The sequence below is a fragment of the Urtica dioica genome, chromosome 9 (assembly GCF_054948205.1).
Source record: "Urtica dioica subsp. dioica isolate 48M chromosome 9, U.dioica_male_clone48M_v1_H2, whole genome shotgun sequence".
In the NCBI taxonomy this organism is placed as follows: domain Eukaryota; kingdom Viridiplantae; phylum Streptophyta; class Magnoliopsida; order Rosales; family Urticaceae; genus Urtica; species Urtica dioica.
In genome coordinates this window covers 20,418,271-20,475,067 of record NC_142764.1, presented here as the reverse complement: position 1 = coordinate 20,475,067, position 56,797 = coordinate 20,418,271, and the positions used below count along the sequence as shown (strand labels likewise).

At 36.7% G+C, this 56,797-nt stretch overlaps 4 protein-coding genes, 1 long non-coding RNA gene and 4 pseudogenes across 6 annotated transcripts; 4 read left to right on the top strand and 5 right to left on the bottom strand.

Annotated features, from left to right (window-relative positions):
• Positions 1 to 5,648: 5,648 nt before the first annotated feature.
• On the bottom strand, positions 5,649 to 6,284 carry LOC149385664 (uncharacterized). Its single transcript, XM_089626843.1, has one exon. The coding sequence runs from the start codon at positions 6,136 to 6,138 to the stop codon at positions 5,773 to 5,775; it is 366 nt and encodes a 121-aa protein (XP_089482969.1). The 5' UTR covers positions 6,139 to 6,284; the 3' UTR covers positions 5,649 to 5,772.
• Positions 6,285 to 11,678: 5,394 nt separating this feature from the next.
• Positions 11,679 to 12,425, top strand: LOC149385663 (secreted RxLR effector protein 161 pseudogene; annotated as a pseudogene).
• A 6,900-nt stretch (positions 12,426 to 19,325) lies between these two features.
• LOC149385662 (Subtilase family protein) lies at positions 19,326 to 22,065 on the bottom strand. Its single transcript, XM_089625465.1, has one exon. It carries the CDS (start codon positions 21,849 to 21,851, stop codon positions 19,527 to 19,529), a length of 2,325 nt encoding a protein of 774 aa, XP_089481591.1. The 5' UTR covers positions 21,852 to 22,065; the 3' UTR covers positions 19,326 to 19,526.
• Positions 22,066 to 26,715: 4,650 nt separating this feature from the next.
• LOC149385661 (uncharacterized) lies at positions 26,716 to 29,207 on the bottom strand. Of its 2 annotated transcripts, XR_016301411.1 has the most exons (5): positions 28,922 to 29,207; positions 28,749 to 28,793; positions 28,081 to 28,188; positions 27,647 to 27,880; positions 26,716 to 27,050 (listed from the first exon to the last, which is right to left on the bottom strand). It is a non-coding gene; the product is annotated as an uncharacterized LOC149385661 (long non-coding RNA). The 2 variants fall into 2 exon arrangements; XR_016301412.1 differs by lacking the exon at positions 28,749 to 28,793 and having other exon boundaries at positions 26,777 to 27,050.
• Positions 29,208 to 29,992: 785 nt separating this feature from the next.
• LOC149385660 (subtilisin-like protease SBT1.4 pseudogene) lies at positions 29,993 to 32,669 on the bottom strand (annotated as a pseudogene).
• A 3,639-nt stretch (positions 32,670 to 36,308) lies between these two features.
• LOC149385659 (subtilisin-like protease SBT1.4 pseudogene) lies at positions 36,309 to 38,920 on the top strand (annotated as a pseudogene).
• Positions 38,921 to 44,057: 5,137 nt separating this feature from the next.
• On the top strand, positions 44,058 to 44,995 carry LOC149385658 (DELTA-urthionin-Uf1a-like). The gene is made up of 3 exons (XM_089625013.1): positions 44,058 to 44,387; positions 44,480 to 44,560; positions 44,654 to 44,995. Exons 1-3 carry the CDS (start codon positions 44,168 to 44,170, stop codon positions 44,740 to 44,742), a joined length of 390 nt encoding a protein of 129 aa, XP_089481139.1. The 5' UTR covers positions 44,058 to 44,167; the 3' UTR covers positions 44,743 to 44,995.
• An 8,005-nt stretch (positions 44,996 to 53,000) lies between these two features.
• LOC149385657 (DELTA-urthionin-Uf1a-like) lies at positions 53,001 to 53,937 on the top strand. The gene is made up of 3 exons (XM_089624967.1): positions 53,001 to 53,330; positions 53,423 to 53,503; positions 53,597 to 53,937. Exons 1-3 carry the CDS (start codon positions 53,111 to 53,113, stop codon positions 53,683 to 53,685), a joined length of 390 nt encoding a protein of 129 aa, XP_089481093.1. The 5' UTR covers positions 53,001 to 53,110; the 3' UTR covers positions 53,686 to 53,937.
• A 1,272-nt stretch (positions 53,938 to 55,209) lies between these two features.
• Positions 55,210 to 56,797, bottom strand: part of LOC149385656 (subtilisin-like protease SBT1.4 pseudogene) — a 2,666-nt pseudogene continuing 1,078 nt past the window's right edge.

Here is a 56,797-nt window from a genome sequence, read left to right as displayed (position 1 = left end):
TTGCGCAACGCGCATGAGTGATAGACTAGATTTTAAGTGAGCTCATTTGAGAGTTAATCTTGGTTCTTGGGTCTCATCCAATGGTCCAGAATGCTCCAAAATTATGGTATTAAATGCAATAAGCTCTTAATATAATCCAAATATATACAAGGGGGATCTGACCCATTAGAAAAATACCAAGTATTAGGTGCTCTCGAGAGCCATTGAAGAAGAAGAAGAAGAAGAAGAAGAAGAAGAAGAAGCAACATTCTCCACTACCTCATCTCTTGTTACCTCATCACCCTTATCTTTTTCATTTGCTATACTTCTAGTTTTACTTGCTTTCTAAGACTCATTGTGATTTTGTTATTTTGGAGCTTTGATCTTGGATTTGGATATTGCTGAAGTTAGATTTATGCTATTGTTTGAAAATTTGAAGTTTGTTTGAGTATTTGTGGATTTGATAATTTGAAGAGATTTGTTTGTTTACCTTTCTAAGACTAATTGTGATTTTGTTACTTGCTTGCTTTGTTGATTACTCTTCTTATTATGTTGGTTTGCTTATTTTTTTAGTATATGTAGCCAAATCTTGAGTAGGAATACGATGAAGTCGGTGAATATGTGTGTCTGTTGGTTCATGCCTTGTGATAGAAATGAGCATCATGAGAGAAAAGAAAGTATGGAATATTATGGGTTGTGGGTGTGGTTATTATTTCTAGTTAGCTTAGCTACTTAATTAGTAAGTGTTTTTGCAAGTTTTGAAACCGAGAGGTAAAAGACATGTGAGATCTACCGAACCCATCATTGATCCATCTAGATGTATAGAAAGTCTAGGGGATTGGTGTAATTATTTGAGCCTCGGTCTTAGTGCGGTAGGTTGTTTTAATAGAGCCTCAACCGATATGTATAAGCTCGTCAATCTACTAGGTCCCTAGCGACTCGAGAGAGGATAGTGGATAATGCCGAGGGGTGAGATTGGAACCCTTTACTTTTTCCCTATTTCATTTGAAACTCAATAGCCAACCGCACCTTGAAACCAACGAAGTCGTATTCCTCGCCTTTTAAATTACTTGTTTGCAAATCATTTTAATATTGTTTTTTTGATATATTTGAGTTCCAAACTATTGAAAACCCCCACAATTTACTTTATAGTTAGAAAATTCAAGAATAGAAGAACTTAACAAAAAATCTTTTATTCGAAACTAACTAGTCCTCGTGGATCGATATTCGTGCTCATGCACTCTTTATTATTCGACGACACATACGCTTGCATCGTGTGTGAGGGATATCCTAATTAAGGAATTTCCTACATCACTACCAACGAAATTACAGCATTCATCATCTATAGATAACAACATCATTTGAGTAATTCGCCTACGGCTCTATGAACCAATCGGTGGTATGCCAATCGGTTCCACCTTAGTATCTTCATTCAAGCAAAGAAACCAGCTCGTTTTGGTAGGAACTATTCCCAGTGAATATACAGTTCATGTTATCAATCTCTACCAAGAAAATCTGGTACAAACAGCTCATGAAACATTCATGGATAATGAACTAGTATTCATCTTAAGATATTAATAAATGCAGTCTTAGAAAATGTCGGGTATATTTCTTCTAGTATTTTAGTTCACTACGAAAATTACTATAGTTACAGATTTGTCGCGACGGTTGCCCAAAATGTCGCGCCTAGCAGCATAAAAGTAGCTTCGGCATTCCAGAACTTAATCTACAATCTACTGTCTGAAACAACTACAATATATTTAAAAATGACATGGATTATATAGAAAATGCATAGACTATATTTGGAATGGCTATTTTTATTGTTGTTTACAATTTTATTTTACAGTTTTAAATACTTTTTTATGGTTTCATTTAGCTTTTCTCCCCAGTACTCATTTAGAATAACTCTAAATCGTCTAAAGATAATTAAAAATTAAGCATTTATGGAAGATTTACAATTCGAGACATGCTAAGAATTATCATCTTTAAATAAGATATTTGAGAAATTTTAAAATAACTTCTTTTTAGAAATGGTTTAAAAAAACTTATTTAGATTTTATTACGATAATAGTAATTTATTTTTTCAAAATGTGAACCCATATTTTTCTTGTAAATGAAACTGTAATAATAATAAACAAAGTTAAATAAAGCCCAAAATAATAAACAACGTTTTACAAACATCATGAAAACACCAAGAAAAATATTAGTTTATAACTTGACACTTAGCTATGTTGGGCTCGTTAACCATTATTGTTCGGTCTATAATCCTATATAAATTTTATGGAAGGGTTGATATTGAATAAACGGGTATCCTCGGCTGCATGGCCGACCCGAGACTTAAGCCACTTAGGCAATGGCTTAAGGCCTCAAAAAATTTTGTGTAATTTGACAAAATTGTCCTTCAATAATCACCTGCGGTGACATGTGTATGTGTTCATCTTCACCCGTGGACTCTTTGCTTGCGGTCACCTGCAGCTGTGTTTGCGGTTACATGCAGTCTCCTTAGTTTCTTGCAGTGAGATAAAGAATAGAAGATATGATATGAGTCTTTAAAATTTGAAAATTATGTCCGGCGGTATTTTTGTCAAAATACACAAATTTTCTAAATTTAGGATATTTACACCTTAGTTGCAAATTTTCAATTTTTCAACGCATAGTTTCCACAATTTTCGTACAAGAATTCAACTAAATTTGAACAGAAGACGACACAGTTTCGATCAATTTCGATACTATTGAATAATATAACAAAATAAAATAAAGATACACTAATATAAAATATAACATAAATCTATAACATAGATAATAAAGAGAACCTTTGTTTCCACTTTCATCCAGAGTCCGCCACGTGGTTTCATCAGGCGGTGACACGTGGCAGTTTTTAGTTTTTTTTCCCTTCATTTTCTCCCCCTCTCCACGCTCTTTCCACTCTCTTTTTCACTCCCTTTTTTCCTCTCTCTCTCTCTCTCTCTCTCTCTCTCTCTCTCTCTTGTATTCTCTCTCTTTCTAACGCTCGCAAGCGCGTATATTCAACTAGTATATGAAAATGTATTGGAACAACCTCGAATTAATCTTTTAAAGAAAGTATCCTGATGTGCCCAAAGGATGATGAGCCACGTAGCATCTTGATACTCCATATTATAATGAAATGTCTCAATATAACGAGTGTTCGAGGATTGAAGTTTAAAAAAATTGCGTTGGGATTATGAGGAAATTGCATTTTTTTTGCCAGATATCGGCCGACAAACGTTGTTTTATTCGTTATGTTATTTTTTTTATTGCAGAAATAGAATGGAAATTACGTTATTCTGTGATATCATTGCGTCCATATTTTTTCAAATGTAATAAATTGATATAATTTGATTTTAAAAAAATAAAAATTAAATCAGTAACTCAATAGTTCATCCCTTTCTTAAAGTTTCATTTTATTAAAAAAAATAGTTCACCAATCCGCAGTAATTAAATTAATTATAAAGTTAATTAAATTAACTATAAAATTAATTTAATTAATTAATAGACTCTAGATTAGTGGGCAAATAAAACTTAAACTATTTTTATTTCTGTGTTTGAAACTTATATCATGTATATTTTGGAAGTTATTATATATGATTGAATTTAGAATCTACTAAAATTATGTAACATTATATTCGTCGTAATTTCCATCTACATTTTAAAGAAACTATTTGTGGGTTATGTAACTCTACTTTTTTTTTCGTTATCAATCTTTTTCAAACTTGATGCGGGGGATTTTAAATATAACAGAGTTGTACTTGTACATATTGCATATTTAGATTTTGTATTTTAATTGTGAAATAATCAATTACTGATTAAGAAGAATTAGGCATAAAATAAGTTATATTTTTAATGTTCGAAATAGCCAGTGAACTATTTCAAAACATTTTTTTCTTCGAAAAGTTGGCTTCTCTCATCTTCCCATACCCGTATTGTTTGTGACTCCATCTAATAATATAAATGAGAAATAAAGCCAGGCCTTGTAACGAGCATTACAGAAATGATATTGGTATCTTCCGAAATTCCTCATTCGAACGTGGAAACATGACAAATGCATACTCGTGGTAATGTTGTACAAAATCGAATAGAAAATCGGATAAAATTGATATCCAAATCGATCCAAAACCAAATTGGAGACAAGTCAGATAATCGAAATCGGATTTGGATAAACAATCCAATTTCAACAATTAGACCGGATATTGGTTTTGATTTTAGGCAATTTCGAATATCGGTTATATAACTGATTTTTTTATTCAAAAAATTAAATTATAAAAAACTAAACTTGGGTCTTTAATTTTATTCAAACCTCACGATTCTGGAAAAAAATAAAAAGATCTCATGACTTTTAATTTGATAATATATTTGACAAGTTCATTTTCTATTTGTTTATTAAAACTAATTTTTTTTAACTTTCTCATATATCAACTCCTATTCCTACTAGTACAATTTGATTCTATAATCTCTCAATGTAATGTTGTTAGTACGGTCTCAATATGTTTGTTTTATTATGATCATGTTGTAATTCATAATTTCATATTATGATATTTGCATGTTTAGGTAGTTGGAGACGAGAACGTGTGGATTCGTGAAGACGGATCATCCTTTTGAATTTTACTTTTTATTTAGTTTTAGACTATGGACTATTATTTTGGAGCTTTATATGACTAGTTTGTACTCATATTTTGATCGTTGTGATAATTTTAAACCCGGATATGGATTTTAAAAACTAGATAACCGATTTCTTTAAACTGGATCCGAAATTTAAAAAACCGGATAATCAAATTTTGAAAATCGGATATTGGTTCGGATATTAGATTTAAGAAACCGGATAACCAAATTTTGATTTAAGACTAAACTGTACTGGATATTTGACCGAATTTTAAAAAACCGAAAATTCAGATTCGGATATAAAAAATATCAAAATCAAACTGATCCGATCCAATTTTGGCCCTACTTTGTGGAATCTGTATATTTTTATCTCAATAATTATCATAATTATTTTTCATATTATTTAGCTGTATACAAGAGAAATTGAATCAGATTCGGTAGCTCAAAAATTGCTTATTAAATGTATACTTTGATTTTGTAGCATATTTTCCTTATTTGATTATATTTTTTCGATTATATTGATAACCAAGTACTATCGCTGCCATTATTTTATATATATACATCCATTATTGCTCGACCACTCGATAAAGAAATTAGAAAATAATTTTTTTTTATATTAAAAAATATATATTGTATCCCGATTATACACTATGTCACGCTTCCCAGTTTATATCTTCTGAAAGTGCAACTAGTTTGACAAGAAATATTAACTTCTGAAACTACTTGTTGGACAAGGAAAACTTATTAGCATTAGCCTAGGCGACTGAAGCTAGCTTTTTTTAGGCCACTTGTCAGTTTTGAGTTCTGACCATACATCCATAATTGAATTTGAATAAGCTTCCACTACAAAAAGAAAATAAGTGCACAGTTGAATCTTCAAACAGTTATTTCGGTACCTCGTAATCTTTGTAGACCCTCAATGATTAAGCATCTGATTTCGTAGTTGACTTGGCTTAATCTCATCAACAGCATTAAGCAATAATATACAATATGTACAGTGTACACAACATCATATCATAACATTACCATATATGTTCACAGTTCACACACACACACCCACACCCACAAAGCTTCTCATAAAACCATAAAACACAAATTATTATAAAATAATAATATAAAGGTACGTCCAGCTAATTTAGAGGGAGAAAAAAGAGGTGTACATGACGATCGAGGGTGTTAGGGATATGCGCCGACGAAGGAGACGCCGGTGATGGGGACGGCGAAGGAGGCTTCTATGAGGACCCGTTTCTGGAAGGCCTCCACGGCGGCGCTGGCTCCGGCGAGGTCTTTGATCAAGTTCCGGTAGTAGTCGCGAAGCTTTCTTAAGACGCGAAAGTATCTCAGTCTCAGCCACGTCAGCCTCATGCTCCTTCCGAACATCTTCGCCAGCGCCACCACTCGCCTCGGCCGCTTCTTTCCTCCCAGTCGGATCGACGGCACTTTCCTCCGCCGCCGGAGTGGGATTCCCACCGCCGGCCTGGACACTTTCCGGTTAGGGTTCAGGAGTGACGTGTTTTGCTGCCGGAGCTCTAATTGATCCATTTCTATGTGAGAGAGAGAGAGAGAGAGTTTTGAAGGGACAAAGTTTTTATTTTTGTATAGATTGAGAGGAGATAAATATATTTGGAGAGAGAGAGAGAGGGAGTGTTTTTGAAGGGACAAAGTGTTTGTAAAGATTGGGAGTGAATTGTATATAGGAGAAAAAGGGAGTTTTTGAAGGGACAAAGTGTTTGTTTTGTATAGATTGGGATGAGTGAAAATATATATATTTACGAGAGATCGATGTATATGGAACGACTGAATTGTCTAGATGTGTTCAAAAATGAGAATCTTTTTTAGTTAATTTTTTTTTTAAATATATTAGTTGTCCCCACATGCACTGTTTCTTTGTTTTTATCGTGGATAATCGACGCCTTCACCTTTTTATTTTTTTTTTTAGTGGACGTTCTACATTATTACGCAATTGAAATCATGGTGGAGTTTGACTCATTTTATTGAGAATTAATTCGTTAGTCATGCATACATTATAGATACGAAATTGAATTTGGCAACTGAAATTTACTACTCTATTTTATTTTAACATTAAAAATATAATTCTGTTAAATCAGTTTTATATCTTAATGGAATTACCAGCAATTTTATTATTATTATTATTATTATTATTATTATTATTATACTAGAATATTGATTAATTATACTAGAAGTTGTGTTTGGTCTCGATAGCTGACGGAGGAATTAGGTGTGATAAATGAATTTAAGCGTCTTTATATCCATTTAATACGTGGAGAGTACAAGAAATGACGTTGATTTTTTTAATTTTTTTTAGTTCAAAATAAAATGAACCTAGAAAAATATTCCAGAATGAAATTGTTATTTTTTTCTTTATTACCGCATCTTCATTTTGATATTCAGAATGTCTCACCCAACTCAAATTACATTGACATGGAAACTTTAATTTTTTTTTCTTTTTTTTTAGAAGAAGAAGAAGAAGAAAACTATCATTATGTCACAGCAGCTTTTGCACAAAAATTTTAAGTCGACTTCTTACTCGGAGAAGCAAAAACTTTTGTTCGCGACTTAATGTGGGCTTTAAATTTAAAATTATCTATCCACTTTATATAGTCAAATGCAAATACGATGGTACATGCTTTAAAGTGACACTTTTTCATTTTTCGCATTGAACTTTTTCATTATGTGTATCTAATTTATTGTTTATATTTTAGGAGTCGAGTTACATAATTATCCGGAGGCTAATTCGGATTGTCTATGATTTTGAAAATTTTTATGTTAATGTAATGGACAATTAACTAATTTAGTTGGAAGAAATTCATCCAACAGTCTCCAACTTCAACAGTAGTTGAACGCAAGGTTTACAAGCATATGTACGTTTCGCCATTTTGTGTTGCGGGTATTGCGTCGAAATTGCGTGAAAATTTCCATGTCGTTACGTCTATTAATGTCGTTTAGCCAAAGTTATAAAATACAAAAAATCGTGTCATTTTCGTCACAATTTCCGTCGCATTTCACGCCGAAATTTCGGTCGCGTCTTCCAAAAGCCGACCAAGCTAGTGCAAATTCAACAATATTTCGGGAAATTGCGTGAAAATTGCCTTTATTTGTGTTTTTCAGCATATAAATTATAATTTTTAAGAATTTCATTTTTTTTTTCATTAGTTGTTGTTTGTACTTGTTTCATGGTGAACATTTATTTTTTTTAATATTTTTGGAGATGTTACAAATTTCGTAAACAAGTATTTGAAAATATGAAAAATGATACCTTATTAGTTCATTTCATATCGGGGATAGTACATGAAATTATGATGTGCTTAAAACTTATTATGTGTGTTTTTTATATTATGCTTGACTTTGATATTTTTCAACTTATTATGTGTGTTGATTATATGTATCTGACTTGGAAGTTTGAACTTATTATAGTTATGTATTATGTGTGTTTGTAATTGAAACTTATTATGTATATTTAGAACTTCTTATATATGTATGGAACTTATTTTCTTATATATGTATGGAACTTATTTTTTATATCTGAAATCACGCAACATAATTTCCGTCGCAATTTTCGTCGGCCACCGTAATTTCCGTCGATATTTTTTTTTTCAAATTTCCACATTATTTCCGTCGTAATTTCCATCGACCACCGCAATTTTCTCTTTTTTGGACCATCGGCACAAAATCGATAACCGGCATTTCAAACCTTGGTTGAACGTCATGTATTAAAACAAATTCTATTAAAAAAACACAACATAAATCATTATTATTAAGCATTAGAGTTTTTCAATCATTCCTAACTATATTTATTTTCCACGTAACATCCTGGTAATAATACTGCGAATACTACTAAACATGCTTTTTAATTTAATTTGCATTTTTTTCATTTTGGGTACTTATAATAATTGAAATAATTTTTGTAACTAGCCAAACAACTATTCTTGATTAAACTAATATCTTAGCTATTCAAATATTAAAATAATAATTTAACTCATGTCTATTAGCATATATATATATATATATATATATATATATATATATATATATGTATATATTAGCCATTATTATTATTATTCTTATTATTATATATGTTTAGGATTATTTCCCTTTTTTATTTTCTTTTTTGTTGTATTAGGGTTATATATAATCAGACTATTGTATTTCTCTTTAATACATTATCATTCAGACTATTTTTTTCTATTTTCGTGACCCCAAAATCTTTATGGTATCAGAGCTCTAAAATCGTTTTTCCACATTCATTCACCGTTGGATTGTCACAAAATTTTCATAGAATGTTCTTGACACATATTCGCTCATTCTGAATGGTTGGATTTCTGTTTTGAGTATTTTATATGTTAGTCGAATGAAGAGATGAATTGCGAATTTATTTTCGCAACAGCTCCGACTAACAACGGAGAAATTGAGTTTGCGACTTCGTCAACCGTTGGATCGTCACGAAATTTGAAAAACATGTTCGGAAAAATCAGAGGTACGTTTTGAATGGCGAGATTAAAGTTTCAAACTTTCTAAGTCTCTTTGTCGGGTGAATCACATATCTGCAAATTGTTTGGTAATTTTACTTTGCATTGGGTAGTTTGGTTGTTGTTTTGTTGTAAATTGCTTCGTTTTGGATTGTATATTGGGTTGTTTGAATTTCGAATTTGGTTGTTTGATTTCATCTTTGGAGTTATGGCGAGGCACAATGACGAGTGTGCTTACTACAAGAAGAAGGGTCATTGGAAGGTTGAGTGTCTCGTATTGTTGAGCAGAGGCAAAATGCAACCGCAACACCAACAACCATCACAGTCCCATTAGCGGTCGTTGACCCCATTTGTGAATCCGTATATGTTTGAGCAGTTCCAGTTCCTTGCTTCGTAGCCTCATGTCATGTCACCCTCTTCCTCAGGTTTGTCTTTGTCGTCGGCCCTAGGTATACCATCCTCCTTATGGATCCCTGATTAAGGTGCCTCCAACCATATGTCCCATCAGTTTTCATCTTTTGTGTCATTGTCTCATCATTCATCTCTTCTCGTTATGACTGTCGATGGCACCTCTATGCCATCGGAGGGCGTTAGTTCTGTTGTTACATCTCGTATTTCTATTCTTAATATCTACTATATCCCTAGTCTTGCTATAAATCTTGTGTCTGTTAGTCAATTGACCGAATCTGGTTTCTTAGTCACATTTTCTTCTTCCACTTGTTGTATATAGGATCCGCGATCTCAGACGGTGATTGGGACATGCCGTAAGCAGGGGGGACTCTATGTCTTGGATGAACTCAAAGTATCGGATGTGGCTGCCTCTAGTGTGGATTTATCTTCTTTTCGTTTGAGTCATTTGTCGTCTGACTTTTAGTTGTGGCATTCTCGTTTGGGTCATGTTTCAGTGTCTCGTTTGCGTTTTTTGGTTTCTACAGGAGCTTTAGGTCATTTTAATTCCCATGATATTTTTTTTTATTGTAGTGGCTGTAAACTTGCAAAATTCTCAGTCTTACCATTTCAAAACAGTGTTTCATTATCTCTTTCTCCTTTTGATATTGTGCATTCTAATGTGTGGGGACCTGCCTCTGTGTCTCTAAGGGTGGTTTTAGATATTACGTCTCTTTTATTGATGATGTCACTCGTTACACTTGGGTTTATCTTATGAAGCGTAGATCTGATTATTTGGGTATTTATCATGATTTTAGAGCTCTCGTTAAAACACAACACTCTGCTATCATTAAATGCTTTCGTTGTGATTTAGGGGGTGAATATACTTCTAACGATTTTTTCCAGTTATTTGCTTCTGATGGGACCATTCATCAAACCTCATGCACCGACACACCTCAACAAAATGGTGTTGCCGAAAGGAAACACCGTCATCTTGTTGAGACTGCTTGTTCATTCATATTGTCCTCTGAGGTTCCCAGTATTTTTGGGGGGAGGCTATCCATATCGCTGCCTATGTCATAATCAGAATCCCAACCTCTCATAATTCAGGTTTGTCCCCTTTCGAAAATTTGTTTGACAATGTCCTTGATTATGCCTATTTGCGTGTTTTTTGTTCTACTTGTTTCGTGCTTCGACCTCACGTCGAGCGCGACAAATTGTCTCCTAAGTCAGCTTTGTGTGTCTTTTTGGGATATGGTGTTGGTCAAAAGGGATATTGTAGTTTTGATCCGATCAGTCAGAAATTGTCTGTCTTTCGTCATTTTGTGTTTTTAGAGCATATTCATTTCTTCTCTGTTCCTGCTAGTTCTCATAACATGACTCAGAATGATCTTATTCGCATTGATCCTTTTGATATTGACACCGATGAGGTTGTACACAGCGATACTTTGGTTCCTGAGACACACATGCCTCCGACCCTTCCTGCTATGACTGCTCAGCCATTATTTGAGATTGCGGATCATCCTCCTCTGCGTCAGTCCACTCGTCCTCGTAAGTCCACTAAACTTCCCGATTTTGCTTATTCTTCATATTCTACCTCTTTTGTTTCATTTCTCGTGTCTCTTCACTCTTTGTCTGAGCCTTTGTCCAATAGAGAGGCTGTTGTTGACCCCATTTGGCAGACTGCTATGGCTGAGGAACTTACTGCTCTACATCAGACTCACACTTGGGACTTTATACCGTTGCCGTCGGGAAATAGAGCTATCGATTCTCGTTGGGTCTATAAGATCAAGACCAAATCAGATGGGTCCGTGGAGCAGTACAAGGCACGTCTTGTTGCTAAAGCCTATTCTCAAGAGTATGGTATAGATTATGAAGAGACTTTTGCGCCAGTTGCAAAGATGACCACGATCCACGCTCTGATCACTGTGGCTTCCGTACATCATTGGCAGATATCTCATATGGATGTGAAGAATGCGTTCTTGTATGGTGATCTTCACAAAGAGGTCTACATGACACCCCCTCCTGGTCGCGCATCAGCCCGGTCATGTGTGCAAGCTGCGCAAAGCACTTAATGGTATCAAACAAGCTCCCCGAGCTTGGTTTGTGAAGTTCTCTAATGTGATCACCTCCCTTAGTTTCATTCCTAGTAAGCACGATTCTGCTTTGTTCGTCAAACATACAAGTACGTGTCGTATCCTCTTGTCCATGTATGTTGATGATATGATTATTACTGGCGATGATTATCATGAGATTGAATCGTTGAAGTCTGTCTTGGCTCAGTGCTTTGCTAAGAAAGATCTAGGTTCGTTGCGTTACTTTTTGGGTATCGAGGCGGCCTTATCCCCGAAAGGCTACCTTCTATCTCAATCAAAGTATATATCAGATCTTTTTGAGTGGGCTCGTCTAACTGATAGCAGGACCGTTGATACTCTTATTGAAACTAATGCTCACTACTCTCCATTTGACGGGTCTCCTCTCCTCGATCCTAGCCTATACCGCACTGTGGTAGGGAGCTTGGTTTATCTCATGGTTACTCGTCCCGACATTGCACATATTGTTCATATTGTCAGTCAGTTTTTCACTGCTCCTTCCACAGTTCATTGGGTTGCCGTTCTTCGCATTCTCAGGTATCTTCGTGGTACTCAGTTTCATAGTCTAATTTTTCCTTCCTTGTCTTCGTTAGAGTTGCACGCCTACTCTGATGCCGATTGGGCTGGTGATCCTGCGGATCGCAAATCCACCAATGGATTATGTGTTTTCCTTGGAGATTCACTCATCTCTTGGAAGAGCAAGAAGCAGGATGTTATTCCTCGCTCTTCCACTGAAGCCGAGTATCGCGCTATGGCAACGATTACATGTGAGATTGTTTGGTTACGTTGGTTACTTGCTGATCTGGGTGTCACTCTTCATCATCCTACGCCACTATACCGTGATAATCAGGGTGTCATCTAGATTGCTCGTAACTCGGTCTTTCATGAGCGAACCAAACATATTGAGATTAATTTTCATTACACGCGCCATCATTTACAGCTTGGTACGATCACAATGCCATATGTTCCCTCTTCTCTTCAGATTGCCGATTTATTCACGAAGGCTCACTGCACTTCGCGCTTCCGCTTCTTAACTGACAAACTCTCAATGCTTATTGCTGTAGCATCGTGAGTTTGAGGGGGGATATTAGCATATATATATATATATATATATATATATATATATTAGCCATTATTATTATTATTATTATATATGTTTATGATTATTTTCCTTTTTCTTTATTTTCTTTTTTGTTGTATTAGAGTTATATATACCCAGATTATTGTATTTCTCTTTAATGCATTATCATTCAGACTAATTCTTCTATTTTCGTGACCCCAAAATCTTCAATGTATACGTCTCCATAGTACATAGTAGATGCATGCATCTTGTTTTAGTTTTAGTTTGTGTTATTTTATTAATTTTTAGATAATTTGAGTAAATTTTTTTAAATTAAAGAAGTTGTATAACTAACTCTCTTTATACTAAAACGCAATCATTTTGAAAGTCACTACCTCACCGACTTAATGATCTAATATTAAATGTCGATATGTTATACACATGATCAAGTTTTGACCACAATAAAATATATATCTAGCTAATTACAGATTTACAGCTGATATTGTCTACTACATGGCCTACAAAGCATAACAACTTATTTCGTAAAATTTTAAATATTAAGCATATGTCGCGCATTAAAACCTACTCAGCATATATAAGATATTTACTAAACAAATAATTTAATAAGATTGAGCCTACCTTTGAAAAACAAAGCTCTTCTCCATTTTATTCAGACCGTAAGGCTTTAAAAGCAGCCGGTGTAATTAATTTAGAAGGTGTAGCCTAATTATTTTCCAAATATATGAAATAAACTATGAATATGTGGTCTCTAAATTTCTCTTTTTGCTTTCCCGTTGGCACTACTAGTTCAGTAACTTGAGAAATTTTGGCTCCGGTGACCTTTTAGCTTTATAATTCCACATCATGTGAAAAACCTCACACTTTTCTTCAGAAACTTTAGGTGTATGACCTTTAACTTTATAGTTGAAACTTGAATATTGTTTATTTAGTTATGATTTATCAAACATAGTTTATAAATAAGTATTTTTTTCTTAAGAATATAAATGAGTGAAGTCATATAGGTTATACACTATGAGAGTCAACACTTTTTCCTCTTTCTATATATATATATATATATAGAAAGAGGAAAAATTGTTGAGCTTAATTATTGATTATTGTTATCTCATTTAATTAACTTTGCAGTCTCTCTCTCTCTCTCTCTCTCTCTCTCTCTCTCTCTCTCTCTCTCTCTCTCTCTCACACACACACACACACATATATATATATATATATATATATATATATATCTTATTACATATATATATATATATATAAAAGAAAAGAAAGGGTTTACTGTTCAGGTAGACTAATTTTACTATTGAGCCTAAAGTGATCGAACGATTTTGCCCTTCAAATTATATACAATTTACAAGTTTGTCACTATAATTAAAATGCCACAAATAAGTAAAAAATTACACTTCTACTTTCCTGCTCCTATAACGAGTTCTCCATAAACTTTCTAGAATAGTCTTGAACTTACTGACTTTTTCAAACTCAGACATGTATAAATAATGATAGAGAAATTTCATTTTCTAGACCCGAAAGTAATGAAAATATCTCAATTAGACCTACTACTTAAAAAAAATCCAAAATTGGACTTTTGTACCAATTTTGGACGAAAATACCCTCAATTTAAATATACAAGCTCTCCCATTTCTTTCACTTCCACTCTCTCACTTTCTCTCTATTGCTCTCCACACCAAATCCGACGCCCACAACACCATTCGGACTCCCACCACACCAAATCCGACCTCCACTACCTCAAATCCGACGCCCACCACACCAAATCCGACCGAAACCACCACAAATCCGACCTCTACCACACCACTTCAAGGTCTCAAGCTCTCAAAGTTCCATAACCCAAAATGACAAAAAAAAAGTTAGTTTTTTTTATGTTTTTTCATGGTTTGATTAGTGTAAGATTGATAGGATACAAGATTTTAGTGCTTATTAGTTATTTTAGGTTGATTTGAATGGAATTTGGAGGTAAATATATATATATTTTTTAAAAAACTGGAAATTTCCGATGAAGACCATCGGAATCCATCGGATTCGGTCAGAAAGGGTCGGAATTGGTCGGAGAGGTCGGAATTGGTCGGAATGGGTCGGAATTGGTCGAAATTTCTGCTTGAATTTCATCGGAATTTTTACATGAATATCATCCGAAACGGTCGGATTTCATCAGGAAATAACGTCAAATTCCGTAAAGTTTAACCTACATCTACCAACTTTATTTATTCTACACAAACTATATCACTAAACCTATAAAAGATGAATGAAGAAGCATACTTACCCATTTTGATGGAATTCAACCAATTGAATACGCGAAATGATGAGAAAATGAGAGAGAATGAGAGATTTTCAATAAGTAGAGAATGAACTTTTTTTAGTAGTGTTATATGCAAGGGTATTTTCGTCCAAAATTGATACAAAAGTCCATTTTTGGATATTTTTTAAGTAGTAAGTCTAATTGAGATACTTTCATTACTTTCGGGTCAAGAAAATAAAATTTCTCTAATAATATATGTTTCACCAGACCCCACCTCCTTCGACTTGACCTGACCCTACGCTTGGATACCTGTAAATAAAGTTAACGACATCAGGTAATCACACGAAACCCCGCCATATTTATTTGTTTTTATTTTATAGGTCCAACTTTTTTTCCTCATTCTTAGGTTGACAAATAAACCTATCAAAACTTCCTTCAAACCATGAAACCACACACTAAACAGAAAGAATTTTTTTTTTTTTACAAATAGAGGTGTTTAAAAAAGTTCTTCCATTTGTTAAATCCCTCCTAGGATAATTTTGTGATCGGTGTTATGTTTTGTTTTCAGCTATTGACTTTTATGTGTTTTTGGGACAAAATCAAACAGCGCCTTAAATAATTTTTTGGATCAGGCATCAAATTTTTTGACGTATATTGGGATAAACTACAATAATAGTTCAACAAAAATCCAACACAAACTTAATGATATAGTTCAATACAAAGTATAAAATCAAAATAATGATAATTTCATGTTAAAAATCAACTAATTATACATGAAATTTCATATTTCTACAACTAATTTAAAAAAAAAAAAAAACACACACATTCAAATCTAAACCCTATTTTATGATGTAACAAAAAATTGAAAAAATTTAGGTACAAACTCCAATTAAACATAATAATGAAGTTAGAAACTAAGAATTTGAACTAAATCATCAAAAACTAACGACAAATTTTGTTAAGACCACTAAATTTCATCAGATTTTTATAATTGTCGGTATTTGACCAATTATTGATAAGTTTTTTGTCGGAATGCATGAGAATTTGCCTAAAGGAAATCGAAAAGTGGACGGATTCTCCGGTAAACACGGTTTTGTACATACAGGCATCGGGACTCTAAAAAAAACGGTTTCCGATCCGGTTTCCGATCGGAATCCGCGGAATTTTTAACGTTGCTTTGGATACGCACTGAATATATTAGTAGCCAAATATTTTCATACTCTTTCTACATACATATAAAACAGGAAGCAGATATAGGCGTTTGGCATTTTATATATATATATATATAAAATGCCAAACGCCTATATCTGCTTCCTGTTTTATATGTATGTAGATATATATATATATATATATATATATATATATATATATATATTAATATATATATATATATTAATATATATATATATTAATATATATATATATATATATATAATTAGTATCAAACTTTTATTCCATTTTCATATTATATTTTGTATACATATGGTCCGTAATAACTTTTTATATTTTTTACTTAAAATATTTGTATTTTTATTTTTTAGATTATATATATGAAAGGTTAGTGCTGTAATCTTAACTAAAATTAAATTTATGATGTTATTTAACGTAATATTTTTAACCCGTTATATTTATAATTATAAAAATATTATTAATTATTTCAATAAAATATTAATATCAAAATACATCAAGCAATCCGTGCGTTGCCACGGTTTTTAAGCGTTGTAGAATCCTTGTTTTGTAGTAGTGTGTATATATATATATATATATATATATATATATAAATATTGAGGTTCATCATACATTAAGGTGTATCGTAGTATTGTACATGTTTACTCTTGCCCCATCATCAATGTTTACATGCCCCCTCAAGTACAAAACCTAGGTAAGAAGAAGAGATTGGTTGAGACATTTAAATGAATTTGTGGCAAGCGGTTTAGTCAAGTAATCTGCAAGCTTATTCTCATATGGTGTAAAATGGAGTCGAAATGACTTGTTGAGGAATTTGTCTCTAACAAAGTAAAAGCATATTCACACGTGCTTTTTGTGTGTGCGTGGAGTGCTAAATTGGGGCAATTGTGTTGCACTAAGACTAATCATATCACACTAGCTAGATGGTTGGTGTAACTCGACTCGAGATACCTATCTCACGAAGTAGGGATTGATATGTATGTACTTGACTAAGAGCTAGATCGAGATACAACAAGGAGTATGAAGTGGCCACGTGTACTTTTTCGGTCATCTAGCCAGCTGGCGTAGTCAGTGTCAGAGTATGCTGGTAGATCCGTTCCTAGTTGAAGAATGAGATGAGAGCAAGAGTGTCAATGGACATATATATGTTGATTTATATATGAACTAACACAATTTATTAAAGCAAACGCAATATGCTGGCGTGTCAAAGTGGAGTACTACGAGCTTCCAACTAAGCTATGTATGTTGTTAGATCACTTTAGAGTTCATCGATTGACTTTAGAGTTCATTGACGTCAGGCAGTTCGGTTCTTGTTATGATCGAGGTCATGACAGAATTGTATTTCAGCTCATAAATCTCTGAGTACATACAGTACTTGATCTTCATTAATTTACCAAAACAAATTAAATCCAGATACTCGTGTGCAAATAACATATATCACCATGCAAATTTTCCAACCAAATCTGGTTGGTTGAAATTAAAAATTTACCGATGATGATAGCTTATTGTGGAAAGCTTTTTCCCACCATTAGTTTCCTCTCTTTGTTTATTAATCTTTTTTAAGCATATCTGATGAAATCATGACCAACTTAATTTAAAAACTCCCTTACCCTTACTGAAAAATACAAAAACAGTGATCCCTGAAGCTATTAATAGCAAGCGGAGTATATATGGTGTTGTGGGGCTGACTGTGCCATGTGTGCGGATCACAGACAGATCTTACCAGATTATGGCGTCCTCATAAGCCTCCTTCTGTTTAATTTGTATAATTATTTATCACATGACAGATCGTGCTATTTCTTTATATTTTTTTTCTTCCCGGGAATACATTTTGAGCGCCTCAAAACCCGCTTTGTACAATCAAATATTATTCTAATACAATACTCTTTTTTTTTGGAAGCTATCAATTATTACGATCTTCACATGTGTCTTTCAAGCTCTACAAGCAACTTTTTTTTATTCATTTTTATCTGCAAAGGGCAAAATAGGATAATTTATAAGGCTTTGGTTTTTCCTGGTTGACTCTGGTTTGATTTCTTTTTACCCCACCAAGCATGGAAATTTTGATGAAGATTTTAGATAAATTTGAAATATTAGTCATTTTGTATTAAAATTGGTTTGGCGACGAAAATTATTTGCTTGTCCTACATTACAATTTAATAGAACCAAATTAAATGCACAAGTTCTGAAATATCTTGAATTGTTGAATACAATAAGTATTATAAATTAATAAAATTAGTGGGCAAACCAGAAAAAAGATGCTGGGTGATTAAAACGTTGTGGCCATATTTCTCTGCCATGCCTATGATTTTTCCTTCTTTATGTTTTCCACGTTAAATTTATGTGTTCTTAATTTCCCATTCAATTTTATTTTACTTTCATCGATTTCTAACATTAAGAAAAAGTTCTGAGAGGTTTCTCTATGCAACTCCAAAACGTTGGCATCTTCGTTTTGTATAGAGTGCTTCAGAGACATGGCCATTGTAGTGTCGTGCCAGAATTGAGCTGGTTCGGTGGATCACAGTTTTTCATTCCTCATTCCATGCTTGTAATTGTTTGAAATTAGAACCAAACACATACAACAACATGATAACGTAGAATGCAAGTAAGAGCACAAAATTTGTCAATAAGTTCCAGCGTATTATCTTATTTCTTCAGTCACCAAACTCCCAAAAACAGAGAATCTATGCCTCATAGACCACTCTCTCTCTCAACTGATTATCGGTTTCTTTTCTCAATTACAATACAGGGAATTTAAAAGAAGAAGAATAACAGAAAACGAATTACTTTTGACTAACAAACTAACTAGCTATATAAGGAAAACTCGGTGAAGCTTGGCCATTAATCTTCAACTAACTTCCTCTGATTTTGCCACGTCAGCTCCGCATTAAGTCATTAGTAGCGAGTGAATGAGACTTGAAAATAATGCAAGTAAAGCGTATCTCGTCAAGTTAACGAGAGAGATTGAAAATCAGTCTAATCAAGAGGCCTATTTGGTTAATCATCGCAAAAAACAATAATAATAATAATAATAATAATAATTATTATCTTGTAGTAGTGCTAAATGTTACACAGTCACTTGACCCAATATCATCACTGAATTTATTGCCATCTCTGTAGTTCTTCAGAGTCATGAACACTGTGGGGCTACATAATTGAGGATAGCCAGAATTATCAAGAGTCCGTTTTGTGTTGTGTAATCATCATATTTGTAAGGCTTCAGAAAAACCACGCTAAATTCCACATATGGAAAGGCCAAAAGCCAATCAAGAAAAGAAATCATCATATCTTAATCGTAAACAAATGTCTGGCAATAAAGCATGGAAGACTCAAGCGCCGAAGCGAATGTGATCTAATCTTGAAATTTTGTACAATCAAATGCAGAGCAAAGAAAGAGCAGAGAAGTACTTATTATCTTCGAAGAAAACAAAGCCCGAAAAGAATACTCATTCGGAAGCCGAGAGCCCAGCCCGCGCAACGAACCCAACGGGGCTCCTGACTCGGTGAGTCCCGTCGGTCCACTCGATCGAGCCCTGGTCGACCCACCCGACCTCAGTCGAAGCCCTCGAAGACCGAAACCCACGAACATCCGTCGAGAAAGTCACCTCGTAAGCCAAGCTCTGATTCTCCGCGCTGAACTCAAGCCTGGTCGGCGAAACAACGACCCGAACATCCTCCGGCGAACTAGTCTTCACCTCGTACACCGCTCCGGCCTCGCTCCCCACGTTCTTCACCACCCTCCGGTACTTCACCACCTCGCTCCCGTCCTCGAACACCACCGAGAACGACGGGTAGTTCAGATCCCCGGGGCCCGCCAGAGCCCCGACTCCGTTCGCACACGCGTTCGTCTTCTCTCGGACGAAAACCGACATCTTGTCGGAGTCGTACCCGATGGAGCAGAGGAACGCCACGTAGTCGTCGACGCCGGAGTCGTAGACGAGCCCCGGGTCGAGAGCCTTGTTCGGGTCCACGTGTCCCGAGCCGTGGACGAACGGGTTCGAGTCTCCGCCGGTGGCCAGGTCCTTGAAAACCTGTCCCGAGTTATCGGCGTTTCGCGCGGTGGTCATCAGAGCGGACTTGATCGCGGACGGGGACCACGTCGGGTGGGCCCGCCGGAGGAGGGCGGCGAGGCCGCTGACGTGGGGGCACGACATGGAAGTTCCCGAGACGATGTTGAACTCGACCCGCCTCGGGTCGATCTCGAGGTCGGTCGGAGCGCTGAACCCGGTCCAAGCCGCGAGGATGTTGACTCCGGGAGCGATGACGTCGGGTTTCAGAATCTCCGACGTCAGCGTGTTCGGTCCCCGGCTCGAGAACGACGCCACTTTGGGCGAGGCCGGGGAAGGACCCACCACCGTGCCGCGAAACTCGATCGTGGCCGTCGGATCGCTCGAATTCTTGATGTAGTTTTTTATCTTGTCGCCGAAGGTTTGACCCACCATGGTGGCCGGGATGAGGTGAGAGTCCGCGAGGAGCTCCTCGCCGCTGTCCTCGAGGTTGGCCAAGATCATCCCGGCTCCTCCGGCGAGCTTCACCGCCGCTCCTTTCTCAACCCTCGCGTTGCTTCCGCGGTCGCAGACCACGATCTTCCCGGCGGCTCTCTCCTTCTCGAGCTTCCCTACCCGGCAAAGACTGTCTCCGCAGTCTCCGGCGTAGATGAGCGGGAGCTGAGCCGGGTTCGAAGCCCCGGCGTAGAGAGACACGCCGCCGAAGACTCTCCCGTCGCCCAGAACGACATCCGCCGGAAACTCCCTGTCGATGGTGGAAGCTCCGACGGTGAGAATCCACGGCGCGATGTTCGTGGCGGTGGATGAACCGGGCCCACTGTTCCCGGCCGAGCACGAGACCACCACGCCCTGTCTCATCGCGCCGAAAGCGCCGATGGCGATGGAGTCCTTGTAGTACGGCGGCGAATGCCCGTCGGCGCCGACGGAGAGCGAGATGACGTGGACGCCGTCGGCCACGGCCTGGTCCATGGCGGCGAGGATGTCGGAGTCGTAGCACCCGGTTTTCCAGCAGATCTTGTACGCCGCGATCCTCGCCTTCGAAGCCATCCCTCTCGCGACTCCCGAAGCGAATCCGAAGAGGCTCGCGTTCGCCGCCGGAGACCCCGCGGCCGTGGAAGCCGTGTGGCTCCCGTGGCCCTCGGTGTCCCTCGGCGACTTCGACTCCTTAGTCTCGTCGATCGGCTTTCCGCGATGAGCCTCGTATCCTTTGTAAAAAGCCCTGGCTCCGATTATCTTGTTGTTGCACGCCGCGGCGGGGAAATCCTTGGAGGTTTCGCACGCGCCTTTCCATCCCGAGTAAGGATCGAGTCCGGCGTCGGAGAAGCTCGGTCTCTCCGGCCAGATCCCGGTGTCCAACACCCCGATCACGACGTCTTCGCCGTAGTTGGAGTTGGACCAGAGTCCGTGGCCGTCGGCGAGGCCGAGGAAGGAGGGGGTTCGGGTTGTGTGGAGCTTCCGGGCTTGGTCGGGGACGACGGAGATGACTCCGGGGACGCGGCGGAGAGATTCGGCTTGCGACGGCGTCAGGGAGGCGGAGAAGCCGTTGGCGGCTTTGTCGTATGCGTAGAGGAGTTTGGGCGGCTGCGACGGCGAGGGAGGGAGGGAGTGGAGGATTGAAGCGTACCAGTGCGGGTGAGAGGCGAAGAGTAAGGGCTTCTGCGATCTGGACACGTGGACGATGAAGGTTGTTGGACGGTCCGATGCTGCGGAGAGGGCGATGAGAGAGAGTAGCGCGAGGAGACAGAGCGAGGAAGGGACACCCATGGCTTTTTGCTTCCCTTTTTCCGGCTTCTTCCTTTTTTTCTTTTTTCTTCTTCCAATAATGTTGGGTTTGAGCCTTTAAGGCTGCTTAACTATTGAGCAAGTGTGATTGGTCAAGTTTTGATCTTTATCTCATAAATGGTGAAATCGTGTCACATTGATGACCATGGGCGATCATACTATTTCAGAAGAACGACATTTTTGTTTTTAGATCCAGTCAGAGCAAGATTATTAGTAATGTTTTTTTTTTTTTTTTTTTTCACAACTACCCAATGATAATAAACATAATGTGTGGGACCTGCGCCAATATTTTTGGGTGACATTTTCCTAAGAAATATTGACACCAATATTACAGTTTGAGGGTATGAACGGTCAATGCTCTGATATACCATGTGGAAATCCAACTCAAAACCAATTGGTATTAAGTAGAGGGTCCCAACCAATATATAAACACATGTCCATTCACACACACAACCAATGTGAGACTCATTTTCCACTTCAACACTCGGAAGTCTAATGATGAAAAAGACGAAGTAGGTCTTCTGGGGGGTTTCGGTAGTATGAGTGGCTTGATCTCCGCCGGATTCCCGAAGCCAAACGCGCTAGTTGGGTTTCGGACTCCGAGCCGAGCCGAGCCGAGTCGGAATCGGAGCTGTTCCAGAGGCAGCCAAATGGGGCAAGGTTACAAGCCGTGCTTGTTCATTAGCGAAAAGTATGGAAGAGCCACCGTGCTTGATCTTTTGCCCTTTCTTAAATCTTTGATTTATTTTTCTTTATTCCTAATTTTAGAGGAATTTTGTTGATGTCGATTTCGGGATCGTCAACAATCACAAATAAATACGCGATATATTCCTTTAATTTAATAATAGGTCTCAGAGGACTTCGTATAAGAAACAAAAATAAAATCTTGATTTAATTCAAAAGAAATATTGATACGAAATATAAAAGAAATGAGCTTTATTAATAATGATCGATTACAAGGGGCGAAGTACCGAGCTCAAGAAGGCGAACTCAACAAAAGACTGGGAGAATTTGAATAAAAGTGAGAGACAGAATAGAAGCTTGTGTGTGCGAAAATGAATACAACAGTCATTATTTATAGGCGAAGAAAGGATCATCTCTTGGACATGTGTTGATCAGCTCGTCCTCGCCACGTCACAGACTGGTCAAGTCTTAGATCCGGTCTTCTCGACGAGGTTTCAGCTTGACTACGACTTCAATCCTTGATTGGACCAATGCGGGCGATCTGTTCTCCTTTCAGTGAGCTGGGCTTGGACTTTTTGCTTAGAGCCGGACTGAGTCACTTATTGGGCTTTGATCGAACTAAAGACCAATAAATAATGAAAATTTATTTTTATACCCTCACAAATTTTAATATAATTATCAATTGCATTGAGTTCTCTAGTGTACTTGAGTTGGAGCACTTTCTGAAAGAGAGGGAGGCACAAGATGATAGCCATTTCAACCGAGCGCTAGAGGGTGGTCCTTAAACGCTCAAGTACTGTGGAAGCACATGGTATGTGATTTTGTGATCTTTTTAGTTTGAACCCGAATCCACAGAGCGATCACGGCAAGCGGAGGGTGTCAAAGGTAGTGTTTTGTTGTTGTTGAAGCCTTGAAGGTTGTGATAGTGCTGGAAGAGATTTGGATGTGGTGGATGAGGAACAAGTTCGATCGATTCATCGACGATTCTGTGAGGCCGCGCATCACTAGGAGATGACACAGCAAGCTGTTATGGACCGAGTCGGCGCTACGAGAACACGCAAAAACCGGCCAGCGATATGGATAAAGTTAATGTTGGCCACTTTCACTGTCCAAGCTACAGCGATCGAGGTCATAGGATGAGACAAATACGGGGCTGTTTGGTCATAAAGTTAATAAACTGATTTTAGATGGCTTAAAAAAGACAACGGTCCACTCGGAATGGAGTTTGGTTCCTCTCTTAAAATGACAAAATACCACCATCTATGTCAACAATGTTGACATCTATTTTTTCCTCTCTTTGTCATTTTTCCTGGGTGCCTAGCGTTGCTAATGAGGCTGTCTATTCACTGTGTAAAAGTGCAAACACATGCTTAGTGGGTTTTAGTTTATGAGCGAAGTTCCAGACTATGTAATGAACTTTAGGAAAATATGTTCTGGTTTAAGATAATGCTATAGCCATGAATTATTAAGAAGCTTGATTTGTTTCTGTTTGGATATTTTCTTTATGTGTGTGCTTATATATGCTATATATAAATTAATGTATGTGTGAAGATATAAATTATACAGGGGAAGTATTTTTCTAAGGATTTATATGTTAATGTCTTTTAAGGAGTTTCATTACTTTCACAGGTTTCAATCAGATTACATAATTGAGTTGTTTTTTTTTTTTTTTTTTAATAGTATGAATTTTTTATTAATATTGGAGAATTTTGTGCACATCTATCATGAATTGAAAATTTTGTGACAAATGTATCACGAAATTAGAGTATTTCGTGACATATGTGTCACAAAATTTGATACTTTCGTGACACATCGTTACGAAATATAGTTTTTTTGTGATAAATATATCACGAAATTGAAGTATTTCATGTTAAATGTGTCACGTAATTGGAAAATTTTGTGATATTCTTTAATTTCTTGACAAATTTCATTAAAAGTATTATAGTCTTTTTACATTTATCTAATTATAAATCTGTCAAATTTTTATTTTTAGTTGATTTTTTATAAGTGACGATCACAAATCACATGTCAATATTGTTGTCAATATCTTTTTTGTTATTTTCCGAACTACTACCATTATAACAATAACTTTTTGCTCGCAACAATTATAAGAATAATAGTGACGTACGTTGGCCAATACGTACGTAGTAGGTTTGTCTTGGGATTATGCTTATATCTTTAAGGCAATATTTCTCCAAAAAGTATATTGAATTTTAAATTATTTCTTTCATCAAAATATCAAATAATGAAATAAGGTTGATCTTGTGACATTTTTTGTGTTTTTATAAAAATTATTAATTTTTTTTTTAATAAAATCTCGAGAGAACGAATGAAAAGGAGAATCAGAGATTAGATAACACAATTTTCTATTATGTATCGTTCAACTAACATTAACAATCTTCATCGAGCTGCTTAGTTAAGCCATCATCGAGCTGGTTTTCAAGTGAAGAGTATTAAATAGTTTGTCATGGAAAAAATGAAAATCGATTTTTACATATTTTGTACATTAGTGGAAACTTGGATTAGCCGTTAAATTGGTTGAAGATACCCAACAATTTTATGAGTTTGTAAAGTTGCATGAGGTGTTGCTAGCTTGTGCTTAATATGAGAATTTGTACATACTATTTCTAGTTGATCCACAAAGAAAAAATTGTTTCACACCAAAAAGGCAGAGGAAACCAAAAATAACTGCGAAATGGCGCCCTATGCCACTTAACTTTTTCGGTCACACGCGCCACGTCGTGTGTCTTTTGCAGCGCAATGCGCCAAAGGTTGCACGATGCGCCCCAATAAAAGTGCGGCGCGCCTTACCTCAATTTTGCACTCCTAATATTCCATTAAGATTCAAATTGATTCTAATATGTCCTAAGTTGCTCCTATTAGCTCCGCTAAGCTCCAAATGCTTCTTTTAACTCGAAAATCGAAAATTTAACTAAAAACTATCATATGACATTAAAATTGTTAAGAATAAATGTCGATTCTCGCTCAAAATGCATTGATAAATGTAAATGGATCACAATTATTCTTTTTCAGTGTAGATGATTTGTTCAATTGAATTTTATAACAAGTCTTTGATTGAGGGAGGCGTTTTGGCGATTCTAGTAAGTTTAGTGTTATGAGATTCCACCATTTTTAGATCAAAATGCTTGATAATATGAGAATTGAGAATGACATGATAAAAAATTGGGCAAGAACTAAAGAGAGAGAATTAGAGAACTATGCTTTTATGATTTGATTGTTTACCTGACATTAACAATTTTCAATAAATTGTACAGAAGCTAACGTCGCTAACTTTGACTAACTCTAGCACTTGCCACATCACTATTACACTGCAAATATATTATCACAAAATTCAATATTTATTATAGCTAAAATATAGTTATTTTTATAAATTTAAAATGTATCGTTAAATATAGCCTTCTTTAATCAACCACAATAAAATAGTTATTTATAATATTTTGGATCATAATATATCTTTTTTTTTAAATTACATTAAAATTTAAATATTTTCATATAAAATTAAAAAAGTATTTAAGTTTGGGATATTTTTATCTAATTATTCATCAGTCATGGACCACCACAAGTGGATTAATCCATCCCTTTTTCTTATGGCTGTATTTTCCATGTGCCCCACTTTCGTCTCTTTTCTAAAATTGATTATAATTAATCCATGATCTTCACATGATCCACCAACTTGGCAGATTTTTATTTAAAATATTCCATTTTTCATGGATAATTATTGCATTTCATAAAATCAAAAGCAGTTGCACATTTTCTAACAAAATAGTATTAAATTTTGCGTACTAGTAGAAAAAATGCTTTTAATGGCGTTCAAAATCCGCCATTATAGAGATTTAATGGCACTTTTTGAGCGCCATTAAAACAGGCGACATTAAAAGTTTATAATGGCGTTTTAGAAAAAACCGCCATTAAATATGACGACGTGGAAGGCCACGTTGGCAGAGGGCAGCGAAGATCATTAATGGCATTCGTTTTTTGAGCGCCATTAAAAGTTCTGCCACGTCAGAAAAAACAGAAGACTAGAAACTTTTAATGGCACCTTTTAATTGAACGCCATTGAATGATTTTTTTTTTTTTTTTTTATATTTCAATTTGAAATATTTATAGCCAAAAATTTCTAGATGATTTCCTGCACCGGATATGAAGAAAAACAATACCAATCTGCACTAATACATGACAGTAAAATAGTCTCAACACCAAAATAAACAAAACCATTATACTTTACCATTCATAATACCATAACTTCTTCTAAGTGGGCTAAGTTAGAAGAACACGATTTCTAACTATGAATCACAAGTTCACCAAAAACCAACAAAAAGTTCTAACTATGACTAACATCTTCACAAAGTTCACAAGCTCCAACCATGGCTCACATAGCCTTCATTATCCTTAGAAATGTCTATCTATAATGACTTGATACCATTTGCCACGAAATTCGTCGATGTCCACTTGATTGTACGTGCCTTGATCGCGCCACTAAAACATATGTACAATGTAATGTGTTAGTAATATCTACAAAGTATTATAAACTAAAACTTACAAGTGAATAAAATGCATGAGTAGCAATTGATTGGGAATTAAAGCCTTCACTCTATGCAAAACGTTTTATCCGCGTCCTACCAGTTCATCATAATGTTATATTCCATCATTACTTGCAAATGTGGCTGGAGAAAGAAAAAAAAATAAGATGGAAAATTTTGCTCCTTTGTAGGCATTTTATAGAACCAGGTTGTGACCACTGTGAATGCACTCTTTTTTTTAAGCTACTGTAAAAGCACTTGGCCTAGAAAATCTGCTCATCCATTTGGAAATTTTCAACACATTGAAGGAATTCTATGAGCTTGAATTATATTCAACCAAATAACCTTAAAAACCATACCAGAACCAATTATTTCGGACCCAATAATTTAACCCAACACAAATCGAAGGTCAAAATTGAAGCCTATGTATCTAATTCCTTGTATTCCTCTCAATTTTTTTAATACCAACGAACAAACAGTTAAGCAAACAAATATCACACAGCACAAAGCTAAATCTCATAAAAATATTGAATTAAAATAGCATTTACTTACCTATGCTCGAGTGTCAAACCACGAGGTTACTCTGCCGGACCTTAGTTTTCTCGGCGTCGATAATAAACGGTAGAAGACAAATCGTATTAGACTGTAGGTGGAATAAACAGTATAAGGTTCAACCGGCACGAACTCGGAGGTATCCTGAGGCTCAAATGCAATTGGCAAAACTTTCTTTGTTTTGCTTACTCATGACTTTAGCTTTCGAGGTGGTTTCTCCCTCAGCGTCTCCTACTATTGAAAAATATAGTGAGATTATATTATATAATCAAGAACATGATTGAGTTAAACTGTGATTCATCTTGCGTCTCCTATGTATCTAATATGTATAAATAGGATTCTAACAACAAAGTCAAAAATAACTTCTCCATTCAAACATATAGTATCACTAAAATACAGAAGAACTCCGAAACAAAACAAAATAAAAAGCATACCCGTAAGTGAAGAGGTGGAAGGGGTCGGATGGTGATGGAGCGCCGGAAAATACTTAAAACAATTACAAATGTAGAAGGATGCTTAAGCCTCAACCAATTTTGGAAAACCTAGCAAATTGAAAAAAAAAAAAAAAGAACTCAACATGGATTACCCATGGCCAAATGGGGTCGGAATGTTTCAGAAAGGGCCGAGATACTTTGAAAATAATCACTACATAAACATTCCAAAACAGGTTAATTATTCCTTTACAAAATAAATTAACCATGAAAGTTTATAATGAATAAAACACTGCAGCAACAATTAAAATTGTAGATGAATGCCAAGCCTCAAATAATTTCAAAAAACATTACAAATTACAACAAAGAGCAAAAAGACTCACCACTGAATAGCAAAACCTAGCAAATTGAAAAAAAAAAAAAAAGAACTCAACATGGATTACCCATGGCCAAATGGGGTCGGAATGTTTCAGAAAGGGCCGAGATACTTTGAAAATAATCACTACATAAACATTCCAAAACAGGTTAATTATTCCTTTACAAAATAAATCAACCATGAAAGTTTATAATGAATAAAACAGTGCAGCAACAATTAAAATTGTAGATGAATGCCAAGCCTCAAATAATTTCAAAAAACATTACAAATTACAACAAAGAGCAAAAAGACTCACCACTGAATAGCAAAACGGGGCTGAAATTTTTGAGAATGCACTGGGCTTTGTATAAGAATCACGCATTGCAAAGAGGTTAAAATACTTTACAACATTAAACCACGGAAAAATAATCCTAACCAGCCGGCAATGAGCATGACCTTGGCTGTCAACGAGGAGCAGAGGCGGAGTACCTTTCGACAGTGAATGGCGGCGGTGAAGCGGCGTATCGGAGCAACGAGAAGGAGCGGCGGAAAGGAACGACTGAAAGCCCTGTCGCGCACAACTGTGAGTCGATGAACGGCGGCGAACAACGGCGAACGGCGGCGAACTTGAATTGCTGACGAGAGGCGGCGAGCGGCGGCGAACTTGAACAGCGGACGAGAGGCGGCGACTACAGATGAGTCTCGACGGACGATGCTCCACGGCGACGAACGGCGGCAAGGAGGGGCTGTGGGCACGGGAGTTGTTGTAGGGTTTAATTTTATATTATGTTTTTATTTAACTACACGATTAAAATCCATATGTAAAACATTTTTTTTTTATTTGAATATTCATTAATTCTGTGTACACGTACGTATACATGTGATGGTGTAAAAAGAAAAAAGGCTATTCAAGTTTTTGCCAAATAAAAAAGTGCCACTTGGCAACTACATAGCTGGTCAAAAAATTTTTTTAATGGCTTTTATATATTGCACGCCATTATAACTCCAACATTTACTTGTCACCCTCTCATTGGATACGAAATCACGCTGGAGCAAAAATTAAAACTCAATCAATGGCGGTAGTATCTAAAACGCCATTAAATAAACAACTGCTATATGATTGGGTTATTTTTATTTAATGGCGTTTATATTTTCACCGCCATAAATAATATTTTATGTCTACTCTTGCATAAATGACGTGGCACTCTCTTATTCGTTTGTAGTTGTAAAAAAAAATTCGAAAATGCAATTTATGGTTTTAATGGCGCTTATTATCAGTAACGCCATTAAAAGGGCGTCATGAAAACCCTTTTTTCTACTAGTACAATCATGTAATTCTCTCTTCAATACTGTCTTCTTAATGGTATATATAACCTTCTAAATATATTATAAACTAATACATTATCTGTAAGCAGGCGTATATATTATAACCTTCTCACTATTGTTTTGTCTTCTTAATGGTGTACAGTAGTGTTTGTTTTCGTATAATAGCGATACTCCTTATTTTACAAAAAAGCAAAATAGTTCATGTTAGTTACTCAAAAGTCAAAACAAGCCTTCTCGTCCTGGCTTTATTCATTAAAATTTATCATACACGCATATTCTATAGCACACATGCATTACATTTACGTCGCCAACACAAGACCACCACATACAAGGAAGAGAGACCTTCGTAGTAAAACCCTGATGATACTCAGAATATCTGATTCGATCACATTGTACTAAAAGGCATATGAGAGCTAGTAGGACTAATAGTGGTCCAACTAAAAGCCACCGGACTCCTCACACGGTGTTCCTCGTCGCTCCACTCAATCGAACCGAACTTCGCCGACTCGCTGTACTCGCCGCTCGACGTGAATGTCACATCATACGTATTTGTATGGCTATCCGAATGGAACACCAATTCCTCAGGCGATACGCTGATCTCAACACCCTTCGGCGCTTTCACGCTCACCTTGTACACCACCTCGGCGCGATCTCCGACGTTCGTGACAGTCCTCCGGTAAGTGACGGAGTCATTTCCGTGGTCAAAGACGACAGAGAAGGACGGGTAGTTCAGATCTCCCGGCGTAACCCTAACCCCATCGCACACGTCCGAGCTCACATCCTCTTTCATGAATATCTTTATCTTATCGGAGTTGTATCCGATGGAGCAAAGGAACGCCACGTAGTCGTTCACGCCCATGTCGTAGATGAGCCCCGGATCGGCAGCTCGGTTGGGATCCACGTGTCCGGCTCCGTGGACGAACGGTGTGGATTTCTCTTCGGTGGCGAGGTCACTGATGGGTGAACCGAAGTTGTCCAAGTCGTAAGATGTGGTCATTAGGGCAGACTTTATGGCCGAAGTTGACCAATTCGGGTGAGCACTTCTGAGCAAGGCGGCGAGACCGCTGACGTGAGGGCACGCCATGGAACTTCCAGACTGGACGTTGAACTCTACTCGCCTCGGATCGGAGGCTGACATTGTTGGGCTTTTCGCTCCGGTCCACGCTCCAAGAATGTTGAGCCCCGGCGCGATGAGGTCCGGTTTGAGAATCTGAGGAGTGAGAGGGTTCGGACCGCGGGACGAGAACGCCGCCACCTTTGGAGACGTTGGCCATTCTCCGACCACTGTTCCGAAGGGCGCGATATAGGCCTTTGGTTTTAGGGTTTTGTTGATGTACTTTTTTATTTCGCGGCCCACCAATTGTGATACGGTGGTCGTTGGGACCGCGTAGTACACCGGATCCGCTCGGAGCTCTTCCCCGAGCTCGGGCATATTTGTCAGAATCATTCCGACTCCATTAACGGAAAGCACCGCTTCGGATTGACCTCTCTGGTAACCTCCGCCGTCGCAGAAGATGATTTTTCCAGCGAGTTCGGACGCACGAAGGAACTTCCCTTTCTTGCAGAGTCCGTTCCCGAAGTTCGCGGCGTACGCGAGTCCATAGAACCTTTTGGAGAGAGGCTTCCGATAGTAAAGCGACTCTCCGATGTAATTCATTCCGTCTCCAAGTGCGACATCGGCGCGAAACTCCCGGTTTATGGAAGAAGCTCCGACGGTCAATGCCCAGGGAGCGAGGTGGTTGACGGTCTCCGGCTCCGGCCCTTCGTTCCCCGCCACTGTCGAGAACACAATACCTTTCTGCATAGCTCCAAAAGTCGCCACCGCAAAGTTGTCCTCATAGTACGGCTCGGTTCCTCCGGCGATAGAGAAAGATATCACATCGACTTCGTCGGCGATGGCTTGTTCGATCCCGGCAAGAATATCGGACTCCTCGCAGTGGTGGAAGGGACACACTTTGTAGACGGCGATGCGAGCCTTTGGAGCCACGCCACGGGCTTCCCCTGCGGCGAAGCCGTAATAGCTCGCGTTGGTGACCTCCGATCCCGCGGCTATGGACGCCACGTGGCTCCCATGGCCGTCATTGTCCCTCACAGTTCTCTGCCCCGTCCTGGAATTTCCGGCGTAGAACGCTCTCGCGCCGATGATTTTATTGTTACAGAACGATGCCGGGAAATCGGGGCTCGTTTCGCATTGGCCTTTCCATGACGACGGGACGGGAGATAGTCCGGCGTCGGAGAAGCTCCGGTGTTCCGGCCAGACACCGGTGTCAATGACTCCGATGATGACGTTGTCTCCGTAGTTTGAGCTTGGCCAAAGACCGGCTTTCTCGGAGAGTCCTAAGAATTTGTAGGTGTGAGTAGTTGCGAGTTTGAGAGTTTTTCCGGGGAGGACGGAGAGGATTCCGGGAAGGGATTTGAGCTTTGTGGCCTGGGAAGGCGTTAGGGTTGCGGAGAAGCCATGGATGGCCTTTTCGTAATTATATATGAGCTTTGGACGAGGATGGCTTAGGGAGTTGAGGATTGAGGTGTACCAGTGGTGGTGGGAGGTGAATATTGACGGCTTCTGTGATCTCGCCACGTGGACGATGAATGTCCGTTGATGGTGATCATCTTCTGTAATTATTGGGTGTAACGGAATTGAAAAGGTTTTGGAGACTATGGAGAGGAAGATGAAGAGTATGGCTACACTCATTATTTGTGTTTTCATTTTTTTTTCTTTTTTTTTCTTTTGTTTTGTTTGAAGGTGGTTGAGAATTTTAGGTTTTAGAATGCTTCTGATCTCGTGAGAATTTATAATAGTGTATACAAGTCTAAATTTATATATTAAAAAAAACGTTTTTCTTATTCACTCTTAAATATTCAGAAATACTGCATATACATATTGAATAAAAATATTGCTCTCCTTCTCAAACTCTAGCGGTGGCTCTTTCTCCCAAAAAATCAAGATTTGATTTTCTAATCTTCGATGTCATCGTTTCTCCTAAAATACGGAGATTCTGGTGATCTCGATCAATGATGGACTCTCGACCTAATGGTAAGTATTTTTTTTCTTCTTCATTTTTTTTCTTTTTGATTGTGTTTCAATAATCTAGACCTATTAGATTTGGCTTTTGTACCAGCCAATCTTGTATCGGAGTGTATTTGAATATTTCTTCATATCTGAATATCAGATCTAAGATATTATTTTCTTTGAGTGTGAATCTCAATCGAGCAAGACCACTAAAACCGCAATTTGCAATAAGTGAAGACTGACGTTTTTCGTTCGTGATTCATATAGTAATTTGATAATGATTGGTTACCTGTATAGACGGATAACTCACATGTTATTTTGTTATAGTTATGATTGCGTTTGTGGTTCATTTTATATCTTCTTTTTCTATAAGTTTTTTAATTTTCATTTACTCTATATATTCTTGTAATATAAGCCTTTGATTTTTATCAATATATTTTTTGGAGTCATTTATCAAATATATATATATATATATATATATATATATATATATATATATATATATATATATATATATATATATACACAGATTTCAGAAATATTAATTAATAAAATAGTATTATGGATTCATTAGAAGCATTAATGTAGAAAAGATATACAAAATAATTATTTAAAATGATCTAATTAGCAAAATAGTCGAAAAATATTGATACATATAGATAATTTATCACTGTGAAAAAACATTTTTGACAAATTAACTTAAAGTTTACGATATATAGTCAAATGTTTCATAATTTTGAAGGCAATATAATCAACTCCGTGCTCATATATATTAAAAATTAATTTATTCTTATAAAATATTTCAGAATTAGGTACGATAAGAATTGAATAGAGTAACTTAAGGCAATAAAACCGATGAAAGATAATGAATTTGAGAGATGCTAACAAGGAAATCAAGGCGCCTAATTTGTTCATATCCAATTTCAATTTATTTTCAATGTATTGGAATTGAAGAGATATTGAAAATGTGAAAAATGCGTCCAAAACAACTGATCTTGCTATAATTTATGATAAACATATAAGATTTGATACCAATTGAGTTATCAAACAGATAAAACTCCAATTCAGCCAACTACTTAATAGTGACCGGTTTACTCAGAAGTCCAAAGTTTATTTAACAGGAATCAACAATTCTAGTTTGTGTAATTGTCGTTAAATTTCACCGTACTTACTTGTATCAATATTCTAGGAGAGATTATTGATCCACCATAAAAAAATTTAAAACGAATGAACACGTTGATGATCTAACCACGTTTCGTGACAAAGACGGTGAGTTGCCAGATTTCTCATTACATACTTCTAATTCAAGTTTGTTCGACTCTGGGTACCCTAATTTTAATTCAAAAGGTTTCCAGCGTTGTGATTTATTTGATTGTTAGTCATCACTTATTTTAATAGGACTGAGCCATTGACAGATCAGGCAAATTAAAGAAAGAATTAAGTGTAAAGTGAAACGAAAAAACAATCTTTGCATGGGTATATATCATTAGCGGAATAAAGTATCATGTACACACTCTTAGTATGTAGAAATTCTCTGTTTTTCATCTTCACATTTTTTTATTAAATTAATTCAAATATATCTTCTCAATTTGCTTTTATTTCTATTCATTACTTGAAATCGTCCCTCAAAAATTGTCAATTTAGACTCTCAAAATCATGCAGAAAAAGGCACTATATTTTTTGTTTGGCTCTAAGTTATTCAAAGGGTAATCTAGCAACGTAGCCAATTTCAAACATGGTCTTAAAGATATAGTCAACGTTTGGTAAATTTTGTAATCAAGCCATTTACAGAAATAAACGGTTAGAAAATATCGAAAATACCCTTATGTTACATAAATCATAGAAACCAAATACTAGCCAACGTTTCAGCTAGCCGAAGTTTATCATGCGTAAAATAAACGGAAATTAACTGAAATTAATCCAAGAAAACTTGATCGTTACTGTAATAAGAAAGGAAAGAAATATTAATTGATTCTAGAAGTCAACTTAATAAATGCGTATTGCAAATTTGATCGGCTTGTGAATAACACCGTATTAAATGCGTATTAAATGAAATGAAAGAAATATCAATTGATAATACCATCGACAACTTCAAACTGGTGGGCATTGATCGGCTCTACCTGAACATATGTAAATTTACTATAATTAACAGAAATTAACAAAGCAGCGGAGATTAACAAAAAATTAGAAAGAAATAAACGCTCAATAACCAACTTTGTCAAATATAGAATTTTTTAAAAAATTCTAAATATATACACGTGTATTAACTTCGAAAATTTTGGTTGATCAAACGTGGGCCACAAGTTTTGTAAGCAAATTCTAGTAGAAGATATTATAGTAATTAACATCTTATAGATAATTAAGACACGTCATCATTTTTTGCTAGAGCGAAAATTTGGACAAACGTTGGTTATATTACAATTTCGACGTTTCAGGTGACTTAGTTCGACTAATTTTTCTTAATCAAAAGTATCATAATTATGTTGAATTACTTCGAAATGTGGAAAGATGACCCAATATCGTCTTTAACAATAAAATATCTCATAACTCTGTAATTCACCATAAACATACTAAAAACTAGGTGTTATGTGACAAACTCATAAACAAGGTGTTATGTGCAGTCTAGAGTATACTGTCTGCATCAGGCTATGGTAATTCACGCTAGCCGACAAGAGTATCTACCTCTTTGTACACAAACGGTATGAGAGAGAGAGAGAGAGAGAGAGAGAGAGAGAGAGAGAGAGAGAGAGAGAGAATTAAAAAAAAGGAAATATAGAGAAAGATAATTTTAAGTTTTGATTGAATTTGAGAAAGATTTTATTTAACTTGGTGTCAAAACTACATCTTTTAGTTTATAAAAAATTGGGAATGGCTCACCCAAATGATCATGTGGGTCTGTCATCTGGCAACAATGTAACTAGGTCGGATCCTCTGGTCTTTTTTTATGTCTTTTTTTGTGTCATTTCAATTAAAATAAATTATGTCATCATTTTATTTAATTAATAATTTATATTTATTTAAAAATAAATTAAAATAATTAGATCTAGAATTCTAGGTTGACGTATTTACTGTTGATTATCTGGCTCTAACATGCCTATATATGCCTGATGTATTCTAGACTACTGTCGTTTTTAAAAATAAATAAATAAATAAATAAATAAAGTAACTGCCCTAATGCAATGAGTAATTAAGTTCCTATCATGTATACTAGACTACGGCCCTAGATATATAGAAAAATCAATGACGTTTTTGTAGAGAACATCACTATATCTACACTAATGCAAAGAGTAATTAAGTTCCTATCATCGCAACGACACATGCGTTACAGTATTCACTTTTGTAGAGAAGTATAGATAATGTGTTAATAATCATAATCGTATCGGTTCAGAATATTAATTTGTATGCGAAAAGAAAAAGAAAAAAAAAGTCGCCCATGCTTTAAATAGCCGTAATGAAGTCTGTAATATAATTTTTCATTGTTGACTTTTTTAGGTACAATATCATGCGGTATATAAAGCCTCCCACTTAGTTGTAGGCTCAAACAAACATTCGAGATCAAGCCATAGCAATGAAAATTCTTCAATGCTTTTCTGTCTTCTTTCTTGTCTCTTCTCTCATACCCGTAGCCTTTTCTGATCACCGCCCAGAGACGTTCATCGTCCACGTGGCGAGATCAGAGAAGCCATGGCTATACACCTCCCATCACCGCTGGTACACCTCAATCCTCAACTCCCTAAACCATCCTCCTCCAAAGCTCATATACACTTACGAAAAGGCCATCCATGGCTTCTCCGCAACCCTAACGCCTTCCCAAGCTAAAAGGCTCGAATCCCTTCCCGGAATCCTCGCAGTCCTCCCGGAAGAAACTCGCCAATTACAGACCACCCACACCTATAAATTCTTGGGACTCTCTGAAAAAGCCGGTCTTTGGCCAAACTCGAACTACGGAGAGAACGTCATCATTGGGGTCCTCGACACCGGAATCTGGCCGGAGCACCGCAGTTTCTCCGACGCTGGAATGTCTCCGGTCCCGTCGTCGTGGAAAGGAAAATGCGAGACCAGCGCCGACTTCCCGGCATCGTCTTGTAACCGCAAGATCATCGGAGCGAGATCGTTCGAATCCGGTCGGTTGAGCTCGAGCAGCCCGAGGGACCAGAACGGGCACGGGACCCACGTGGCGTCCACGGCCGCGGGGACGGCGGTTTCCAACGCGAGCTTCTACGGATTCGCCAAAGGCGAAGCCCGCGGAACGGCCACGAGAGCTCGGCTCGCTATTTACAAAGTCTGCCACAGCCACACGTGCAGTGAGTCCGACATCTTGGCCGGGATAGAACAGGCGATCTCCGACGGAGTCCACATCATATCTTTCTCCATTGGCGGCGGAACCAAGCCGTATTCTTCGGACCCCGTCTCCGTGGCGGCGTTCGGAGCCATGCAGAACGGAATCCTCTTCTCGGCTGCCGCCGGAAACAGCGGGCCCGACGTTTCCACGGCGAACCATCTCGCTCCGTGGGCGCTCTCAGTCGGTGCTTCCACCGTTGACCGCGAGTTCCGTGCCGACGTGGCGCTCGGGGACGGACAGACGTTCATCGGAGACTCGCTCTATTACGGGAAGCCTCTTTCCGACGGGTTCTACCCACTGGTCAACGCCGCCGATCTCCAAAACTCTAATTGTGACCCGCGCGCGTTTGTCCGCGGATCGGGAATCGCCGGGAAGATCGTGGTGTGCGAGGATGCCGGGGATCCCGAGTATCAGGCAGAGGGGATAAGGAATGGAAAGGGTGTCGGAATGATAATCGTCAACGGTGACGACCGCAGAGAAGAGCTCGAGGCCGAACCTCACTACATATTTCCGACGACTAGGGTTTCGCAATCCTCCGGCGAGGAAATAAAGAAGTACATAAGACAGACCAGAAACGCCACCGCCAATATATTGTCACTCGGAACCGTGGTTGGTCCGTGGCCGCCGGCTCCGAAGGCGGCAACGTTCTCGGCTCGCGGACCGAACCCTCTCACGCCTCAGATTCTGAAACCGGACCTCGTAGCACCGGGGCTCAACATCCTCGCGGCGTGGACCGAGGTCAACAGCCCGTCGAGCTGGATCGATGACACTCGCCGAGTCGAGTTCAACGTGATCTCCGGGACTTCCATGGCGTGCCCTCACGTCAGCGGTCTCGCGGCCTTGCTCAGAAGCGTTCACCCGAAATGGTCAATTTCGGCCATAAAGTCTGCCCTAATGACCACATCTTACGCCTTGGACAACTCCGGATCGCCTATCAAAGACCTCGCCACCGGGAAGGAATCCACACCGTTCGTCCACGGAGCCGGACACGTGGATCCAAACCGAGCCGCCGATCCGGGGCTCGTCTACGACATGGGCGTGAACGACTATGTGGCGTTCCTTTGCTCCATCGGGTACAACTCCAATAAGATAAAGATATTCCTGAAAAAGGATGTCAGCTGTGACAAGATCTTCGCCGCGATCGGGGCTAGGGTCACTCCCGGAGATCTGAACTACCCTTCCTTCTCCGTCGTCTTTCGCCACGAAAACGACAGCGTCACGTATCGAAGGTCTGCCACGAACGTCGGGGATCGTGCCGAGGTGGTTTACAAGGTGAGTGTGAAGGCACCTAAAGGTGTTGAGATCAGCGTTTCGCCGGAGCAGCTGGAATTCGACGCGGATAGTACAATGAAAACATACAACGTCACTTTCACGTCGAGCGGCGGGTACAGTAAGTCAGCGAAGTTCGGTTCGATTGAGTGGAGTGACGAGGAACACCGTGTGAGGAGTCCGGTGGCTTTAAGCTGGGAAAACAGACGTCCATTTACTATTACCTCTCCTTCTGGCTTTGTGGCTTCCTTGTGATGAAATTATTACGACGTCGATTGAATCTGAGCTACGTATGTACTTGTAGCCTTATAATGGCTACACTATTTGTGTGTGCTTTTGTGTAATTGTATTCAGTATAAATAAAGCTGCGGCTAATAAAGAGTTTATAAAAAAAATTGTCGGGTCTGAGTTATAACTTAAAAGCATATTAGATTATTAAATGTGAGTTATGTATGTACTTCTAGCCTTGTAATGGCTACACTATAAACTGTGTAAAGTTATGTATGGAACCCTGCGGCTTATAAAGAGATTATATATAAAGTTTGTTGGGTCCGAGTTATAACTTAAGTATAGAGTTCTGTTTAACCGAAACTATGCAAGCATATTGGATGATTAATCATTGTATGCGTATTTATTAATATAATGTTTTTTAGGATACTTTATTTTCGTATACGTAGACTGTGTACGGACGTTCTGGAAATCATTCTAGCAAAATAAAATACCATGTTCTATAATTTCTACAGTACATGGGTTAAAAATATAAAGTTAAATGTATATTCTGCTAATATATGGCATAGCTAACTTGTGTACATAAATTTATATTATCTAGATTCTAGAGACCTTGGTTAATTAATGAAGCATCAAGCATTTTTTAAACAAATGATCATTACAGAGTCATTGGAAATGATACTAGCTTGATCTAGTGGTTTTTTCACGCCACTTACAAAGTGGAGATCGTTAATTAATTCTCCACTTGAAAGAAATGTTTTTAAGAAAAAAAATTGTATAAAATAATCATTTGAAACTAATTGATTAGCAAAATAGTCAACGTTTCAAATTTTCAGCAAAGTAACCAAACTTACATTGTCAAATATTTTTTGGCACCAATAATATTTTTTTTACAATTATGATTAATTTTGTTTTTAAAACATGATTACTACACATTTTTATCTACTTTTCTAGTTTTAGGCAAACTTTGACTATTTTACAAATTATTAACTTTACATCGACTATTTAGCCAAATCAATCACTTAAGAAAATAGTCACTGAAGCCATTAATTAGTATAGGACAAATTAGATTACTATACCACCTTTTATCTTAAAGAGAATTAAATTAAAATAAATAAGTTAGGAAACAGACTTATTTATTTTAGATAGAAAAGAGAAGTTTGACAAATTTAAAAAAGAAAGGAAATAATCAAATATCTGGATGCGTAAAAACTCTAAATTTGACAAATGTATAACAAATCTCATGATTTTTGGCGTCTATTTGATCACACGGTTCATTCACGGTTTTTGTTCGTTTATAAATTGACCATGTGTTTAAAAGCTAAATGTGTAGTATTTGATTTTTTTTTCTTTTATATTTATTGACAGCTTTATTGACATTTAGAAACTAAATATACGTAATCTCTAGTTTGTTATCTTTAGACCGACTTATTTTCTGTTTATAATTACAAAAAAATTAGTCAAATAAGCCATCGAAAATCTAAAAATTGTTAAATATTCAACATTTTATAATTTTTTTTGTAAATAGCCACCTCAACTTATTTACGACACTAAAAAAAATAAAAATACTCAAAAATATTTCCACCTATTTTGAATTTTTTTTTTGTCTTTTTGAGTGCCGTAAATAAGTTGAAGTGATTATTTACAGAAAATTTATAAAAGATTGGCTAGCTAAAAACCCTTATAATCAAGTGGGTAGTATATATAGTTTATAATCAAAGACTAAGCCAAACATGGGACGAAATAAAGGAAGTGAACCTTAATATTAAATAGCTTAATTATTGGGTAAAAGCTATAATTAATGGAGCATGTTCCTGCCTCATACTTGTAAGCCTATACATAGAAGAGATAAAACTAAGCTCAAGAAATAAAATCTTTTCTTCTCTTTTTTGATCTTGTGGTTAGAGCTGTTTTACAGATTTTGTTACTAATACCATAAGTTACAAGACTATCGAATCTAACTAACTTTAATTCTTCTAACTGCTAACTTCTTCAAGTGGACGACTTGCGCCAACTCAGCCTCTCAGCATTCTCCTCTGGATGACGTGGCTAAAGTCTATTTTGCTGACGTGGCTTGATCTTCAACAGTCCCACTGAGCTGAGCGGCAAAGCTTTGACTTTTCAGCTCGTTCTTGAGCTTGAGGAATCTGCTCACTGACAATGCCTTCATGAGCACGCCAGCTGTCTGATCAATAGTCGGCACGTACCTCACTTCAAGATCCTTTCGTACAACCATATATGTCACATACAAAGTCTATATCTATTTCTACATGCTTTGTACGTGCGTGATACATAACATTCGTTGTCATAGGCGTTGCACAAAGATTGTCTCACCACACCACTGGCGTTTGGAAGATCAGAACTATGAGCTCACTCACAAGGTAATACAGAGAATGTGAGATTCCCTAGTGCTTCGTATTGTGGAGAAATGACTTAACAATAGCTCTAACACCCATGTGCTCTTCCGAACATCACTATAAGCACATACAAAACCATAAAAATATCTGAGAACTCGCGATAATTTAAGCCCAAACATATGTGATTAGTGCGTGTATAAAACGTACGTCCTTATCAAGAGTCTGACAAAAATAAACCCTACCGTCGAATAAATATAAAATCATACTGTACTCATGTTCATTCATCGTCAAAATAAGAAATAGAACATGAAGAGCACACGTGTTTTTTAATGAGATATATTTAAATAACAAAATTTTCTTTTGATATATAATTGTTTCAATAAGGATATAAATTACGATAAAAAGTTGTTATCTTTAATAACATTTATTGAGTAATCTGAAAGAGAAGAGCATATTTGCATTCTTTTCTCTAGTATTGCTCCCCCCACCCTCATCAACATCTCTTATAGTAACTTATGTCCATAGCCGGAGCCAAGAATCTAAATTAGAGGAGTTAAAGTGTAAGAAAAGTTTTAGGGGGACTATCTTGTAAATTTTAAGATAAAAATAATATATATATTTTTTAAAGATGGACAAAAAGTGTAAAAAAAAATTGACACTTTATTATGTCCTACCCCCATGCTTGTCTAAATAAAATTCAGCATATAAGGTACGCAAACTTTATTATATGGACACCTGTTATTTTATTGAGATTTATTTTAACTAAATTTTTTATTTTTAATAATAAAAAAGTAAAAATAAAAAATATTTTCTTAACATTTATTGAGCAATCTGAAAGACTAGAAGTATATTTACAGTGTTTTCTCTAGTCTTGCCGCCCCATGCTCGTTTAAATGACAATCAATAATAACGTACGAAAACTTTATATATTTTATGTACTTGTTAGATGAAGTTTATGGTGGCAAGCTTGAATGGTTGATCTCCTACTATATAAGTTAGGTATCCGTAAGCCTAGTTTCATTAACATATCATCAATACAAAGTGGTATTCCTCAATACATATTTTGGAAGAAGACATAAATAGTAAACTAATCAAGAGACGATGGAAGGAAAAACTGTTATAACGGCTCCTGAACTCTTTGTGCAAAAACCATTGGACGAGTGAATTTGATGAATTTGTGAATTTTGTGAATTTATGATTGAATTTGTGGGGTTGTGCTTGAATTTGTTGAATTTTGATACTTCTAACGTCGAAATAACAAGAACATGTGTGGATTTATGATAACTAAAATAAACCGCCTATTTGAACTTTAAAAATTCCAAAAGAAAACGAGGAAAACTAGTCATGCACAAAAACAAATAAAACCAATGGGTAGGTGGTGGCTCGCGGTGGTGGCTCACGGTGGTGGCTCGCGGTGGTGGCCTCGGTGGTGGCTCGCGGTGGTGGCCTAGGTGGTGTCTCGCGGTGGTACCTCGGAAAAGAGAGCAAGGGAGATGGTGGTGGCTCACGGTGGTGGCTCGCGGTGGTGGGAGGGAGAGTCGCAGAGGGAGAGAGAGAGGGAGGGCTGTTGTGAAGAGATGAAGAAGTCGAAGCTGTTTAAAAACAAACCTTAGTAATCAGGTGCGACAAAGTCGCACCTGATACTCCAATAGGTGCGACTAGTCGCACCTAAAAACAATAATAGGTGCGACTAGTCGCACCTGAAAGTAAAAAAAATAAAAATAAATAAATACCACGTCAGACAAATGAAAAAAAATGAGGGGGAGAAGTTGAGCGCTTATTTTTTTTAAGACTTTCAGGTGCCACTAGTCGCACCTGAAAGGTTTCAAAACTATTAGGTGCGACTAGTCGCACCCAATACCACTTAAAATCAGCGAATTTTTTTTTCATTTTTGGAACCCTTTGGGTGCGACAAGTCGCACCTGTTGCCCATTTAGGTGCGACAAGTCGCACCTAATGCCCTTCCGCACCAGAAAAACTTATTTGTAGTAGTGTACCCATACTTTTTTTACTGTTAAAATAAGAAATAGTACATGAAGAATATCTTCCATACGTGTTATTTTTTATTAATATATATTTTAAATAAAAAAAATTTCTTTTTGATTTATAATTTTTCAATAACGAAATAAATAAAATTAAAAGTTGTTATCATTAAAACATTTAATGAGTATTTTGAAAGAGAAGCGCCTAATTGCATTATTCTCTTATAGTCACTCACGTTCATCAAGATCCCTTATAGTCACTCAAGTCCAGCCGCCATGCTGGCTGAATCTATTTCTATTCCTTACCTAAAGAGTGGAGATATATGGGGTTAAAAACGTTTCGCCATTTCTCTTGACGTGCCACGTAACACTTTGGTTTTTCATATTTTCTTTTGTCTGCAAATGGGGCCCAGTGTTATCATATATTCTCTCCCTCCCTTCAAAAGCAAAGTTTGACACTGAAGAAAAATACATTTGATTTCTTTTATTTATATTTCTATTTAATTATTATTTTTTAAAGGCCCAATATTTTTTTTTATTTTCTAGATGGACATCAGATCTACTCCAAAGTCGTTTAATTATTATTTTTCACGGATTCCGGTCGAAAACCGGATCGAAAATCGTTTTTTTAGAGTCTCGATACCAATATATATAAAATCGGAATTTTTTTTTGGATTTCGAAGAGAAACCCTTCGGTTTCCGGTGTTTTCTATTACAAAGAAACAAATAACCAGAGACAAAAATTAAAAGACAAAAAAAAAAAATTGGGAAAAACAAAACAGAGACACGGGAAATCCAAAACTAGTAAAATTCAATACCTAAGGTATGACCTTATTATATGGACACGTTTTTTTATTGAGATATATTTTTAGTAAAAATATTTTTAAAATGGTTTAATAATAAAATAAATATCACTTTATTAGCATTTATTGAGCAATCTGAAAGAGTAGAAATATATTTATCATTCTTTTCTCAAGTATTGCCGCCCCATGCTCGATTAAATGACAATCAATAATAACGTACGAAAACTTTATTTTATGCCCTTGTTAGGTGAAGTTTAGGGTGGCAAGTGAGCTTGAATAGTTGATCTCCTACTATATATAAATTAGGTATTGTAAGCCTAGTTTCATCAGGATATCATCAAATACAAAGTGCTAATATTACTCAAATATATATATTTTGTAAGAAGACAGATAGTAGTGAACTAATCAAAGAGAAGATATGGAAGGAAAAACTGCTATTGTGAGCCTACTCTTACTGAGCCTTGCGGTGGGACAATTTCAAGTTGAGGCGAAGAGTTGCTGCCCAAACACCACTGCCAGAAATATCTATAATGTTTGTCGTTTCGGAGGAGGCTCCCGACCACTTTGTGCAAAAACCAGTGGATGCAAAATCATCTCAGGAACTACATGTCCGACCGGAAGCTTTCTCGAAGACACTGGTAAAATAAACTCATCATTTATTCTATTGTTCTCTGTAATTCGTTAGCTTGCTTCTAGAGATTTCATTTCGATGCATTTGCTTTGATTCAAGGTGACGCTGTCATTAATGAATACTGCAAGTTGGGTTGTGCATTCTCTGTGTGCGGTGCCATAACCACTCTCCAAAACTCTGGTAAAACCACTCCCCAATCTCAGTCATATTATTCCCATATATTTTTCATGTTTTTTCTTGTTCTAATTTTATCCAACTTGTTTCGCTGACTAGACGCAGGTGAGGTTCTGAATGAAGCTGCTGAAAAATGTAACAATGCATGTTCTGCCTTGTGCACCAAGAGCTCTATTGAAACTGCCTAAACAACCATATATCTACGGAGATACCATGCACAAGTGAAGAGTGTCGTTTTCCTGATGAAGTGTCGTTTTCCTTGCTTTCAATAAATGTCATGTCTGCATGACAAAAATGTATGCTAGACTCTCTCGCTATCTGCTCGCGTTTAAGATGTTTTCGTCTTGTTTTGTCTGCTTGTGTCCTAGAAGGCTGTCAATCCCAGATTGTATATCCTTCTACTTGTTGTTATATGAATAAAAAGTAATGTTCCTTTTTTAATCTTCTTCTCAAGTACTTAAGCGTGACCAAACGTTAGTTCTCATCCCTCATCATCAGAATGACCTACTTGAAAAATACACATAACGATCATCAACTCTTTTGGCTTGTCCATCTTAGCTCTCTCAGAGGTCACGCCGGTCGTGATTCCGCACTTCTTGGTCGGTGGCATCCTGTCATCATGGCCACTATCATCGCGAAGATTGGGTAGATCATCTCCACCACTACCTCCCGCTCCCATAGCCATTGACATATCTATACGTTTAAAAACAATACAAAATTTTAGAAACAATAAAATTACAATAATTTAATTTTGGAATATAAAGCCAAGAAAAACATAATTACTTATTCATCGTCAGAATATACATAATCTATTTCATCGAAGTCTAAATCATCATCCACATCATCAATACGCTCAACATTGCGATCAACGAAAACATCTTGGTCAAGTTCTTCGTCATCTATAAAATTAGTATAGAACAGATTAGATTACTGTACCACCTTTTATTTTAAAGGGAATTAAATTAAAATAAATAAGTTAGGAAACGACTTGTTTATTTTAGATTGAAAAGAGAAGTTTGACATATATAAAAAAGAAAGAAAATAATCAAATATCTGGATGCGTAAAAATTCTAAATTTGACAATGTATAACAAATCTCATATGATTTTTGGTGTCTATTTGATCACACGGTTCATTCACGGTTTTTGTTGGTTTATAAATTGACCATGTGTTTAAAAGCTACGTGTGTAGTATGTGATTTTTTTTCGTTTATAGTTATAAACAGTTTTATTGACGGTTAGAAACTAAATACGTAATCTCTAGTTTGTTATCGTTAGACCAACTTATTTTCTGTTTATAATTAAGTGGGTAGTATATAGTTAATAATCAAAGACTAAGCCAAACATGGGACAAAATAAAGTGAACCTTAATATTAAATAGCTTAATTATGGGTAAAAGGTATAATTAAAGGAGCATGTTCCAGCCTCATACTTGTAAGCCTATACATAGAAGAGATACAAACTATAGCTCTAGAAATAAAATCTTTTCTTCTCTATTTGATCTTGTAGTTAGAGCTGTTTTACAGAGTTTGTTACTCACACCATGAGTTACAAGGCTATCAAATCTAACTAACTTTAACTCATTCAACTAACTTCTCCAAGTGAACGACTTGTGCCAACTCAGCCTCTCAACATTCTCCTCTGGATGACGTGGCTGAAGTCTCTTTTGCTGACGTGGCTTGATCTTCAACAGTCCCACTTAGCTGAGCGACAAAGCTTTGACGTTCAGCTTGTTCTTGAGCTTGAGGGATCTGCTCACCGACAATGCCTTCGTGAGCACGTCAGCTGTCTGATCAATGGTCGGCACGTATCTCACTTCAAGATCCTTTCGTACAACCATGTCACGTACAAAGTCTATATCTATTTCTACATGCTTTGTGCGTGAGTGATACATAGCATTTATTGTCATAGCCGTTGCAAGATTGTCTTACCACACCCACTGGCGTTTGGAAGATCGGAACTATGAGCTCACCAACAGAGCCGGCCTATGTGATAAGCCAAATAAGCATAGGCTTAAAGCCCCAAAAAATTAAGAAAAAGTAAGGCCCTCAAATTTTGTATTTAATAAGCATAATTTTTATCTGATCAAGCTCACATGGTTGAATATTCAACAAATACACAAAATTGACCTTTTAAAATAATGAAATAAAAGCCAATTAAATATCTTAAATACTGAAACAAACCAAACTTGTGTATTTGGAGCATTTTCCTCTTCTTTTGCCGTTACACATGCACAGACAAAGTCAGTTTTTTTTCCCCTTGCTGAAACAAACCAAAGTTTTGTGTACTTGGAGCATTTTCCTCTTCTTTTGCCGTTACACAAGCAGACGAGCAGACGAAGTTAGCTTCTTTCTTTTTTTTTTCTTGCTGACATCTTCTCATTCACACGAGCTTCATCAAAGACTTAAAATTTAAGGTAAATTTTGATTCATAGAGTTTTATTTATTTATATTTTATTTTCATATTCACCAAATTATTTTTATCTCAAAATTAGTGATCATTGGAGAAGTTTAGAGACAACAAGTACATTGAATCCAAGATGGGGAAAGCAAAAAAGAGAAAAACAATCATCCATTGACTTCAAGCAAAGGTTTATCTCTCTTAATTTGACATATGCGAGAACTCATCCTACGCCCATTATACGAGTTTTTAAGTGTTGATGATTTAGTTTAGTGCATTTGCGTAGTTTTTTTTTTTTTACTTGTTGTGTGATTTAGAACATAGAAAAATCATGTCTTGTCGGAAATATGTTTCCGGTTTTGAAAAACTTAAAAAAAAAAAAGAAGAGATGAAGAATTGGTTAACTCTCAAAAAGGAGCTCTTGAAAAGTTTCTAAAGAAAAATGATCTTGTAATGAATGAAAAAGTGCATGAAAATGAATATGGTGAAACGGTGGTAGAAAAAACTAGAGATACAATGGGTAATTAATGAAGAAAACATCGGTGATTGTAATGAAATTGAAATTGAAATTGAAGAAGAAGTTAACAATCATACGAATGACGAATATATAAATATTTATGATCCAGGACGATGGAATAATATAGATAATAATTTTAGAGACATGCTTGTGGGAAAAGGTCCAATTAGAGAAAGTGATGTTAGTTTTCCGAAAGATGAAAATAGTAGGCATTTTGCTCATTCTTACTATCTTAGAAAACTACCAAATGGGGAAAAGCATGATAGAAGATGGTTGATTTATTCAAAAGATCTTGATAAAGTATACTGTTTTTGTTGCAAATTGTTTAACATTCATAACAAGAATCAATTTGGTGATGAAGGGACAAATGATTGGAGAAATCTTAGTAAAAATTTGAAAAGTCATGAGATAAGCAACGATCACATAAAAAGTATGAGTTCTTGGTTTGAATTAGAACAAAGATTAGCAAAAATAAGTCAATTGATAAACATGCTCGATCAAGAAAGAATAAATAAAGAGAAGGAACATTGGAGGAATGTTTTGGTAAGAATAATTGCAATCGTGAAAAATTTAGCTAAGAATAATTTAGCATTTCGTGGAACGAATGAAAAGATTTATCAAGAAAATAATGGGAACTTTTTGAGTCTTGTTGAAATGATAGCGGAATTTGATCCTATAATGCAAGAACATGTTCGACGTATTCAAAGTGGTGATATTCATAATCATTATTTAGGACATAGGATTCAAAATGAGCTTATACAAATGTTAGCACTTGAATCATTGTCGCAAACTCGTTGGGAAAGTCGTATTGATAGTGTTAAGGCAATTAGATACCAAGCTCCAAAAATTAGAGATGCATTGCTTGAGTTAGGAGAAACTTGTGACGATCCTAAAATAAAGAGTGAAGCCATATGTCTAGCGGAGTATGAATTAAAAAATTTTGAATTTTTGCTAGGCATGACTATTTGGTATGATATATTGTTTGCTATTAATGTTGCAAGTAAAAGCTTACAAAGTGAGAGTATGCACATTGAGATTGCTATAGATCAGTTGAGAGGTCTTCACATATTTTCAAAATTATAGAGAAAATGGGTTTAAAATGCCATTATTTCGGCAAAATAGATTGCAAGTGAGATGGAAATCGAACCCAAATTTCGAGAAACACGTGTGATTCATAGGAAATAAAAATTTGGGGAAAGTGTTTATTGTGATGAAAAACTAACTCTCGAAGAGTCATTTCGAATTGAATATTTTCTCTTCATTGTTGATCAAGTTATATCTTCACTTACCAATAGATTTGAGCAATTTGAAACATATGCAACTATTTTTGGATTTCTTTTCAATTTCAAAAAGCTAAAATCATTGGATGAATGTACTTTGAAAAAAAAAATTCATTGAATCTTGAAGACGTGTTAAAATGTAATGGAGTTTCTGATATTGATGGGTTAGATATGTTTTGTGAATTAAAAGTGATAAGAGAAATTTTGGTGAGGGAAAATAGTAGTCAAATTGAAACACTTGATTATATTAAAAATGTGGATTGTTTTCCAAATGCATGCATTGCTTATAGGATATTACTAACTATTCTTGTAACCGTGGCTTCCGCCGAAAGGAGTTTTTCAAAGTTGAAACTAATAAAATCTTATTTGAGATCAACTATGTTGCAAGAACGGTTGAACGGGTTAGCTATGTTCTCAATTGAAAAAAATATGTTATCCGAGCTTGAATTCAAAGATCTAATTAATATGTTTGCATCGTAAAATGTTAGAAAAGTTCAATTTTTATAAATATTTATTTGCTAAATCTTTTGTTTATATGCAATACAAAGAAATGAGATCCCTGGTGCGCAAAAAATGCTGCACGGCGCAGGATGTCACTTTCTTCATTTCTTCACACCTAGAACTCCGTTTTGATTCCCTGTCGCTTCCTATTGTGGAGAAATGATTTATATAAGCACATACAAAACCATCAATAAATATCCGAGAACTCGCGATAATTCAAGCCCAAACATACATGATTAGTGCGTATAAAATGTCCTTATCAAGAGTCTGCCAAAAATAAACCCTACAGTCTATACTCATGCTCATTCATCGTCAAAATAAGAAATAGAACATGAAGAGCACACATGTTTTTTAATGAGATATATTTTAAATAACAAAATTTTCTTTTGATTTATAATTGTTTCAATAAGGATATAAATTAAGTTAAAAGTTGTTATCTTTAATAACATTTATTGAGTAATCTGAAAGAGAAGAGCATATTTGCATTCTTTTCTCTAGTATTGCTCCCCTACCCTCATCATCGTCTCTTATAGTCACATATGTCCAGAGACGGAGCCAAGAATCTAAATCAGACAGGTTAAGTGTAAGAAAAGTTTTAGGTGGGACTAACTTGTAAATTTTAAGATAAAACATAATAATTTTTTTAAAGATGGACAAAAAGTATAAAAAAAAAATTGACACTTTATTATGTCCTACCCCCATGCTTGTCCAGATAAAATTCAACATATAAGGTACGCCAACTTTATTATATGGACACCTGTTAGTTTATTGAGATTTATTTTAACTAATTTTTTTTTAATAATAAAAAATAAAAATAAAAAACATTTTCTTAACATTTATTGACCAATCTGAAAAAGTAGAAGTATATTTACATTGTTTTCTCTAGTCTTGCTGCCCCATGCTCATTTAAATGACAATCAATAATAACGTACGAAAACTTTATATATTTTATGTACTTGGTAGATGAAGTTTATGGTGGCAAGCTTGAATGGTTGATCTCCTACTGTATAAGTTAGGTATCTGTAAGCCTAGTTTCATTAGCATATCATCAATACAAAGTGGTATTCCTCGATACATATTTGGAAGAAGACGTAAATAGTAAACTAATCAAGAGAAGATGGAAGGAAAAACTGCACTTTGTGCAAAAATCATTGGAGGAGTGAATTTGATGAATTTGTGAATTTTATGAATTTATGATTGAATTTGTGGGGTTGTGCTTGAATTTGTTGAATTTTGATACTTCTAACGTCGAAATAACAAGAACATGTGTGAATTTATGATAACTAAAATAAACCTCCTATTTGAACTTTAAAAATTCCAAAATCCAATAGAAAACGAGGAAAACTAGTCATGCACAAAAACAAATAAAACCAATGGGTAGCGTCTGACAAAACTAAAACTTACCATCGAATTTGTATATAAATCAAACTATACCCATACTTTTTTGACCGTCAAAATAAGAAATAGTACATGAAGAATATCTTCCATACGTGTTTTTTTAATTTTTTGTTTTTTTTTATTGAGATATATTATAATAAATAACAAAATTTTCTTTTGATTTATAATTTTTCAATCAGGAAATATGAGAAATTGCCACATCTACTACCATTTCAATAATATTTTTCAATAATCCACTAAAAACTAATTTTGGCCAAAAATACTACTTGATTTTGTGTGAAAAACCCAAAATATATCATTCACTTTAATATTCCTTACATTTTGATCAAAAATCAAAACTCAATTAATATTTATCTTTATTAATTATTATTTCATTTAATTGATTTTATTTCTCTTTCTCTCTCCTGACCGAGTTTATTCAAAATCTCACCTTCACCGATTTCTCAAAATATAGATAAATATTAATTGTTTTGGATTTTGGTCAAAATGTAAGGAATATTAAAGTGAGAGGTATTTTGGGTTTTCCACACAAAGCCAAGTAGTATTTTTGACCAAAATTATGTTTTAGTGGATTATTGGAAAATGTTATTGAAATTGTGATAGATATGACAATTAGTTGTTATCATTAAAAACATTTAATGAGTATTTTGAAAGAGAAGCGCGTAACTGCATTATTCTCTTATAGTCACTCACGTTCATCAACATCCCTTACAGTCACTCAAGTCCAGCCGCCACGCTGGCTAAATCTATTTCTATTCTTTACCTAAAGAGTTGTGATATATGGGGTTAAAAACGTTTCGCGATTTCTCTTGACGTGCCACGTGGCACTTTGGTTTTTCATATTTTCTTTTGTCTGCAAATGGGGCCCAGTGTTATCATATATTCTCTCCCTCCCTTCAAAAGCAAAGTTTGACACTGAAGAAAAATACATTTGATTTCTTTTATTTATCTTTCTATTTTCATCTCATAAAATTAAGAAATATAAAGAGTTTGAAATTTAATTATTATTTTTTAAAGGCCCAATATTTTTTTTTCTTTTCTAGATGGACATGAGATCTACTCCAAAGATGACAAATGCATCATTGGTGTTCAAAAACCCCACCATAAAGATGGATGGCCTAAATCAAAGTTTGAAATTTCGCGGATTCCGGTCGAAAATCAGATCGAAAATCGTGTTTTTAGAGTTTTGATACCGGTATATATATATATATATATATATATATATATATATATATATATATATATATATACTACCACGAAATTTTATTAATAAGCACTCACTTGTGGCGCAGGAAAACCGTGGTTACAAAGATATTTCTTAACAAATAAGCAGAAAAAAAGAAGGTAAAGACTATAGATTACACAAATTTTTTATGATATCTATATCTCGTGCCATCTTTTACAATCAAAGATCGAATATAAGTCGGTAAACTATCAGAATTAAAAATAGTAAAACCATCCAAAGAAAAACCAAGCTTACTAAGCGAGTCAGCGACCATGTTCTCCTCTCGATACACATGTTTGATGCAAACGTTCATTAAGGCTTTCGAGATCATGGTCCATCGACACCCAATATACCAAGGCGGTTTAACTTTACCAGTAAGAGAATCAACAAGGACTTTTGAATCACTCTCAATGGTAGTGATATCCGCCCAAAATTTCGAGAGGTTGAGAATGCTAGTTACCAAACTTTCCGTCTCCGCATCCAGACTAGTTGTAGCCTTGATCGGACATACAAATCCACATATAAACGTACCTCTTCTATCACGGATGACACCTCCGATTGCCCCATAACCGTCGCGGAAAGCACCATCAATATTCAACTTAAAGCCTTCGTTTGGCGGCTTCCTTGAAAGCCACGTAGCGCTGCGAAGTTTATGTATAAAATTGGAATTTTTTTTGGATTTCGAAGAAACTCCTCCGGTTTCCGATGTTTTCTATTACAAAGAAACAAATAACCAGAGACAAAAATTAAAAGACAAAAAAAAAAAAAAAAAAAAAATGGGAAAACAAAACAGAGACACGGGAAATCCAAAACTAGTAAAATTCAATACCTAAGATATGACAACCTTATTATATGGACACGTATTTTTTATTGAGATATATTTTTAGAAAAATATATTTTTAAAATGGTTTAATAATAAAATAAATATCACTTTATTAGCATTTATTGAGCAATCTGAAAGAGTAGAAATATATTTATCATTCTTTTCTCAAGTATTGCCGCCCCATGCTCGATTAAATGACAATCAATAATAACGTACAAAAACTTTATTTTATGCCCTTGTTAGGTGAAGTTTAGGGTGGCAAGTGAGCTTGAATAGTTGATCTCCTACTATATATAAATTAGGTATTGTAAGCCTAGTTTCATCAGGATATCATCAAATACAAAGTGCTAATATTACTCAAATATATATATTTTGTAAGAAGACAGATAGTAGTGAACTAATCAAAGAGAAGATATGGAAGGAAAAACTGCTATTGTGAGCCTACTCTTACTGAGCCTTGCGGTGGGACAATTTCAAGTTGAGGCGAAGAGTTGCTGCCCAAACACCACTGCCAGAAATATCTATAATGTTTGTCGTTTCGGAGGAGGCTCCCGACCACTTTGTGCAAAAACCAGTGGATGCAAAATCATCTCAGGAACTACATGTCCGACCGGAAGCTTTCTCGAAGACACTGGTAAAATAAACTCATCATTTATTCTATTGTTCTCTGTAATTCGTTAGCTTGCTTCTAGAGATTTCATTTCGATGCATTTGCTTTGATTCAAGGTGACGCTGTCATTAATGAATACTGCAAGTTGGGTTGTGCATTCTCTGTGTGCGGTGCCATAACCACTCTCCAAAACTCTGGTAAAACCACTCCCCAATCTCAGTCATATTATTCCCATATATTTTTCATGTTTTTTCTTGTTCTAATTTTATCCAACTTGTTTCGCTGACTAGACGCAGGTGAGGTTCTGAATGAAGCTGCTGAAAAATGTAACAATGCATGTTCTGCCTTGTGCACCAAGAGCTCTATTGAAACTGCCTAAACAACCATATATCTACGGAGATACCATGCACAAGTGAAGAGTGTCGTTTTCCTGATGAAGTGTCGTTTTCCTTGCTTTCAATAAATGTCATGTCTGCATGACAAAAATGTATGCTAGACTCTCTCGCTATCTGCTCGCGTTTAAGATGTTTTCGTCTTCTTGTGTCTGCTTGTGTTCTAGAAGGCTGTCAATCCCAGATTGTATATCCTTCTACTTGTTGTTATATGAATAAAAAGTAATGTTCCTTTTTAATCTTCTTCTCAAGTACTTAAGAGTGACCAAACGTTAGTTCTCATCCCTCATCATCAGAATGACCTACTTGAAAAATACACATATCGATCAACACATCTACTGTAGAATTTGAGAGAGAATTCGAAAGGAAACAGAGAGTTTTAATTCCAATAATATATTTTATTTGTCATTAAAAATAATGAACTTACAAGTATACGTAGAGTTACAGAAAACAAGAAATAAAACGGGAACATTCTAAACTAACTACATTAAAAAAGACAATGTAATAAATGTACACGACTTATGATATTATAGCCCTAAGGTTTACTAACTGAAGAGGAGTTGAGCTGGGAAGAAAAACTAAACTTCAACACTTCCATCAAGCTTGATGGTAAATATAGAGAAGATCAAGCTCTTGTTACACAGTTTAGAGAAACTAGCTCGATGGAGAGACTTGGTTAGAATATATGCCACCTTATGTCGGGTTGAAATATACTTCATTTCAATAATCTTTGACTCTATCTTATCACTGATGAAGTGTCGATCGATCTCGATATGCTTAGTCCGGTCAAGATGAACTGAGTTCTTTGCAATGCTTAGGGCAGCTTGGATGTCACACATGAACTTAATAGGACCTTCGAACTTGATCTTGAGGTCGTCCATTATCCGCTTCAACCACCTTCACGCACTCCGTTTGCTAAAGACCTTAGTTCGGCTTCTGCACTGCTTCGGGCAACTACGATTTGTTTCTTGCTTCGCCAGGTGACGAGATTACCCCAACCATAGGTACACATGTCAGATGTAGATCTTCGATCTGAGGCATACCTTGCCCAGTCTGCGTATGTGAAAACTTCACTTCCTCGACATAGTTTGATAGGATTTCGACTGAGTGTGCATTGTTTGAAAGGCGGATGAAGTGGTGTTGAGGGCGAATGAGTTTTTGATGGTGTTCATGGTGATTGTGTTTGGGTTCTGATACCATGTAGAATTTGAGAGAGAATTTGAAAAGAAAGAGAGAGTTTCGATTATGAAAATATATTCTACTTTCCATTAAGAATAATGAATTTACAAATATATATAAAGTTACTGAAAACAAGGAATAAAATGGAAACATTCCCAACCAACTACATTGGAAAAGATAAAGTAATAAATATACACAACTTCAGATATTACAGTCTTAATATTCATGGTGATTCCGAGGTCGTGCCAATCTGTTCCAACTAATTCGAAAGACGAACTGAAGAGGAGTCGAGCTGGGAAGACGAGCTGAACTTCAACAGTTACACCCCCGATTTCAAGAGATCTTATCTCGTAGTCCATTTTCAATAAATTAAGGAGTTTAAGTCCACACTACTAAATTTTCTAGTGATAAAAAATACTCATGTAAAAGAAACAATTGATAATTTTAATAATATTGATTTTCTTGCGGACATGCCAAAAAAGGCTTATTAGGGTTTCCATAAACACTGATGAAATCTCCTTATTACGATCCATGTACATATCCATGGACTCCATATCAAATTAGTACGAGGCCACAACTTAGCATCACACATCGATAAATAAATAGATATTAACGCAAGCCATAATAATGTTTCGATCAAGAGCCCATCTCAAGATTTTGATCACATGGAAGCTAAGGGCTCATCGTAGTCACTAGTAATACTAGTTTCGTAGCTGATGGCGACTGGGCTCCGAACACGGTGAGTCCCGTCAGTCCACTCAATCGAACCGAACCTCGCAGACTTTCCAAACCCACCGCTAGAAGTGAACGTGACAGCGAATCGCTGAGTTGGATTGCTCGCCTCAAATGAGAGTTTGCTCGGTTTAACGCTGATCTGAATACCCGCCGGCGAAGACACATTGGCTATGTAAATAGCGTTGGAGTTTCTACCAACGTTTGTGACCCTTCTCACGTACGTGACTGAGCTTTTCTCGGCCTTAAAGACCACCGCGAACGACGGAAGGTTCAGATCTCCCGGCGTAACCCTAGCCCCAATCGCGGCGAAGATCTTATCACAACTCACATCCTTTTTCAGGATTATCTTTATCTTCTTGGAGTCATACCCAATGGAACAAAGGAACGCCACGTAGTCGTTCACGTCCATGTCGTAGACGAGCCCCGGATCGGCGGCTCGGTTGGGATCCACGTGTCCGGCTCCATGGATGAACGGTGTGGACTCTTTCCCAGTGGCGAGGTCTTTGATGGGCGATCCGGAGTTGTCCAAGTCGTAAGATGTGGTCATTAGGGCAGACTTTATGGCTGAAGTTGACCATTTGGGGTGAAGGCTTCTGAGCATGGCCGCGAGACCGCTGACATGAGGGCATGCCATGGAAGTTCCGGAGATCACGTTGAACTCCACGCGCCGAGTATCGAAGGTCCAGCTCGACGGGCTGTTGACCCCGGTCCACGCAGCGATGATATTGAGCCCCGGCGCGATGAGGTCCGGTTTGAGAATCTGAGGCGTGATATGGTTTGGGCCGCGGGAGGAGAACGCCGCCACCTTCGGAGCCGGCGGCCACGGATCAAAAATTGTTCCAATGGATAAGATGTTTGCGGTGGCGTCTCTTGTCGTTTTTATGTACTTCCTTATTTCTTTGCCGGAGGCCAGAGAAACCCTAGTAGCCGGAACGATGTAGTGCGGTTCGGCTTTGAGCTGCTCTCCTTGGTTGGCCGTGTTAGTCAGAATCATTCCGATCGCCTTAACAGACGACACCGCATCGCCCTGTGCCATAGGGTTTCCTCCCCCCTCGCAAACGATGATTTTCCCGGCGAGTTCGGATTCTCGGGAAAACTTGTTCTTCAAGCAATAGCTGTTTCCGAACTCGGCGGCGTCCACTACTCGGGAGAAGCTCTTTGGTAGAGGCTTCCCGTAGTACAGCG

Excerpts from the sequence above, each read along its gene's own strand:
- LOC149385657 (XM_089624967.1), top strand. The coding sequence starts at position 53,111 with ATGGAAGGAAAAACTGCTATTGTGAGCCTACTCTTACTGAGCCTTGCG. Across the intron at positions 53,331-53,422 it reads AAGCTTTCTCGAAGACACTG|GTGACGCTGTCATTAATGAA; the intron begins GTAAAATAAACT and ends CTTTGATTCAAG. Across the intron at positions 53,504-53,596 it reads AACCACTCTCCAAAACTCTG|ACGCAGGTGAGGTTCTGAAT; the intron begins GTAAAACCACTC and ends TTCGCTGACTAG.
- LOC149385658 (XM_089625013.1), top strand. The coding sequence starts at position 44,168 with ATGGAAGGAAAAACTGCTATTGTGAGCCTACTCTTACTGAGCCTTGCG. Across the intron at positions 44,388-44,479 it reads AAGCTTTCTCGAAGACACTG|GTGACGCTGTCATTAATGAA; the intron begins GTAAAATAAACT and ends CTTTGATTCAAG. Across the intron at positions 44,561-44,653 it reads AACCACTCTCCAAAACTCTG|ACGCAGGTGAGGTTCTGAAT; the intron begins GTAAAACCACTC and ends TTCGCTGACTAG.
- LOC149385664 (XM_089626843.1), bottom strand. The coding sequence starts at position 6,138 with ATGGATCAATTAGAGCTCCGGCAGCAAAACACGTCACTCCTGAACCCT.
- LOC149385662 (XM_089625465.1), bottom strand. The coding sequence starts at position 21,851 with ATGGGTGTCCCTTCCTCGCTCTGTCTCCTCGCGCTACTCTCTCTCATC.